At 38.9% G+C, this 72,089-nt stretch overlaps 1 long non-coding RNA gene and 1 other non-coding gene across 2 annotated transcripts; both read left to right on the top strand.

The window, feature by feature from the left end:
- The first annotated feature begins 24,686 nt into the window (after positions 1-24,686).
- LOC135413910 (U5 spliceosomal RNA) lies at positions 24,687-24,799 on the top strand. Its single transcript, XR_010430479.1, has one exon. It is a non-coding gene; the product is annotated as a U5 spliceosomal RNA (small nuclear RNA).
- A 2,785-nt stretch (positions 24,800-27,584) lies between these two features.
- On the top strand, positions 27,585-37,811 carry LOC135413878 (uncharacterized). The gene is made up of 3 exons (XR_010430461.1): positions 27,585-28,077; positions 36,574-36,716; positions 36,813-37,811. It is a non-coding gene; the product is annotated as an uncharacterized LOC135413878 (long non-coding RNA).
- Positions 37,812-72,089: the final 34,278 nt, after the last annotated feature.

Raw genomic sequence — 72,089 nt, 5'->3', positions numbered from 1 at the left:
CCAAGATGTATGTTCATATTCTCAAATGCATCATTATGTGACATAAAGACTGCGCATATGTACATAGGTATAGCTATGAGAACCATGAATACATAAAATAAATGAACATAACTATAGTATTTCTGTAGGTGTAAGTAGTTAGTTGCTCTCTGAAGGTTTGTCTCATAACTCATAGCGTTTAAGGCATTTTTTTTTCTCCCCTGGATTGAAAAATAGGTATAATTATCATAAAAGGCACCACTATTTCCAATGCACCTCTGTGAATAAATATCAATTAATTCATGCATCATGGAATGATAATGAAATATTATAACTTCATCTATGATAACAGTGTAACTTTTCATGCCAGTTCACTTGCAATCATCCTCTCTAGATTGCTAATTATATGCCTGAAGCTGTATTTAGTGGAAAAGATTGAACCATTTGTTCTTTGTATATTTTGTCAGAATAAGAATAAGCCTGTATGAAATATCTTTGGACTTGTTCACACAGAAAAAAACCCCAGTACTCAAATCTAATTCATTGTTTACTTGGTCTAACCAAAATATCCCAATTCTGTGCGCAAAAGCACTCCTTGGAGCACGTGGGTCCTCTAACCACACACTGGCCTGTTCTTTCAAGTCTTTTGGCTATTATGTTGTTATTATGCTATAGCACGTGTGCCAAACACACTGTGGCAACACTGCTGAAGAAATAGCATTATGCACAGATCTTACAGGTGTCCATGCAATTTTTCCTGGATCAGTGTCATTGGCTCTATGGTCTGCCATGCCCCACAGAACAGATTTATAAGAATATTTCTTTCCTTAAAAAAAAAATTACAGAAGCAATAATCTTTTCACCCCTTTACTTGTGCAGAGGATAGAGCTTATCTGTGCTATCTTTTTAACATTGAGTAAAACCTTGTACCTCGACAATCTTATTTCTGCTTAGCTCCAGGCTAGTTTTGTCAATCCCCTCATTGCAGAAGTTAAAGCTTCCAGACTCAGGGTTCAGGTTTGATGTATCAAGGTTTGACTGCAGAGATGAGGGTCTGGATTTAGTGGAGGATCTGTCTCTATGGAGACTCCTATAGAAATTGTGTTATTTGTGTTACCTGCAGTGATGGAACAAAATTGAGGCTAGACAACAAAGGTCAATTTGTCAGGGGAGATGGAGGAAGCAGTGACAAAATGCTGGGGCCTTGGTTATATGAAAGGCACAAGAGACCTGATGATCATAATTTTCCCCACTGACTCTAAAACCTGTGAAATCACACCATCGTTAGTGATATATTTAGCTGAGACCAGTTTCAGGGATATTTGGCAGTCTCTCTGTATTCTGAGGGATGGACTTGGTTGTAGAGGGAAGCATTTAAAGACTACTTTATGAGGTATCTACACTTATGACATATCAGCCAAAAATGTGAAATCTCTAAGAGAATAGATATCTTTCATGTTTTTTTTTTTAGTAACAAAATCTTACAAAGTTAAGTGCTCCTGAAATCTTCCAAAATATCTGCTGTTTTAATCTCAGTGGAAATGTGCAAGGGCAGCGAGGTGGCTGCACAGGTAACAACATTTAAGGGAGGCTGAGCTTCCACATCAGTCTTCTTGCAGTGGAATTCATGCATTCATGTCTCATAACATAATTTTCCCTGCACCTGAGGTACTCTCAGCATGCATAAATGTATATTCAGTATCTCTTGTTGATCGATATAAACCAGCTTCTGCAGTATGACAATGATGCATGCATAATTCCTAAATAAAGGGTAGGAGGCTGGATCACTTATGTGCACAGTTTACAGGATTTGGTCTTCACTTCTCAGCAATGCGTTTTGAAGCCAATCATGTCAGGAACAACTGAAAAGACTTGTCAACTGTCATGAATCTGGAAGCCTGTAGGGAAGAAGTCTGTGACCTTTGCCCAGTGTCTAATGATTTCACATTACAACTGGCACTAAGCAGAGCATCTGGTGGTGTTCCTGCCACCTCACCCTACGTATGGTGAAGCGTGGTAGGGATCTACATTGTAGGTAGCTGCCCCTTCGTGCTGGGCTCACAGCATCAGGATGAGAAAGTGTAAGAAAGTTTACAGTTTCCTCCTGCTGCCTTAGCATTGTAAACAGACAGTATTGCTCTCCAGGCCAACTTTCTACATGAGTTCTACTAGGTCTGAAAGGAAGGGTAATAGTATTAAACATAATCACCAAGATATGTGCAAAGGGAAACTGTGCAACAATTTACTTTGCAGCTCTAAAGGAAAAGGAAAGAAAACCCAATCTTGTTGCAAAAGCAGACCTCTTTGAAAGACTTTTTTTACTTTTACCTGCTGATTTTAAGCAAATAATTTTATTCTGGACAGCCTGTTCCTGGAAATGGCCTCATAATTGCTAACTTTATCTTCTGCTGCCAGTGTCTATTTAATCACCTCCTTGTTGCATTCACAGCCCACACACTGACGCAAAATCTCCTCCTGTTCTGATTCTTCACCTATTAGAGCCTTGGCCCAAATACCTCTCTAATGCTGAATGAGCAAACATCAAGTCAGTGTGAAAGTCAACCAGGCATAACTTGCTGCAGAGAGTATTTCTCTGCATGTTCCCCCTTTGCAACTCAAATATAATATAGCCTAACAATATGGCCTGAAAGATGCTGGAATTCAATAGTGTCAAACATTTAGGTACAACGTAAAAGCAAATGCTTTTGCTGTATCTTAAAATATTCTTGTTGAAGTTATTGCACTGATTTACTGACAATGTAAACAAGACTTTAAATTTAGTAACTTAAAAAGAGGAGTCAGAACCCAGTGTCAGATTTCATGGCCCCCTGCCTGGGAGTGCTGGCCACCAGCAGTTTTGGTGCTACAATACACCAACACCATTGAAAATTTAACTGGTTTTTCCAGTGTTAAATTGTAAGGTTAGGCTTTCTGAGACCTGAGTTAGGTACTGTCATATCCACTTATGCCAACTCTGGAACTACATTGGCACTGCAAACCCAGCTTTAGACACCTGGGGACTTTGATAAAGTAAAGCATCTCTGGACCTCGGGAATCTCTAGGCTTGGAAAAAAGACGAATAGCAGCATTCCACAACTGGGTTGTGACTGTTTTGTACTCGGGTGCCTGAATTCCATCTAAGGTCCACTTTGGGTACCTAAGCCCTTTTTTAGATATGGCCTGGAAGCTCAGTTTTAGGCATCCAGGCATTTTGGCATAATGCCAGTATTTTGAAGCAGTGGAGGAATTTCTGTACCTAATCCAGGAGATAAGGCTGTGATATGTGTCCCTGGAATTTACAGAGACATGCCCAGTGCCAGTGCAAGGCAGTTGTGCAGCTCTCTGCAAAGACATGTGTCTTCCATGCACTGCGGGAATGAGCATGGGGCGAGACACCTTTATTGGACTCAGAAGCTGTGTGGGAGGTAGCATAACAGGAGTTAGATTATATGTCTGCCAAAAAAAAAAAAAAAGACTAGTAGGAGTAATTTTGGTGCGCATCTGTGTGAAACTGAAGCAATGCAGAGGGAAAGCAGGCTGTTGTGTTTACCATGTGTGTACTTTAACGGGCTATGAACAAGCTGCCTGCTATTTTCTTGCTGCAGAATATGTTATTTCCCCAGGAAAAGGGTAAATACTATATTTCCACACGGGGAAGCAATAGTTTGCTGGATAGGAAGGGGACAGCTGGCATGTGTCTGTTGTGGCACTTTACCTCTGCACAGTTGTCAGGATGCAGCACAATACTGGCTACTGGAGTAAAACAGAATTTTAATGAACAAGCTGCAGGGAGAGAAATAAAACAAATTTGTCTCTATCCAAGTAATCAGCCACCAAACATGCACATAAAATTCAGATATGGCAGAATAGCAAGTAAGTGTCTCTGATCAGTTTGGATTTTCTTTTCATTGACTTTCTCATATAAAATCTAACCCAGTGCATCTATGTGAATGCAAATCTACCTTGAAACTGAAATCTCAGCCTGTTAGGAACTATCTTGTTATTGATGCTAGTACTGTCTGTTGCTGTTGCACACCTTACATTTTTTGCTGTTACTTAAAAAAGCTCATTTTATGTATACAATCAATTTATCTGGCATTTTTGCCTCCAATCCAGGCCAGATTTATAGACAGTTTATTACATTGTGGTTTCCACCACTCACACAAAAAATTAGCTCACAGTGTTTCCTTGGAGAAAGTGATGAAGCCCAAGGTTGTGTTTTCTTTTCTACGTAGTCCAATTGTGCCAAGGAACAACCCTTTCAGGAGGGCCTCAGGAAAACTGCACCTGATGGCACATTGGTGAGAGGTGGGCTCTTTAGATCCAGTGTTGAGGCACAATCTTGCCGCTAAACAGACCATTTCCACTTTTAAATCAAATGATGACATTTCAAAATAATTCAAGCATTAGATAAATTAATTTTTGATACTAATTTTTTTTTTGGCAATATACAAAAGAGACAGTCAGAGTGGGGGGCACAGTGCTTGTGCTGTCATCTCTGCCTTGTATCTGCTACAGTGGTAGGACTGTAGGGACCAAAGACCAATGTGTGGTACAGCTTATAGAGACACTGATGAGAAGAAAAGTTTGGACAGAGAAGCCCAAATAGGAAATTTTATTGCTTCCCTCTGCTGTTTTGACATTATGAGTTCAAAATGCCCAGTCCTACAAGGACAAAATGGGAACAAAGCTGAGTCAAAGTAGGAACACAGGAGTGAAATCCAGACCCACTGAAATCCTGGCAAATTTTTCATGGACTAAGGGCAACCACTAATTTGTTGCAGATATGTCTCTTTGCGGAGGCTAAAGCAGCACTATTCACTTACAAGAAGGGAAAAGTAGGTAGGAAACTGCAAATCTTCCTCTGATAATGACAGGGAACTCCCTAAACTAAACTGAGCTGAGAAGCCAAAATAAAGGATGGGGAAAGTGTACTGCATTATTCAGTGCCGAGAGTGGGACTGGTTAGTTACTTTTCCTGACTTCAACAGACTTTGTTACAGGCACTCAGTGTCAGACCAGACCTCAAACTTCTATTCCTGCCTTTCAAAACCACAACTGCAGCCATACAAAAATAAGTAAATAACATTTATCCTTCTCAGGTCCGTACCTCTACCTTGAGCCTTTTCCTAGGAATACCTATCTCAGCCCTTTGGATCTCATGACTTTCATTTCCTGCACTCTGTATGCACTTTCCTAGGAACACTCAAAGGCAATGAGAAAGTATTGACATTTTGATAAGGAAAGTGCAGAGATACAACATGCCCTACAGAGCAATATGCTGTCAGCCGACTGCCTGGCAAAGGGGCCAAGCAGCCTCCTACAAGAGTGAGTCACTTTTATTTCCACTACTTCTTGCTCAGTGCAGTGAACAAAGGGGAAATGAAGGGCCTGATCCAGAGTTTATTGATGAAACACAGAATCTCCCTGCCGGATTTGGCTTTATCGTGGGTTTTGGCAGCAGTTCAGCCTTTAACATTTTCCACTCTTGAAGAGACACTAGCTGCTATTAGCCCTGCTGACAGGTTCTTCTCTTTCCTTTTTAACCTGTAATTCTTTTTCAATTGAAGTTGTCTGTAGGGTAACTAAGTTAGCACTTCGCTCTGGGATGACATTTTCATTTCCAGTGTACAATCTTGTAATGAAAGTAGCTTACTGAGAGTTTTCCTTCCTTATGCCTCTGACTCTTGTGAAGGCTTCATAACTACCCCATGAAGTGCTGCACGTCTGAACTCTACCCTATGCCCTTCTGCACTCTCTCGTCATAATCCAGTGTCATCTCAACTCTTCTGTGTTTTATTTAGTGTGTGTAGATTGATAGACAGGAACACTTCAAAGCCTTGGTCAGGAATGAGCCCTACTGACCCTAGCAGATAGTCTCTGCTCTGAAAGACATGCCTCTCAAAACAACTGTGGCTGCATTTTGTGATGCAGCAAGGCATGTTGCACCAGCTGCTGTTGGCACAGGGGAGATCAAGACCTTTTAACATGCCTCTACTTCTTCCTATAAGTCCTATGTGGAAACCACAGCCCCGCCTAGGGCAAATTCTAACAGGAGACGGTAGCAAACTACAGAAGGAAAAAGAGGAAGTGTTCTTTTCAGGTTACATAGGCTCAGAAGAAGACCTGGTCAAAAGCACTGTAGGAATTTCACTTCTAATGTCAACAGTCTTTTTACCAGGACCTAAATTAACTTCTCCTCCTTTTTGTCAAGCTGTGAATCGTATATCATAAGATACCAATTCTGCCTTGGGATAGGACACTGTTGGGAGCCAAGGGTCATCCCTATTCTTTGTGCAGCTGTCCACAAGAAAGGAGGTGAGCAGTTGAAGGTTTGATGAATAAGAGATTATGATTTGTTTTCAAGAGGTGGCATTTATTCATGGATGTGCAAAGAGAATAGGATTTCTTTCTTGCACCATCCGTCTCCCCTGAGGCCTCCTATGTATCTTGGCCTAAACTTAGCAAATAAGTATGTTTTGCCCAGCACTTGGAGAATGCAAAGGTTGCACAAACAGCAGGACTCCAAGAAAACAACAAGAAAGTAAATGAGAAGAAAAGGACAGGAAAAAGAGAAGCCTATTGCTTTGTACCTCTGTGAAAGGTACTGAATTCCAATGCTTCCTCTCTGTTGTTCATGTCTTGCTGTGCTATCTTTAATGCAGTTTATAAACTCCTCAGTGCAGACACCTGCTTGTTTTATTTGCAATCATAAGATGTTCTTTGAATAAATTGCTAACAACTAGAACAATAATAATATTGAGCAACAGTGGTATTTACCATAGCTAAAGCAGACAATGGGGAGTTCCCTAACCCAGAGCAAAGAGGTAAGAAGGAGCTTACAAGTGCAGCACAATTAAAAGGTGCTAATATTGTTAATTATTATTAACACTTGTATTTCTATAGCAGAAGGAGCTACAAGCAGATTCAGATCCCAGGGCTGCACAGTGTTGTTCAAAAGCATAATAAGATCATTCCTGCCCTGTAAAAGAATACGTTCAAAGGCTTTTCTCTTGAAGAGCATTCACAGATGAGGGAATATTACAAGTCTGAAGAGCAGCTTGCAGGACTCCTAGGCAATGCAGACAGAGGAATAATAATGTTCCCATTATACAGATGGGGAACATGGATATTTGCATCAGCTCACAAAAAAAGATCTGAAGCACTGCAGTGAATCCAAATCTCATGATGTCTAGTTCTGCACCTTAACTACAAGCTTGTCCTTAAGTTACTGCTTATCATTATCGAGCATTTCTAAAAGTGTCTTCAGTGTTGAATCTTTTAGCTTTTCAAAATCAAGCAATCTAAATTTAATTCTCTTGAACTGATGCTGGATTCAATTTCCTAAAAGTCCGAGATATAAAACATAATGCTATGTGTATAGGGAGAATAAAAGAAGAGTCTTCAAGATAAAATTAATAAGACATAGATAGAAAATTGTAGTACAAACTTTTAACTGCCATCTTAATAAAGGCTAATACTACAGCACACTGAAATTTGCACTAGAAAACTTTTATTACATCAAATACTATATGACTGCAGGGCATAACCAGCACTTCAGGTGACAAGTTATTGGTTTTTGGGAACTCTTTTCTAGAACTATCTCACTTAACATACATGTTGTTATGTTGTTTATGTTTATAACTCTTCAAATGTAGATTTTTTTTTTTATTTAACTTTTATATTTTTGGATCCTAACATTTGCCATTGATATTCTCTGATAATATTATCTAGAAAAAAATAGAGTGCAATTTCTCAACAATAAAAGATACGAACATGTGAGAGACTTCACGTTTTGTATAAGCCAGGAAGAAAATAATTAACTCCAGAATTAATTTCCTCCATTTTAAGCTCCTGTTGAGGCACCACTCAAATGAAAATCCAAACAGGTCATTTTTTTTCTATACTTTGATATTGCTAAACGCACCAAAATGGTAATATGGCCCTTGCACTCCAAATGCCCTCCTCTGTCTGATCTCTGAGGATGCAAATTTATGTCTTGGATGATTTCTTATTGCCAATTCTGTCTGAAAAAACTCAGATTTTAATTTCAGGAGATTCCTGATTTAATCTCTGGTGGGTTAATCAAGATGACCATCAGCATATTAATACATGATATGAGTATACTCATACGACAAAATGTATCAAAATGCTGCGCTCTTCAGATTGTAAATCAAACACTCCAAAGATAGTAAGGGCTAGTATTAATATAAATTTTGAAAAGAGTAATACTCTGTGATTGTCTTTCCCTTGATTTCTGTAGTTAGACCAATAGCAATGGAGAATCTAGTTATGGTCTGTTGACTTCATGATGTCCTCCTAGGGACAACAGCTAACTGTGCCTTGAAAGGTGCAGGGTCTCTGACTTTTGGGAGGTGTGAAGAAATACCCCCTACATAATGGCGGGGTGCATTGCAAAGAGGTTCAACCCTTCATTCAGGAGTGCCTCCTGGGAACTCTCAGCTGTGTCATCTGGGTCTTGATTCTCTTAATGTTGACTCTAATTTTTGAGTTCAGAGGCAGTACCTTCAGGAGAGATGTCTTGTGCTCACTGCCACATTTGATATGTACCTTCAGTGTACTGTGGCTTTGTATCTGAACGTGATGGGGAAGGTATGCTTCTGCATAATGTATTTGCAGCCTCTTGATGACAGATCTTAAGTGTCCTAGAGACAATACATCCTCCCAGAAATAGTGCAATTCCATAATGTGAATATGACATTAAAATAAAAAAGACCTCTTCTACTCTTTTTCCAAAGTTGGGCTACAATTTCAAAAATTTTCTTCTTGCTGGGGAAGGGAAGAGCCTTTTCCTAGTTCTCACTATTCTCTCCAAACTCAGACACTAAAGTAGTTTTATTTCACTTGTACATTTATCCATCTCATGGTGGAAACTCTTAAATCTGCTCACGTCTCTGCTTGCTTCACACTATAGTCATCCTACACTCAGTAGGGATGAATTTTTTTCTATAGCACTCAGTCTTTGCAATCTAGTGAATTCTGGAGTGCAAGTTCTCTTTCTGCTGTATTCTCACTGGCATTCACTCACCTTCCAGAAAGGTCTATGTACAGCACAAAAACGGATTGTGAGATTTATCTAACTAATGCAGATGTCTGCTATGCAGAGAGTTACTCCATGTCAGAATTAGTCCCTTTAAGGTTGTCTTGTTGGAGAGAAACAGGAACTCTTACATCACAGTACAATTCCTCTTAGACAGGTAAAATAGGTCAGATGAATCACTACTTAAAAGTGTCTATTTTTGACCATGGAATATAAATTGAGTCCTAGGTGACTTGCCTAGCTGCTGGCATCTGCATTATAGGTGCATTTAAATGAGATGAAACCCTCTCTCTGAGCCTGTCTCAAGTGTTGACCCTCCTGATCACTGGTTCAGCTCTTACAACATGGGAGACCTGGTGATGCCCATTAGTGTGCTTGGAATGCAGCATGCAGTGGTTTCCTTATGAAGATTTGCAATGACTCATCATCATCCTATATATTTGCCTGACCCCCAAATTAAACTGATGAATATACTTTTTCTTTAAAAAAACACAGCAAATAACTCTTTTTGTAAAAGAGTCAATCTACTACATCTAAGAAATCCACTAGTAAGTCATTTAGCATTCTGGTTTCTGGACATCTTCAGCTGGGACCAGGCCTGCTTCTGAAGTTGGGGTCCCTTTGTAGAAGAAATGCAAGCATTCTGTGGCCAGAGTGATAATAAGTGGAAAGACTAGTTCTGTCACCAATACGGTTACACAACAGCAAGCGGTGGTTACAGATGCAAGAGCATGTCTCTTTTCTTCCTCAGATGAGCTTTGTGACCCCCCTTTGGGTGATGTCTGCCAAGTCAAATTTCAGCCTCAACAGTTAAAGCTTGGCAGAGAGTAAGCAACAGAAAGTGGGATCTCTTCAGGGCAAGGACTAGATAACATTAATAATAGACACTGCTACCAGCTCTTTCCTAGTTGCTCACTGACAATACTTTATTTTTGGTATTTCCTATGCTTAATTTAAAATGAGAGAATCCTCATAATCCTTTGTGATTTTCTTGTATCGGTTAGATTTATGTGGTTACACTGAAATACTTTCTTTAGAAGGAATCATTTCCTTCCTTAACTTGCAGAGTCATGCGCTTAGCAATGGAGAGACAGAGGCAGGTTCCATCCTTGTAGTCATAAAGGTGAAATCCCAAACTTCTGCCTCTCCTGTTAAGACTCTGAGCAGGTGAATCATCCTGAAGCACTGCAGCAGGACCTATATGGTGCACAGAGCTTGGGCCGTCCCTTCAAAGTACCCAGATTCTTTTATCCTTACAGACCTAGGATTGATAAGTCTTTTCTTGGAGGATGGAAAAACCAATTTAGTCCCCAGTTCCTATTCTGACTTTCAGCAATGCAAAAAAAACCTCCAACCTGCTAAAGTCTTTGAAAAATCCTTTGCTAATCCTGACATTTTTTTTCAGTTTGCAGTTATCTGACTGATTTATAACAGTTTCAAAGGGAACTGAGCACTCCATCTATTATCAATCAAACCTCACCTCTTGCTAAACTGTAGAAAGAGTATTCCAGCTGTATGGCTGTTACTCACCAGGCACCATCTACTGGCAGAGATATTAGAGGTCTTGAACTTTACAGAGAGCATTCTCGTAGCACTCACTGAGTTATGTACTGTTGCCACAACTTCCCCATGCATAATGATGAGAGTATGCTACAATCATGCAGGAACGTGTTATTTTCAATCAAATTTGTGTCAGATATATATATATACAATATATATAATATATATACAATATATATAATATATACAATAATATATTTTTATGCCAGTCTGTTACTTGGAACACCAAGTGTTTCAAGCAGTTGGAAGAAGCTTCAGAAAGTCAGGATTCCCAGACTAGCTGGTTTCCTCAAGTGACTGAGGGTGGAATTAATTTTATCAGACTTTAATCTAAAAAACACTTAGATTCATTCCTAACGTTTAGATAGCTGAAATCAGGCTAGATGAATCCCATCCTAATTCTGTGGTGGGACTCCTAAATTCCTAATTTATGGAAGCCAAAAATGGCACTGTCAGAGCAGTTCAGCAATCCCATGTTTCTGTCTCTGATAGTGACCAGCATCATACCTATGTGTAGTCTTTGAAAAAATGGATCACCATATCTTGGTAATTTATCCAGGCTAGTTTTTTTTCCCGCATTTTGTTTGATGTGTTCAACAAACCTATAAGGACAACTTTCTGGGAACAATGCAAGTAATGAACATTGCTTAAAAAATCCAGGATGTTTGTATCTCCAATAGATTGTACTCAACTGCTTTATCCTCACAGCAGCTGGTGTGCTACAGGCAATACAATTCAGATGAATTGGTACCATGGCTGCAGTAGAGTCCTGTACCTCCTGCAAGTGAGCCAAAGACAGAGACCTCACTGAGACAAAGGATTTGACTAGACTGAAAAAAATTCAATTAGGTAATTTTGATACTTGCAAATCAAGGGGTTTTTTTCCATATAAAGTACTAGACCATTGGGAAAAATTATAAATTTAACTTCTCATTTCACTTTGGAATAAATAACTCTATAAAATGCTAGATTATTTTTTTTTTAGGAGGAAAATTTCCAACTTCGAGCACCCCAGATTCTGATATTTCATCCCGAAATGTTGTAGGACAGAAGCACTTAATTGGTCAGGATTAACTGTTCACTGTTTTGTTTGCATGCTTAAACCTATACAAACTCAAGTCCTGGAGCACTTAGTAAGGAGGAAGTCTCTCAGTCCAGTTTCTGAGAAATGACTGTGAAGAGGCTGACTGGGCTTTCTGCCTGCCCCCTGTACATAACAGGTGGAACCTGAGTAGCAAAGCTTATCTTAACCTTGTACACTGCATTCAAATGCAATGTGAAAGCTTACTTTCTGCTATGGGACAAATCCTGTTCGCTTGTTCTAGTGGTGAATTTTGTTGCCTTCATGATTTGTCACATGGAAAACCTACTGGATGACAACAGCACTGGTCCAAGAGCAAACTGTTGCCCTTCTCACCTTACTAAAAGATTCATTTTTGAAAGCAATCAAAGAAGGTTTCAATGACATTTGACTCTAAGTTCGTGTATAGCAAAACAAACCTATAAAACCCCACTTGTCCCCTCTACTTCCCTTTTGATTTACAAAGGTGGAAACTTTCAGGATATCTTAACTGTAGACAATAAAACACTTTCAAAAACACATTAAGAGTGTCAAAAACCACCTTTGAGATGAGTAACATCTTTTAAAGTAATGGGCTAAATCAAACCAAAACCTTTGCTGACATTTTGATTACATTTCTCTTAGTCGGCATAATGAAAAATTAACTTTACACATAAAAAATTTATTGAAGCTTCTTTTATCGCCTAGGAAGAAAAGTTTAGTGCAGCCAACTGAACGATGCTTCTTCATGGATTGTCACTTTATACACTTTATTATTGTAACTTATGGGGATGTTTGTAAGCAAAGGAGTGTTATTTATTCTGTAGTACTCCCATTTGCTCACTCGTTATGCTCATCATGGGTCTATGTAATAAACTTCATAATATCACACATTAATGGGGTTATTTAAACTATAACTGCTATAAGTTAATATGCAAGTACCTTGCAGTTTTCCCATGTTTACTCGCAATTTTGAAATAATGTTCAAGACGTGCTCTGAGTCTGGGAAGAATCACGCACTTTAGTGCAATAATGTATGGGGAAATGTACAGTTATTTAATAAATATAGAGGAATTGACATTAATGTCTGTGTATCATTTGGTACACCTATTCATTAAAATGACTGCTTGATACTTATTTGTAGGAGATAAAACATATTTAGTGCCATTTCATGCAAATGGCAAACACTTGCCCAAAGCAGTACAAACTTTGGAAAAAGTTAGAATATTGTTGAAGTCTCCCTAGTTTTCCTAAGAGACAAAAAACCCAAGAAGTAGCTAAACTGCAGTTATCCAAAGGCAAGAACTCTGGTGATTAACTTTATTATTGCTTATTATGTATTTTCTTTTGCATGCTGACCAGATCTATATATCTATAACTCTCCTCCATGCTTTCTGCTTGAAGGCTTTTTTGAAAGAAAAGCTTGAGAACTTCAGAAGTAATTCCTAATAATTTTTTAAGAAACCATTATTTTCTGACTGCCTTAAAAGCTGCTGAATAATTTTTCCTTTGTTCTCAAAACCAGACTGTGCATGTCTGATCAATAATGCCGCAAGTCTCTGAGTATAGAAAACACAGATTTTTATATTGCCAAGTAGAAGTAATCAAACTTGCCAGGATGCTGTGATTTTGTGTTGAAATTGATAAACTTTAACCTGACTATTCAGATGATAATTATTTTATTCTATGAGTTTCATGTACTGTCACTGTTCTTTAAATCAATTTTTAGCCATCTATCAGAGTACAAACAGCATGTATCAAAAAGTTGATCTGATGAAATTACATCACTTGCAAAAGCAGATGTTCCCATTATTCAGAGGAAGCAATTGATTTTTCAGAGTACTTCCTGATCCTCCCGAGAATGACAGCTAGTGATGAGGAAACCTCTCGGTAAAAGTCAGTGAGGTAAATTTGAAACACCATTTTACATGACAGATGATAGCTATTAATTTGTGAAGAGATGTGTGTGCTGTAGGACAAATGCCTGTAAGTGAGAAGTCCACATCTGAACACCCCAAGCTTAAATAAAGAAGTAACTGGATGGAGGTGATACCTAGTGCACTTTGAAGGTTAATTCCTCTCCATTTTTCATGAGCTATCCCTGGCTTGCTTGTTACAGCCACTTTCAGATTTCATTTCCACCCCCTTCCCCCCTTCATTATAACAGATAAAAGGACAGGATCTTATGTTTCGAAGTGACCCTGAAAAGTTCAGACCAAAGCCCTTTTAAATTCCATTATCTGAAATGCAGAAATCCTCTATGAAATGCTGCCAAGCATTGCCATGGCAACATGATGTCACCTGGTGACAGAACAAGCATTGTAGCATTTAGCTGAGACCATGTTGCTTTCTCCACAAGGAAAAAGGTGATTTTGAAAGTGGGGGCCCATCTGATCAAAGGAATATCTGCAATCTAAACATTTCCACTCACCTTCGGGGAGAGAAACCACTTTCATTTCTCATCTCTGAACATGGGGCAGGGTCTAAATCACACAGGTAGGAAAGTTGAGAACTTGCAGTATCAAAAAGTGAGAACAAATGGAGAACAAACCATTATCTGTCAGTATATCTCTTATAGGCAAGTGGGAAAGGGAGTAGCTGGGAATCTGACTCTGCAGGCTGGCTGGTCCCCAGGAGTCATGGATAAAACACACAGCTGCTGCTCAGGGACTCAGCCTGGGCACCACGAGTGTGGCTCACCTGTCACATCACACACAGAAATGATATTTCACTATATTTAGCTATTTACATGCAATTCTGACGTGCTTTAAATGCTGTGCTTTTCCTTTGGGTGACTGGCAGATTTTAGACTGAGCTTTAAACTTGTGAGGGTGGATCCTGATTACGTGGGTGCACTACTTCACTATTATGGGCCTCAGCTGAGAAAAACCTCAGAGTCAATATGCTTTTCCTCAAAGTTTTTAATAGACTCAAGAGCAAGAGAAGTACAGAAATGACCCATGAAATCTCCTACAGGATGAGAAAAATAAGATATTTTGGCACAGATTGGAGGTGAAGAAAACAGAAACGGGGCAGCTGGAAGTCTTGGCCATCAGCAGTCACACATAGGAGCAATTTCATTATCCTCTGGAGAAGTTTTAGTGTAGTATACATACATTTTCCCCTTTTTTCTCAAGTGTGTTTCTGGCTTCTTTACTGTTTCCAAAATCTGGAACCCATGATGCTTCTCAGAGGTGCAAGGCAGAGCCAAAACTGCATTATACTGCACTGAAGATCTTTTGCAAATGTGCGTGTCAAAGTTCTCACTAATTTTAATCTGAGTTCATAGTCTTTGCAGCATCAGTGAAAGTAACACCTCATAATGAAACCCAGAAAAAGCTGCAAGACAAACATGATTTCAATATTTACAGCAAATCTGAAGCACATTTAAAAGCTGTGAGCCAGTCTGTCTCTGTTGGGTTTTATTTGGATTTATACCAGGAACACTTAGAAAAGTTATAACTGGGATATTAATATCTCCCATTTTCTTCCAAATAGGTTAGATTGCTGGACATCAGTTGTAGTATAAATAAGAGAATATTTGAATGGAGAGAAACTCTAAAAATCACATTTAGGAATGCTTGAAATCATGCGAGATTTTAAAGTATTTTTATTTGTGCTGATATTCTTCAGGTTTTGTTTTCTAGAAAGAACTCAAAATAGAAAATTGAAATACATTTATTCTGGCCTTTCACAGTGCTTGCTGTTGTGATATATGAGGACCAATATCTTCAAATTTTCCATCACTCTTCTCTTGTTGATTTAAAACCAACTTAATTTAGTTGTACACCTCCTCACATCAGATGAAAACCAGTCTCTGAGGTCTCTGAGTCCAGTACCTCACCATATCATTTCACTCCATGTCATTTATCCTTTAGACCTACTGAGTTTTATTTTAGACTCCACTACAGTGATTTGGAGACCTTTACAGAATCCAGTTTTTCTGATAATTAGCAATTGTCTCCTAATTTCTAGTCTGTGTATATTCACGTTTTTCTGCTAAGTCCCATTGAGTTTTCTCATCAAGGCAGATGGAAATCAAAACCTGCTCTACCCCTGCTATTCATAATCTGCCTTGCCTTGTTATCTCTATAACTATTTTTTGATATGTAATTTTGCTGCTGTAACTTTTAACAAAGGATCACCCTTACCTCTCTGAGAAGTGTGGGTTATTCTATGATGTACTTCAGTGGCAATTTTTTGCAGCTAAACTGAGTTGCTTTCCACAGTTTACTATAATTCCCTACCACAATCATCTGGGATGAAGCCAGTAAAGAGTAACCTGGGTTGTCACAGTTTTTCACTTTGGAGGGTACTCATTTTCTCTGAAATCAGTGATGATTACTCCTTACTTTTTGAGGATTTAACTGAGATCAATTAGTGTTCAGCATCTATCAAGTGTAGGCTTTGTATGAAGGTGCTGAACCTTGGATTCAGGCAACCCACCTGTAAGGACTCTTATATAGAAACACTTGCAATGGGGATGTAGTTCAGAAGGAGTACCTCAGATGGTATATGTATGCCTATGTTCAGTAACAGTGACAAATCTGAAGGCATTGGGCACCAAGATCAGGGGGTTTACCTCGTCCAGCTCATGCTAATGGTCTGTTGCAAATCCTGTTTCACTGGGCATGAGTTAACTGTTTAGCTGCAGACATATTTCACAAGATTGTTGAGTTAACATTACATGAATTATACACAGTTTATAAAATGATTATTTAATCAGTGGAAAATTAAGTTCATAGATGCTTTCAAAATCTGAACTAGCACATTCATCAGCAGAACTGCTAAATTTTTAATCAAGTCTGCTGTGCTTGATGTAGCTATCATTCTAAATTGCCCTCTCTCTGCTGGTCCTCTTACTGCAATATATATCTTTGTGCTATCCTTTCTTCATTGCTAATTGATTTTTTTCAGCTCAGATTTAAGGCAGAGTGACATATCATTCAGAATTTTCATCAAAGGACAGTCTTACTTACTTTTAACACATGAAATGCTTTAGGATGAGTGATTTCAAATACTGTCCAGAGTTCTGTGGTTCCTTCTTACTTAGATATATCCTTTAAAAGGAAACATGGCAGAGGCATAATGAGGAGGGAGTTTTGTTTGTCTTGAAAATGAGGAAAAAATTGAAATACTCTGACCTGGATTTGTTCTGGGATTTGATTGCTTCAGTCATTTCTAGAAAAAGTCCAGATAAGGAGAAGCAATGAGCAATACAGTTTCTCCAGATATTAACCATTTCCCACTCCATGTAAGAATTCAGTTGCAATCCCAATTTTTCCTGTTCTATAAAAACTTTTAGAAACTCTTTTTCATTAAAACCGTGAAAAAAATACACCCAAAGAGGAGAATAGCTCTAGAGAATTTACCATTTGTATAACATGAAAGTCTAGATACCTGCCCAGGTAAGGGAGAGAGCATAATGTCTTCTCAGCCCTGGATTCTCACATCCCACCGAGTAAACTTTTCAAGAGGTTCAGTACCTGAAGATGGGAAGCTTTTTCTGGTAGAGATACATTCACTTCATCCTATCAACTGTACCTGTGACCCAGACTGTTTCTAAAGGAAGTTGGGATTCATGTAGGAAGCCAAGCAGCCTCGTCTTTACTCACCTGAACAAACACACAGCTAAATCTCCTTGTAAGCACTAGCTCTCTGCACAAACATATTATGAAGTTCACTGTGCATTTTCAAGCATCTTCAATTTGCTCATCATCAGAATAGGGTTCACCCCTGCTCGGTACTTCCTATTACTATTACCTATTACTTGTTAGTTCTGAATGGCATGACTTGTCATACTAGTCCTGTAGTCTAAAGCTCAGGGTCATTTCTTATGGACAGCCACGCCTTGAATCTGTCAGTCAAGTTCAATGCAAGTAAAAGATTTTTACATATAGGCATAATGTAAATAAAAAGCATACACAATTGTCCATGTGGTAAATTTCTTTTCATGTTGGGTTTCAAAATTTACCAAAGGTTGGCTATAAGCCTGTGTACCTCCATAGCCCTGAATGATGGTAGAAATTAGATCTAAAATGTGCTATAAGATGAATATACATTTCATACATCAAAAGATGGAGAGACAACTATAAATACATACATACATATATATATAATAATGCTATTTATAAGAAAGAGTTTGATGATTTCTGATGTTCACCATGATAAAAGAGATTAATTAATTGACATGAGCTAATAACAGTGTCAGCTCTATAGTTTCTTTAACAGAAACAGGCCTTACACAAAGTAAAAGGAGAAATATTATTTAAAGTTCTAAAACACTGATTATCTAGCTGGGAAATGAGGCTAGTCCTTCACTTGTTTGTTTTGAGTGCACTCTGAAAGTGCCTCTCTGAAACTTGCCTAAGAGTGTCTATTATTTCCAGAGCAATTTGAGAGCTGGATATTTGGGATAGCACTCCACAGAGCCACATGAAACCATCAAGGACCATGCTAACTAGTGGATTTACACACTTTCTTGCCTTACTGTCCAATATCTGCAACTATCTCAGATACAAGTGCGTTCAGGGTGAGGGTTGTCCCCAGCACATGCTGAAGTCCCAGACACATATGCATGTCTGCAGGAGGGAAGGTGTTCCAGTTGCCGTTAAGATGCTCCTGGAACATGTTTTGGCTACATCTATGGCCACACAGTTTCCTTCAGCAGAAAACCAGGACCCCAGGGGGACGTTGAGCGACAAGGACAGAGCTGGGCTTGGCCAGCATATGGAGAGCAGATCGCCATGTGGAGCAGACTGACTTCATGCAGACTCAGCTGATAGCACTTGGCATTGAACCTAAATAGGATGTGAGTGACTCAGATAGGAATTAATGTGCAATTTAATAAACTCATTCATGAGTTATAGTTATAGAAATGCTCCTAAAAATCCATTAAAATTTTGAAGGTTTTTCACAGGCGCTTTCAGCTTCCAATACCCTTCCTGACATACTGAGAATCTTCCTGGTCTTGAGAGGGGCAAGTTCAGGGGCAATTCAGAATCTGCAAGAAAGTACAGGTGAAGTGCCAGAAGTCCCTGTATCCCCTATAGATTGTTAGGCAGGGTTTGGATGGGGCCTCTTTTGCATATATCCCTCCTTATGCTGAGTTGTACCTGAGAAGCCAGGCACGTAACAGGTCTGTTACTCTGAGGTGCCTGAGTCCTCTCTTGCCTCTTACTCCTAGAAGTTTGGGCTGCATAATGTCTGCATTTTACTCAATATTGATATTGCATACTCAAATTATGTTTTTCATCCTAACCCCATGTGAGGCTGTGGTTCTGATGAGAGAAACTGCTGCTGGGCCATTGCCATGTCAGGGAAGCACTAGTTGCTTAGAAAGACAGGTAGGTTCACCTCCCCTGCTTCCTTGGTTCTGCATTTCAGGTGTCCTCACCCTATGCCAAGGAACATTATAAGGGGAAGTTAACTTTTTAGCCAAATATTTTGCAGCCCATTTATAGTTTATTTTTCTAGTTGCTGGCCAATGGCAGCTCAGTGTGAGCCAGCTGTAGTTCTGGCAGCCCAGAAGGCAAAACCCATCCTAGGATGCATCACATACAGCACAACCAGATGGTCAAAACAGGTGACTGTTCTGCTGTGCTCAGTGCTGGTGTGGCCTCACCAGCACTGTGGAATGCTGTGTGCTGTGCTGGTCCCTACAATTTAAGAAAGATGTTCAGGTCTTCGAATATATCAAGAGGAGAGCAACCAAGCTGGTGAAAGGGCTGGGAGGAATCTCCTGTGAGGAGTGGCTGAGGACTCTGAGCTGGTCTAGTTTGGAGAAAAGGAGGCTGAGGGGCAACCTCATTGCTCTCTGCAGCTTCCTGAGGAGGGGAAGTGGAGAGGGAGGTGCCGATCTCTTCTCTCTGGGATCAAGTGACAGGACACATGGGAACAGTTCAAAGCTGTCCTAGGAGAGGTTTAAGCTGGACATTTGGTCATCCATTTCTTTACTGAGAGGGTGGTCAAACACTGGAACAGGATTTCCAGGAAAGCTTCCCAGGCCCAAAGCCTGTCAGTGTTTAAATGGCTTTGCCGTTAACAACATGCTTTGCTCAGCCCTGAAGTGGTCAGGCAATTGGACAATGTGGTCATAGGTCACTTCCTACTGTTATTTTCTATTCTATCCTATTCTATTCATGTGCAACAGAAAGTGCGGTATTAGTTAAGAATTTCTAAGTCACATGATGTATTTTTGTAGAAACAAGTTTTATTCTGGAAGTTAGAGATGATGTGATGCATGTAAATTTCACGCTCAGCTTCCTTCCAGATGCTTTATACTTCTCAAGTTCTCCCATTTGTATGTCTATTGTATGTCTAACATAGCAAAATAGAAAAAGGGTAATCTAGCATCTGTTTTGAAACAATTCTTCTCCAGCAATATATTTTGAATACCATGTTCATTTTATGAACATATTTCTTCACAGTTTTGTTATTAATTCTGTTAATATAAAACCAGTGAAGACAAGGACCAGATGCTGGGATAAAATTTACACCAGCTGAAGATCTATTCAGAGTTACAAAAACCTCCTATGGTGAAACACAGCTCAAAATGTTAAGCCACAAACTGTTATTCCATATCTGAAGCCATGCAGAAAAATAAAGATCTGCATGGGTTCAATGGAGAATTATAAATAAACTTTCACTTACTCAAGATATTTCATGATCCATTTCTGATATCCTGACAAATCTGAGATGATTTTTAAGTTGCTAACAAATCCATAATGGTTTGAGGTTTTGTAACAAAAGTTTTGCCTTGGTTTTTTTTTTACAGATAATGGACTAAGATTAATTTTACTGATTCTTAGCCACTTCCCTCCACTTTGAGTTTATTCTGCATGAAGTCACAGAATATACATATATATACACATACATACACATATATATATGAAAAGTACTGCTTATTCATACTGCACATCTAAGATCAGATGCATACAAAGTATGAAAAGGTTTTCAAATTAAATGGCTTAATCACTTCCATATTCTGCAGGTCTATTTTTGGCAATACTACTAGCCTCTGGTTTGCACATGTATTTATTTAATGACGTCTCTGTTCCTTAAATTGCCAATTGTATTGCTGATTTTCTTTTCATGGTAATAGCCCATTTCTTTGAGACTCTTTGTATTAGCTTGTTGTCGAGGTTGTTGTTTTCTGTGTTGGTAGTGGGGTGCCTTCTGGTTTTTCCATGAGGTGTTTTCCATTTTTCATCATGCTGGAGAGCAGGTAGTTATTATAGAGATTTTAAATTTTTACAATTAAGCCTCACTCCTGCAAAGACTTAGTCATGTTCCTTACTTTAAACATGTGATCTCTTCCACTGAGCCCAGAGGATTAGCATTAAGCACATGTGTAAATCTTAGCACTTTCAGAGCCTAGATAACTTTTGTTTTTTTATATTTCTGAATCTAAAGGAATTGATCTGCTGATAATTAGACTCTAAGCAGACAGTTTCAAAGTGCATTGCCAATTACAAGAGGATTCATCCTGCAGCAAAGTTCTGATTTGGGACTTACAAAGTCTGGGTCAAGACCTGGCTCTTTCACAGCCTCATGGAAAGCTTTGGATAAGTCACTGAAGTTCAGATACCTGAAGTCCTTCATCTTCCTAATTCCTGAGTTTGAAATGTCTCAGATTTAGGTGCCTTGATGGTCTTGCATATATAGACAAAAAAATCTTGCAGCTGATTGAAATAAGGCAGGGTGCTACTCCCATAAACAATGAACATGTAAATGTCCCCATCTATCCATGGTGTTACTCCTGTACCCTTGCCTCAGTTCATTACCTGAGTCTTGGTCTTTCTTCTGATGCCACTGATTACAGTTTAGTCTGGTCACTAGGTGCTGTAGTCATGAAAATTCATAACAAAAAATATAGATGAATAATAGTGAAATAAATATTTAGCTAATCTTTAAACATGTGCTTATAAGTATGTAGAGGCTGTGCTCTACAGCTGCCTACATTCATATATATTCAGCATCACTGGGCTAATTATACCATTTGTATTCCACAGAATTATGGGAGTCTACGGCAAAGTTTCCTGTGTTCTCCTCACATATCTCTTCAGTCGAACATGAGTCAGACCTTCACTGTTTATTACAATATTATTAGCATAAGTTGCTTTAGTAAAGTAGTAAATAATTCATAAGGAGATCTGCAAAAGCAAATATGTTTACCATTTTCCCCACTTTCATTGGGTTTGAAGAGAATTGTTCACTTTCTTCAAATATTTGTTTTAAAAATTTGGTAAGAGTACATTGTTTTCCACTCCAGATGATCTGTCCATTTTTTCTTTTCCCAGTAAAACATTCGAAAAACTGGTGCCGTGATGAAAGCAAGGAAAACATACAACCAAGGTTCTTAATCTGTTCTTAAAAGACAGCAGAGTACATGAGATAGAGTGGATCTCAGCTTGCAAGTACCAGAGGCCAGGTCTGCAAGGTGTTTAAACAGCTAATTTCCACCAAAGATTAATCATATGCCTGCACACTGTATTAAATAGAAACAGCACTGTGACACCTTGGCTGCAATCACACGAAGTGATGTAAGTAGGAGCAAATCCGCGTTGCAGTGGGCACCATAGAAATTAAAGGGAGACACTGTTCACCAGAGCATTTACAGTTTTATCCTACTTCTTTTAGTTTAATCTCTGTTGGTACTCAGTATTCCAGGCAAGTACACAACTATGGAATAAACACTGTCATGACAATATAGGAGAGGTTTGGACCTTCTAATGGTATCATAGCCCTTTATAAAAAAGGTTTCAAAAGGCTATAGTATTTCCAAAGAGTAGGATGCCTCCAGACCAGTAAGTTTGACAGCCTAACATATGCCCAGACTGCCTGCAAGCCCCACACAGCATGTCATCCTTCTGCGAAGAAAGAGGCAAGCGGCACAAGCAAACCTTAAGCAAGTATAGTGTGAGCAGATGGTGTTAATTCCAAAGTCAATTCATGCACCTAAATTTGGTTTATCTCAGGAGAGACAAACACACAAGATGGTCGTGTGAGTTTGAACTGTCATTTCCTAGAGCTGCTTTGCCCAAACAGGGATGAACCTTTCAGCTGTTGTTCGAAATGTCAAGTTCAGCTACACCATCGGGTTTAAAGCCTGACGTAACTGAATTCGGGTAGAAGCTAGAAGACAAATTTGTTCTGCCAATGAGACAACAAGTATCAGATTGAGTTTTATTTACCAAATCCTCACAGACAACAGAAACACCAAGAACTTGGGGGGAGAAGGAAAAATAAATTGAGTATTTTAAAAGACTTATGTTCATATTGCCTCTGAGAGGAGAGCAAACTTCTAAAGGTTACTAAAGAAAAAATAGCTCATTGGAGAGCATTTCTTAATCAAAAAGAATATTTCCGTAATTTGAGCAGTTTAAAAGTAGCCAAGGAGGTCAGTAGTCAAAGGATAACTCATCTCCTCTGCTGAGCCCACCTTAGTCTGGGTGTCCAAGCTCCCATGATGATGAACAGAGGAAAACAAGTGTCTCTAGAGGCAATTCACTTCACTTGAAACATGACTTTGGTAAAGTTTATTTCTCTTCCTATTGACTCTGAAAGGGAACTTAAGTACTGTCTTGTTTAAGAACTTAGCTTTTACATGACTAAAACCAAATTAAAGTACATATAGAAAATTTATATCCTAATTAATAAAATAGACTTTTAAAAATACAATTACCTTTCTGATATGTTCTTAGCTGAAGCCTTGTGGTGGTCTGAGCCAAACTTCATGGCATGAAATTTTTATAGCTTCTCTTCTGTTGTGAGTTTGTACAGCACCAAGCACACTGCTATCAGACAAATAAAAAGAATAATAAAACTCAATCATGCTTGTATATATAGAAGGCCAATCAATGTAAACACAGGGTCTCTCTAAACAGAAGAAAAGCGGAAGCCAGATGGCATGAAATCATTGATAGCTGTTTCATAAACTTTTCCTGCAATCAAATCTAATTGAAATAACACTAGACTGTAGGCTTGAGCAGGTGGGCAGCACACACAGCTGTTTCTGCTAGATGATTTCCAAAGAATACATACATAAAACATTTCACAGGGACTGACATACGTGAAAAAGGGTTACCCCAGATGGAATGCTCTCTTTTCAGGCCTTATTTCGCCGACAGATTTCTGAAGCCTGCCTCTTTAAATATATGGGCAGAAGTGTTTTTCTGGTATTGCTGAACCAATTACAGTCATTTAGAATGCTGTTGGGAGCTATGGCCTGGTGAGCGGTGTCTTCAATGTCAATTTGTATTTCAAGGCAGAGCAGAGCGGGACCTCCTAGTGTCCAATTTATTGCTTTGCAGTTAGGTAGAGTAACAAAAAACCTCTGACAGATATTTCTGTTTCATAGAAATTTGCCAAGGAAAGATTCAACCAGTTTCCTCAGTAGATTATTCTCATTTTCCCTTAAGTAATAGCTAGATCTTTCCTAACCTCTAACACACTTTTTAATGCAATTAAGCTAATGGTCACATATGGTTAAGGAGAGGAAACAGTTAATGTCTTTTTCTGTTTCAATATCTCATATATTGATGGATTTCTAATGTCCTCTCTCCTCCTTCTGTCCTTTTCTGTAGACAAATATCTCATGGTAGAATTCCTGAAGGCTCACATATGAGCCAGAAGAACTAGGTAGATCTTCCTACAGAGGTCCAGCACCCAATATAGGCTTGACAGTTTGGACTGAATTTTACTTTGAATTTTTGTTTGGACTAGAAACTAAGACTCAAAACAAAATATGGAGAAAGAAAGGAAAATGGGAAAAAGCAATTTATGTGGATCAAATGAGAGCCTGAAATGAGTGAACTGTGTAGGTCCACTACTTAGTGCCTTCTGGTTAGATGATGTCATAAGGCTTCTACTCTTTCTTATCTTTATATAAATGTAATGCAAAAGGATCAACATGGTATTTTCTATTGTTATTTATATCAGAATCTGTGTTTTTAACAGTTCAATCTAAAGGATTAGAATCTGTCACAGCCTCAGAAAGAGCAATCCAGAAGCAATTGCATAAGTGAACTCTGGTTTCTCTTTAGATTCTATAAATCTCTTGCTTTTTACTAAAGATTTCCATGGGGAGGAACAATTTATTTATAATAGATTTCTAGTACTTAAAGAGGTCTCCAGGAAAAATAGGGAAGCATTCTATCAGGAAATGTAATGATAGGATGATGGATAATGATTCCAAGATAAAGGTTAGTAGATTTAGATTAGATATTAGGAATAAATTCTTCACTTTGGGGGTGGTGAGACACTGGAACAATTTTCCCTGAGTAGTTGTGGATGCTCCATTCCTGGAAGCATTCAAGGACAGGTTGAATGGGGCTTTGAGCCACCTAGTCTAGTGAAAGTTGTCCCTTCCCATGGCAGAGAGTTTGAAACTAATTGACCTTAATGTCCCTTCCAACACCAATCATTCTATAATTCTAACAACAGAATTACATGCAAACTATACTATTTAATAATGAGTATAGTTGGACTGCTGGAGTCTTTTTGGATACTGCTCTGAAATATAAGTTCTGAGGTTAATGGCAGGCAGCCTTTCTTCCCTGTCCCCCATATATTATAAATATAATATTTACTAACATTAGAGGAGGGGAGAGAAAACATCATTACACCACTACAAAAAATCCTAGTTCTATATAATAGGTGTAACTGTGGCTCCCCAGTCCAGAAAAGAAAAGATAAAATGAAGGGCAACAAGAAATATCAGAGAAATGAAATGGGTTCTGTCCAAAGTGATATTAAACAGGATAGCAATTTTCAGCGCAGAATAAAAAGGAGTTTGTGGTTTATAAAATGATGAATGGTAAGGAGAGATGATGGGAATGATGGTTATTGTATCTCATAAGAAAAGAACATGAAGACACCAAATGAAACTATCAGACTGCAGGCTGTACACAAAATGTACTTCTTCACATAATCCATAACTTCAAATGCCATTGCCACAGGATGCTTTGGAAGCCAAAATTATAAATAGGTTCAAAAACATCCAGAGAAACTCATGGAATAAATATCTGCTGTGGGCTGACTAGCACAATGATATGGGTCAGAAAGTCCTGACCTGCAGAGGCGTCCCAGGGGGGTGCCACCCTCTGAGCACCCTCCTTGGGGTCATTTGGCTGCCCCTGTCAGAGGGAGTGGGCATGGTGCAACGAAGCCCTTTGCTCCTTCTCATGCAGATGCAGATGCAGATACAGCCCTTGGTTTCTTCAGAAATCAGGCGCAGTTCTCAAGGGAAAATCCACACTCCTCAGAGAAAAAGCAGGAAGAAATCATCAGTACCCCCAAGTAGTGGGAGCAACCATTTGCAAAAGACAGAGAGAATCAAGCCCTGGGGTGATATGACTCTGCAAGAAATAAATGAGTGTGAAGCAAATGCTTTCAAAGGCACCCATCTCAGCTCTGTGGCAGAGGAAACAGGAACACACAAAAAGAATCAGTGACAAAAGATCCAAAAGAGGCAGTTGATTCCCTGCAGGGGAGGAAACAAAGTGTTTACAAAGATGCAGAACAGTAAATCATCAAAGTGTTCTTCTGAAAATGTTTCAAATGTAATGTTCATTCCTACATTTATACGTAATGCACAATAGAGAGAAAAAAGATACAGCCCTTGCCTTTAAGGGCATTTGGACTCAAGCAGGTGTAGCATATCAAGTAAGAACAATAGCAAAACAACAAAGAGGGAAAGAGGAAGGACTGCAGGAGGAGTGGGAGCACAGGGATCATATGTAAGTTTATATAATTGTTTTGGATTACTGGGAAAAATCAACAGCTTGTTTATTGCCTTGTTCTCTTTTGCTTTACTTGCCTTAAACTGAAGTAGTTATTTCAGGCTGCTGAAGGGGTCTATTTTGACTGCAGTCTCATGAAGGTTGATTATGGGAGGGGGTTTGTGGGAGGCAAAGGAGTGAAGACAAAAGAAGAGATGAAGATAAAGAACAATAGATGCAGAAACAGAGGGGACCTGGTGCAGATCCTAGCACTGCTTTCAATAATAGCTTGTATTCATATAGAGCTTTTCAAGCACAGATTTTGAACTGTTTTAAATTGAAGTCTGAGTCATCTTATTCATATTATAACAGGACAAATTGTGTGTTCAAGGTCACTCAGTGGAAAAAAAATACACTGTAGCCAGGCAGAGGATTCACAGCCCCTGAATGCTAGTGCCATGCTTCCCACAAGCCACGCTGCCCCTCCATCAGCTTGGACTGTCTCCTGCAACACAGAGGTGATGTATTAGAAATTAATTTGTCAGCTGCTTTCTCTCTAAATTATATGCTGAAGCACCATATCAGCCCATTTTCAGACAGAAATGACCTTGGTGGGAACATGTACACGAGGCAGAGATTTACTGGGGGATTTAAGAGGGTTTAAGCTCTCTTCTCCTCATTGGGAACTTACGAGTCCGCAGTATAAAATGTTACCCCGATATGTAAACAGTCACAGCTACTGGAGACATATTATGTGTGTTCAGGGACACAGGCAGGCCACTCTCAAGGCCAGATACAATCTGCTCAAGTAATGCTTTGCAATACACTCCAAGAGGGCAAGTAATGTCCAAAGTCCAGACATTTACCAGCATGCTTTGTTGTAAGGGAGATCAGAAAATGTCATGCTCGTGGATCCTCTCGAAAGTGCTCCCTTGGCGTTATGGAAGTGCCAACATGTTGATACATGTATGACCTTTTTATGGCATTTGAAATGCACAAATTCTGCTGACTTCCAAACCATTCAGAAAGTCTCTTCACCTAGAACTGTTTTAGAATCATAGAATCCTAGAATGACAGAATATCTCAAGTTGGAAGGGACCTATAAGTGTTGTTTGAATTATTCTACTTATCAATGTTCTGATCACATGTTAGTTTATACACTAAGCAAATGTGGTAGTGCATTCCCCCCCAGGCTCTGCTCCCTGGGCCTCACTATGATCAGAGAAATGCTCATTAGGCCTTGGCCTTGACTAACAGCAGCTGAGCTAAACTCCTCTCGATCTTATCCCTGCTTCCAGGGACTTATGATAACGAGATTCTGTTTTTAAACACCACTCTTGGAAATTTATTTTTCTTTCCTGAATAGCATCTCTAGTGGAGTAACATTTTTGTCATCAAACTTTCAAAGGTTACCAACCCAAATTGCTGGATGAGAAATCATTATGATTAAAGCCAACTCTCTCATGACCCTCCAAACAGCAGTCCAAAGTGAGACCCTTTGAGCTCTCCTGGACTGCAGTGGGCTATGACCAGCAATCTCCCTCTGACTGGGCTGCCTGTCAGAGCCAGCGAACTCTCATGTTTGCTATACTTGAAGGACCACCTCTGAACAGTGATGACGGACCCCGGGCCAACATCCTCCACTCCCCTAGACTCGACCCCTCGCCCATTTAGAAGGTGCAAAGGCATCCAGCGTGAGTACTTCACTGAATTTGAGGGGAATTATTCACAGGTATACCTTTTACATAGTCTTTAGGTCTGTGTGCATGCAATTGTGAATAGGCTATGGTAAATGTACTATTAATGTTGCCCTCCTAAATTTTTAAGCACTCTAGATTTGTAAGTTAGGCCTGTGAGTGCTATAGTAAATTCTATATGAATCTTTTGTTAAATTGTTTAACTTAAACTACTGATTAAGTGCTGTTAAGTTTAAGTGCTTTTAAATCTTTAGGCTAAAACTCTTGGTCAAGTCCAGGGCTCAGTTTAGCATGGAGGTCTACTCTGCACCTTGTGACTCAACAGGAGAGTCTTCCTTGCTCTTTATTATTCTTACTCTTTCCCCCCCCACACTCCACAGCATTCACATAGATAATTTTTGGGTTGACTTTGGTTTTAGATTGATTGATTTTAGATTTTAATTTGCTTTTTCTCTGTGTACTTTAACCACCTAATATTAGTAGAGTGAATTTTGCCAAGGAACTTCACTTTTATGTTTAACCTGGTTTTGCCAATACCTTTGCCAGTGATTCTTTAAGCTACCTCAATAATTTAATTGCACAGAGTAGCATTCTTTCTTTTAATACAATTTTTTATCACAGATGTAGTTCAAGAAATCTTTCAAATGACAAAAAAATCTGTAATGACAATACTTAATTGTCATCACAAGATGTTATCTATTTAATGAACCATCTAGTATTGCTGGTCTTTTATTTGTCCTTCCTTCCAATTAACACATTTATATTATATTTTAAAATGCAACATTTTCAAAGATTAAATGAAATTTTTATGTGACTGGACCATGCACACTTATGGCAACAGTATTGCCTTAACTCATTGCCATACTACAATGGAATTTCTGCTTGCCTGGTTCCTTGTAAACCCCTCTCAACAGCTGTGCTGCAGATGTAGTCACACATTCATGTGCAATTGCTTTCTTTCAGCACTGTCTGATCTTCCATAATTTAGAAGATGTTCCTGTTTGTTTTTAGAATGAAATCTTGCCTATATTACATCTACCAACTCAAAATTAACCCAGCATCATTTATATGAATAGATTTACAACTAGGAGCAAGCATTACTCAAGGTGTGCTCCTTACACAAAAAAAAAGAGAAATAAAAAAACTTGTAAAGATCACAGTAACAATTTTAATGTTTATATCTCTTTTTACTGCTGATGCTAGTCTTACCATGGAGCAGTTTAGAGAGGATTTTTTATAAATGTGAAATGGCTTGAAAGATTTTGGATTACATTTGCTTTGACCTCTTGAACTACTGGTAGGAATTTTCTCTGCTGAACTAATTATCACTTGAAATTGTTTTGAGCAACTGTATATCATCATCATCGTGATTCATTGCTAATCAGAAAGCGAGTGCTGCACAATATAGCAGACATGAAATACACAAACCGTAGGACATCTATTGTACGGAGCAACAATTATTTTTACTCTTTGTGTTTATCGAAAGGTGACTCCAATGTGTTGACTAATGAATTCCACCCCAGCTGTGCATGATCTTATAATTACATGGTTCAGGCTCCACATCAGCTAATCAAATGTTTTCTTCAGCTCAATTTTGCTGTGATTCAGACCCTAACTCACTGAAGTATTCACCTAAAATCAGGTTTATTCAGTGGCCAGTGGAACTAACTTCGCTGAGTTAAATGGATGGATACAAGTTCTTCATTGTTTTTTTAGGCGGACTCTGGCACTGTGATGAATAGAGATCATACTGTGGAACCAGTTGCTGTATTTGGAATGAACATACTGATTTCTGTTAGAAATTATTATTTAACATATACTGTTGGTAGCATAAGATTGTATTTCAATACATCCAACATATAATCTAAAACTAAAGAAATCCAATGGATAAATTCCCCAGAGCTGGTAGTCCCATATATATTATATATATAAAATATATATATATTATATGTATATATTATATATATATATATAATATGTATATGTATATCCCTTATACACATATTTCCAGTCAATAACCATTTTTTCTCTAAAATCTGTGGATTATCATATTTTTCTAGTTTCTTGCTTTAATGTTTTGTTTCCAGCAAAAGATCTCTCTCTGCAAGAAAACACAGGAATAATGTGTATCCATGCATCAGCCATTTAGCTGTTAACAAACAGAGATAATGGCCATTGGGAATGTAAAAGCTAGACTACTTGGCTGCTCTGACAAATGAAATCCAGGAGTAATGAGTCACACTAGATGTGATCCTTTAAAAAGAAACATTGGCAAACTCTCAGATTTTAAAATAACTTTGCTGAGATCAAGTGGAGCTGTCTTCAACCATGATGAAAAAGCTAAAAATGAGTATCTGACTGTGCAGATAATTCCAGCAGCCTGGCAGCATTCATTTGCAAGGCAGCCTAGGCTGATAAGACGCCCATGCTGATGCTAATGTGAACTGGATGGTGTGGATACGTGTTGAATAATCACTGCATACACGGCACCTTCATTCATACACTGCTGTCTGTGGTTATCAGCTTAGAGAGATGATAATGCACATGCCTGTGAGCCAGCCTCTGCTCTGGGTTTTGTTTTGCTCTGCATTGCTAGGCAGGCAGCAGAACGCTCACTCTCCTGAGCAAGGAAGGCCGAGCACATCTTCCCCTGCAATTTTAGCAATTTTAGTCAAAGGGAAGAGAGCAAGTGTATCACCCACCAGGAATGGTGGAGGGTGGATCCTCTTCAGGATACGTAAAATACCCAGGTCTTGAGCTGGCTTGCAAAATGGATATTAACTCAAAAATCACCTGAGTACTTTGGCTTTTTGTAGTTATGTGCTGTTTGCATCCCTTAGTTAGAAGTAAAAGGCAAGATTTTCATTGAGCTTTGCCTGTTTGCTCCACATGAACATGACCCAATCCCATCCACTGCTCCGCAACTTTTGAAAACAAACTTTTGTCTGGTGCTTGTTGCTGAAGGAAAAGCTGTTTGCCATTTCTCTGCACCTGATGATGGCCCATCTCCAAATTGTTTGTGATTCAGGTACATTTAAAAAAAATTAGAATAATATAATATCTCTCAGCTGTCTGAAAAAATAGTACATGCAGAAGTTCTCTGTCAGAGAAAGGCCTGCTTAACTTTCTGGTTCAGCAAGAAAATCTCAAAGAAACAAAGTTCAGGGCTATAGGAAAAAAAGTCAGCTTGTCAGCATATATCTTTTAGGCTTTGAGGAACCACACATTAATCAGTGGAAGCAAGGCAGTGAGCAGAAACAAGCAAGGTGAAAACTCCCAGACACATTCCAGTTTTGTCAAAGTGGATTTCTTACAGATATCTTTTCAGGCAGACTTCTTTTGATTCCTAACTAAATGATCCTTGCTAGATGAAATCAAACCTTGCATTTCAGTGCTCCGGTTTGGAAGCATATAATGCAAACCACCGACACTGCTGACTGAAATAATTTTATTAGGCAGCAGAGATTTTTTTAAATGCTTAAATTAGAATTGCAGCTATTCATACTTTTTCAGCATTATATTTTTTTTTGTGTTTGTGTGTATCAGTAAAGAAATTCTAGGCATACAGTAGTGCTGGGCAGTGTTCTGTAAAATATTGGTATTTTACAGATACGTCAGACTACAGAAATGGATTTAGGAAATACAGAAATGAATGATGTATAAAACGCAAAGCAGAAATGTCACTGATCACTGATATAACTATTATATTCAGAAGGAGGCAAAAATTCAGTTTTACTGTCAGGCATGTTAGCTATACTTTCATTTTATCTAGGCTACTTGTGCTTTCCCAGCAGAAATTTCACATTAAATAACATTAAGCTAAGAAGAGACTACACAATAGTGGAGTGCCTGTGTAAAGGTTTTATCACCAGGAGATTGGGTTGCCTGAGTTATTCATTAGTTGGTACATGGCAGACATTTCAAAGGGAAGTAAAAGAAGGCTCAAGCAGCATTCTTAAAATGTCCTTGCATTGTTTCTTTGTACATATTTCACTAGATTCTTTTGTTATTATGAGACCAAACGAACTGATTACAAGGGAAGAAAGGCTTAATGACCGGTACATTAACCTCTGGATGTTGTCTGTAAGGGATCTGGTTCAAGCCTGCTGAAATCAGTAAGACCCTCTCCTTTGATTGCATAGATTTTTATATTTTTGTATTTCATCCTAATTTATTGAAAGTGGGTTTTTTTCAAACCGATAGTTGAGGACATTACCCAAGTAGAAAAAATTCTCTGCATGGTTTTGTAAAGACAGGAATGACCCCTGGCATGAGCATAAAGATAACAGCACGATCACCAGCTGTCGGAGTGAACATTTTAATGGCAGATTGAGAATGAATGAGTATCTTGCATCACTCTACTTGAGATGCTACCTGTTGTCCTCAGGGGAGAAGAAGGAAGAGAGGATATATTTCCATAATGAGAGTTCTTTTCTCTGAGTGCCTGCCGGATACAGATACCTTTTGGTAACTGTTTGAACTTGTTTGCATGAAAGAAATGACCTGGAGAAACTGATAAGGAAACTGATGGAAGAGTGGAGGTGAAATGGCCAAAAGGGTGAATTTATCAAGCAAACTTGCAGTTTTTCACACAGTTTTATAATTTATCTGGATAAAAATTGGATAACATGGTCCTGTGATATGTCACGCACATGCCAGATGAGATAGTTCTTTTGTTTTGGTTGACAGTTTGTCAGAAAGAGCGACTGATCATTGTGCCTTAAGCACAGAAAAATTAGAAGTCAAGTGTAGGACTATCTCAGCCAAAGGAATATATGCATGGTCAACACTGAAGACAAATTTGGAATTATAGGAAATTAAACCAGAAAATAACTGAAGGAGTCATCCAGTCATTTCTCCACTCTGAGATTGGATGAGCCATTCTTATGCCATTCTTGATGGATATTTGTCAAAACTGCTTTTATGAATTTCTCAGGTGGGATTTCCAGTGCTTTCCCAGACTCTCTGCTCTAGTAGTTCATTATCATAGAATAATAGAATCATAGAATCAGTCAGGTTGGAAAAGACCTCTGAGATCATCAAGTCTAACCCTTGATCCACTACCACCGCAGTTACTAGACCATGGCACTAAGTGCCACAACCAATCTCATCCTTCTTCCTGGAAAAAAATTTCCTTTTGTCCAATCTGTATTTGCCTTGCCATAATTTAAGATAATTTGTTCTTATCTGACAGGCAGACAAAGGGAAGAGTTCATTTCCCTTCTCAGCTAAGCTCTCTGTTATTTAAACTTCCAGTGTTTGGACCAAAAATATCCAATACCTTCATTTTTTTCCCAAATGTCCCCTCTTAATCTTTATCATTCTCATTACTGTCCTTTGGTCTCTCTCCAGCTAATGTACAACTTTCATGTTCTCTGTCAACCAAGCTGGCCACAGGACACATACTGAAGACATAACCTCACTCAGAAATCATGCTGTTATAACAGAAGAGACATTTACTGACTAAGCACACATGTATCTGTGTCTTTTTTTGCAGCCAATGGTATTTTTGGTGACTCATTTCAAACCTGAATTTCCTTCTGAAAATCTGCTGCAATACCTTCCAGCTTATGTGTGGTTTTCTATTCCTGCAAAAAAGCAGAGCTTTGCATTTTTTTGGCTTTTTGAATTACATTCTATTTTTCCAGGCTATTTGTCCAATTTATCAACACTGTTGTAGTTCTAATCCTGTCTTGTCATACATATATTGCCCAGCTGGGCAATATATTGCCTCTGTGAACTGAATAAATGCATTCTTCATCCTGTCCTGAAAATCACAAATGGAAGCACTGGATGCCATTCAGGATAATTCCCATAAACACCCACTCAAACCATCCCTCTGATTTGATCACGAATTAGTAATACCTACTCTCTTAATACACATCTCTCCAATCAGTAATGCATTCACTTAATAACTTTTTTCATCTAGTCCATGTTTCCTAAACTTGTACATAAGAGTCCAGAGGTGTACTGAGGTCACAATATGTGACATCTACCAATTTTTTTTTCTATCCACGAAGCCTGTTATCCTGTCATCATACAATCCTTCCTTTAATTATCAAAGTTCATGTTTCATAGAGAAAAAATGTATGTGACTAAAATTAAGTTCTGAGGTAACCTATAGAAGGGCAATCCAGAACAACAAGGTAGCATAGCAAGGGTCTCTGTTATCTAAGTTCACGATGCACTAAACTGTAAACATACTTTCAGAATATTTGCAGGCACTGGGTTATATTATCTCATCAATGAACACACTTTCTGCTGGTCAGACCAGAGGATATGCCTTCTTAGCACCTTTCAGGATGAAAAGCACTTAGAAGATCACACATTGGTCTAGAAGACTCCTGAAAGACTATCACCTAAACAAAGTGATGAACCAACTGCTAGTTTTAAAACAATAAATTCCTGGTACAGTTAGCTTTATAAAAGGGGCACTAGGTGCCCAAAGCATGGGTATGAAGAATTCCCTGGAAAAATGCTGTTTATGATGCCAGCCTCAATACAGTTCAGTGTCCACAACAGTCAAGTTTCCTCTGAATGTCAAGCAGAGGACCGTAAGGGAAGTGAAATATTTTTGCTCCCCACCAACATGTTGAAACTTCATATGAACAGGCAAGCTAAGGGGTTGTAGATATTTTTGAACTGTATCAGTTTCCAAACAAATAAGCAAATATCAGCAGCTGATTACAAGCTCATGAAAGGAAACATTTGTGGCAAGAAAAGAATGGTGCTTTGCAGCTTTGGACTTCAGTCAGGTGGGTGAAGGTCCAAATGGCTGAAACACTACTTCAGTTTTGAAGTTCTATTGAAAGCTTCTCTAGACCTTTTGCAAAAATGGACAGAAATCCTAATGAGTAGATGTTTTGATGAATTTATTTTTACAAGCATTTTTCCAACTTGATTAAAACAAGAAAAGCATCAATACTTCTGATACCTACCTTAATGGTAGCATTAAGTGATACTGGTGGTGATGATGAAATAAAAATATTGTTTAAACCATTTTGAAACTTTGACTTCAGTGTAAGGTCCAAAGTTACAAAGGTTAAACAGGAGGCTGTGCACAAGTCTCATTTCATTGTTATGGCGTGAATGATGTAAAACCGGAACTAGGTGAACCATACTTTTTCCCCTACAAGCAATGAATCTGCAGTGGTTAAACAAACAAATCTCCTGGGGAGGGACTGAGAGTGCAAAGAGATCATGAGTTGAGGAAAGGTAAACCAGCACTTGCTGATGAAAAAAGCAAAGTAGGAGTACACCTTGTTGGTAGGTGGTGTCCTCTCTCTGGCTGCAGTGGAGAGCTCTGAGTTTTCCTTCCTTTGCATGTTGTTGGAGCAACTGTGTTTGAAATAGCTTTTGGAAAATCCTACTCAAAATCCACCATTTGTGACAACAGCCCTTGCATTTTCCCTTGAAGTTGGATCCTTGAGGATCTTAAAAATGTCTTGGAGTCTTTCAGGATACCTGCATATGTCAAAATATTTGTGATGATCCCTTTCCTACCCTAGCACCAACAATCTGTCATGAAGGTGAGACAAATCTGTATCTTAGGTATTCTAAAAGGATTGCATGCTCTACCTCTATCCTTGACAAAGTGTTTACAGCTCTGGTGATGAGTCAACAGATTTTTACTGGTATTCCTCCACAACCTCTTGGCCACTTTAGCTTGAGTTACCAACAAGTCCCCAAAGCTGCCTCTCTACCACTTCATCTCTGCTCAACATGTGCAGGGATCCTGTTGTACTCCTAATCTCTGCAAGATCTTGCCAGCATTTCCCATCCTTAACACAGCCACAAGAACAAATCCTGTTCAGAGGGCTATTCTCACAGCTGGAGGAAACTCCTTTTCCCACACGTCTTCTCACAAATGCAGGTTACTGTGCTCCCTCTTATGAAGGCAACCTCTTCAGCTAAGTACAATATTTGTTTCTTCATTTGTTATCAAGGAGGAACAACACAATACAATGTAATTCAGTCAGCTAAGGGGTTCAAACAGAGTAAGGAAAAGAAAAAAGTGGCTATGGACACTGTGGTGTATAACCAGTCCAAGCGAATAATGAGGAATAGAAATATTTTAAAGATATTTGCAGTCATGTGTAACTTTGATCCATATAGGAGATATAAATCAGCCCAGGTATCAGAAAAGCTTACTATTTCCTCTTATGTCTGATGCTTAACTCCACTACTTGTTCAGCACTTGTGATTAAATCCTTTCCCTTAGTCTTTTCCCAAATTATTTTCCACTGTCATGAACTGAGAGTAGTGCTACAAGTCATAATATCTAGAATTTGTCCATAATATTTCATCAACACATTTTTGAATTAAATTTCTGTTACACTTCCTAACCCCTCACCCCTCCCCATGGGAAATGCCCATTGCCCAGGGAAAGTGCTGATCTTTCACAGAACAGAAAGCCTGAAATCGAAGATATTTTGATGTAGGGGAACTACTGCGTTGTCACAGACTTTTCTCATACACCCCCTTCTCCTCCAGAAACCATGTAGTTTAGCTAAACACAAAGTCCCCTGTGCAGCAGTTGCTGGCTTTGAAGGTACCACGCCTCCACAGCTCCACCATACCCTCCGGGACACTGAGGGATGATTCCACATGACAGCCCCGTCAGGGGAGCAAAAGGGGTGAGTAAAGTGAGTGAATTACTGCGTAAAACCAATACTGTACTGCAATGTCACAGTCATATATTCAGCATTTATTTATTTAATTTTGTCTTACAGACAAAGATCTGGCTTTCCCAAAGAAAATGTCAACAATGCTAACAATGTAGAAAAGACCCTCCACTTTCTGACAAGATTGATGGTAATTATGACAGTGGCTTACATATCATGGAGACCCTGCAGAAAGGAAATGGTGTCCCTCCTTCTCACTCAAGTTATTTTAGATAAATAATCATACATATCTACAAGTAATGATGGCAAAGTAGAAGTTATACCAGTTGAAAGGAGGTTCATTGTGCCACCATTAGTGTTATTCTACATTTTGTTGGTAGTAAAGGCATCCTTGGTTTTTTTTGATGTTTTTGTATGAGAAAAAATATATGGAAGTCATCATTAGGTCTGTCATTGCTGGTTATTGTACCACCAGCATGGCATTTCAAAATAGACATATTAAATATCCTCTCTTTTTTCCCCCCAGGGGAGTAGCATAGCTGAAAACAACTTTTCATATATCAGCAGTTGACTCCTGTGGGAATATGAAGATTTTAGCATTCAGTGTGCCAAGCTAAGAAGTGAATTTATGCTTGTGGATTTATACTGTGAAGACTCAAGGAAGTGAGACATTACTCAGTCTAAGTTTGTGCGGGTAATATTAGACTATTATTCAAAAAGGCAAAAACATATGTCTAAGCTGGTGTATCATGACACATTAGAAGGCAAGGAATGTGTTCAGGAGTGCTTGTTATTTTTCCTTCTAGCCAGTTTCAAAGTCTTTGTACTTTATTCTAAGAATCACAATCAAACTTTACTCCTCTTAATTCTTTCTCAAATGATTCTTCTCTGCAGAAATACGAGATACATTTTTCAGTTTTGTTTGGGCTGCCAATTTCCTTTCACTCTTGACAACAACAACAAATCTCTAAAACAATTCTCCCACATTCACTATTTGGCTGACCAGCCCTTGAGGAACACAGAAGAAGAATCAAGAATACAAAGTGGTTTGGCAACATAACAGCAGCTCTGGATCTATTTGCATCTGAGCCTGTTTTACAAGGTGCTCCGTGTCGTAGGTCAGAAATTGTGTGAACAGTTTCTGTTGCATTTCTGTGATTTCTCCCCTGGCATGGCTGGGTGCAGATAGTAAAAAATGCTGCGCCACTAATATGGCTGCAGGCCTTGTGCCAAGATGCCAGGGAGGAGTTTTGGGAGGTGAATAAAGTTTTCTCATCTCCTATGACCACCTGTTGTGGTCCAATTAGCATGGAACAGCAGAGCATGTTTTCCTTATGTAACCAATGTTGTGTGAACAAGAAGCTGAGCGTCATGAGCACTATATAATCTGTCTTTCTCCTAATAAATCCGACATTTGCCTGATCATATTGATCCTGGAGCAATCTGTCCATACCCTTCCATCAACAATTGGTGCCTAAAAAGGGACTCCAAGTTTGTCAGTTCTTCGGGACGTGAGGCGAGCAGGAAGAGCCGAAGGAAGCAGCTGTTACAGGCAGCACTGCCCCGGTGCTGTGAAGAAGGCCGTGCACGGCAAAAATTCAAATCTCGCCCTGATCCGGTGAGTCAGCTGGTGGGAGCATGGGGGTCACACTTTCCAAAGATGAAGAAGTAGTGCAAAGGCTCCTACAATATATAGTCTCTCTAAGAGAGCCAAATTATGATAAAAAAGCCCTTGAAGGGTTAATAGTTTGGGTGAGAGCTAAGAAGCTACTTCCGTCCACTCAAGCCGCCTTTGAGGTATCCATGTAGGATGCTATTAAGGAAGAGTTATGGGACGAGATTTCTAAGGGATCAAAGGACGCTAAAAAATACCCTTCCATCAACAGCTCCATGTGTGGTTTAAAACAGGCCCTGCAATATGAGGAAAGAGTCTCTGTACACCTATATTCAATTTGCACAGGGTGTCTCGTCGCCATGACTTTGGAAAACAGATATCACAGAAAGGGGGACGATGGCTACAGTGTCCCTTTAGGGCCAGCTATGATCTGGAGAATCCTACCGAGAGAAAAAGTGAAAAATAATTAAGTCCTCTTGTGCTGAATTTCCTTTTCATACATATTTAAAGTGTTATTTATGGCTCCATCCTCTCAACTTCTGTATTTGTTTGCAAATTACTTCTGGGTCTTTCAGCTGGCACTGTCTGCTATCTTGCTTAAGGTTATATCAAGAGTCTGAAAGAGAAATTGCACAATGCTAAGTGCCAATGCCCCTTCTTGGTATATTAAGATTTCCTTAGGATTAAGTCATCCCAGAAACTTTAGTTGGCATTACTTCAGGCAAAGTTTAAAGATATCTGCCAGAGCATTAGGAAAGGTTCTAAGATAGAACTAAATGACATTGCCAGAAATGTTGTTGAAAGCAGAAAATTAAAGATTATTCTCAGGGGTATATCCGACTTGTTAAAGATGGAGAACATCTGAAGTGGCGATTTTTATTTTGGGTGAAAAAGAACCATAGGCTTTTTGGTAAAAAATTCAGCCCAGCTCACCATCTCAGCCTGCAGGCTGTTAAGAGTTCTGGGTAGTGTAGTCCAAAGGGACAATGCCTGGACTAACTTTAGATTTTCTCACAGACAGGACTGGAAACCATACTGACAAAAAGCTCCCATGAAGAGAGTGAAAAAGAAGATCCTGTATAGCAGCTGATGGGTATTGCAGAAAGCTCTGCTGACTTTTTGTGGTGGTGCATCCTCACCCTCCCCCCCACAGGCCACACTATGGTCTGAGCAATGCTCATTGGGCTCGGCCTTGACAACACCTGGGCAGAGCTCCTCTGAGCTTATCAGAAACACTGTCTGTTCCGTGGAATCAGTGTTGTCTAATGAGTTCCTCAGTTTTTTTTAGTGAACAACCTTGGAAACATTTTTTTTTTGCTTGAATAACAATCTGAGTGGAATAGTACTTTTTGTTCTCGCACTTTCAAAGTGCGAGAACAAAAAGTGCATCCAAGATGAAAGGTTATTATGACTAAAGCCCACTCTCTTGCAAACCTATAAACAGTGGTCCAAGGGAGACCTGTTGAGCTTTTCTGGGCCACAGCAGGCTGCAATCAGCATCTCCCTCTGAGCTGGGACACCTTTCAGTGTTAGCGACTCTCACGTTCGCTGTTTCTCGGAGGAAAAGAGCCCAGGACTGACGGATTCTGGGCTGACATCTCCCTCCCCAAGACTCAATCCTTCACCTGTTGAGAAGAATGCAAAAACATTCGCAGTGAGTATTTCATGGAACTTGAGGGAAATTTTCAGAGGTACCTTGTATAGACTCTTTGTCTGTGTGCATATGCTGTATCAAATGTGCTAGGGATACTGTTTTCCTAAATTTTTAAGTACTTTAGATTTATAAGTTACTGTTATAATATAGTAAATCATATTGGATCCTTTGTTAAATTCTTTAAGTTAAGTAATTTGTTAAGTTAGTTAAGTGTTGACAGGCCTTTAGGCCATATCCTTTTTTGTCCTTAGCCTTGCTGTCTTTTTTTCTTTCTTCCCTCCTCTCATCCCTGTCCCAGTCTCCATATAGTTGGTCTTGCATTTATTTTGGTGCAGACTGATATTGATTTTAAATTTCTGTATGCTTTTTCTTGGTATATTTTAGCTATCTAGTAAGTAGTGGAGTGAACATTGCCAAGAATTCTGTCATGCCATTGCTTTTATATGACACCTGCTTTCGCTGATACCTTTGCTGATGATTTTTAAAGCAACTTTAAAACACCCATTTCACAACTCTTGTACAGCCAAAAATAGTACAAGACCCCACGTAGAATACAAATATTAATAAGTGAAATTTTAAAGACTACTAGAGTTAAGAAAAATGTATTTTCCTGACATCTGTTACTTCCCACATCAAAAATGCTTTTAAAGATCTGAATGGTTTTCATAGTGCCTTTTACAAGAGCCAATGCAAACATTATTATGTAACTTCAGTTTAAATCCTCTGCTTCTCAGGTAACTTCAGATTGCTCATCAACGTAAATCACAAAGGTCTGTGACAAAGATACCCTTACCAAGTGTTCTAAGTTTTGTTTTGTGATGGGTCAATGGCCTCAGAATTTTTTTTAAGTGTCAAAGAAATAGTTTAAAGAACAGTGCCTCTGTCATTTCGTATTAAATATCTGCAACAGGTTTAGCAGCTGAAAGTCATGGGATTATCCAGCTTTACGAACCCTGCTGAGTAAGCTGAACTATAAGAAAGCTTTGTTTCTGATGGAAAAGGTGTCACCATGGCCTAGCAAATCAAACATATAAGGATTTACGTTCCTGCCTCTGAGCTATAATGGTCACTTGCAGCACGACTCAAACAACAAGGAAAATACTCTTTCGGCAGATGCCCTAACCTGCATGAGTGGAAGCCTACACAAAAGCTTCAGAGAAAGGCCTGATTAAAGCTGATCACAGAGAAATTTTCCCTTGGAGCCTGTTGGTGTCAGCAGCTTTGGATAATCTCTGTCATATTAGTGGCATTTGTACTGCATTAGTGATTTACGTAGTTTAGTACAACATTAAACATTCTAGCACAATGCAAGTGATTAGTGTTTTACATATGATATCTCTACCCACAACAAACTTTTAAAAATCACTAATAGAAATGGTTAATATTTAAAAATTTATTCAGAAAAAGAAAGGAGGGCTAAAAATATTGGAAGTTTTCAAAAGAGTACCAAAATCAAGGAAGTCTCAAATATATTTAGAAAAGGCAAAGTAAACTTTTTCCGTAGTTGAGCAGTACATAGGAGCAGAGGCTTTTGTCAAATTGTCTGCTGGTTTCTTTCAGTCTTCTGAAAGCCTATAAAAGTGTATGTAATATGACCTGAGTTTGGACTGGAACATACATTTATTAAATTTGCAGTTGACATGAAGCTAGGAAGGATTGTGAATGAATTGGAGAGTTTCAGACAGGATTCAGGATTCAGATTCAAAAATAATCTTGACAGTTTGGGAGAATGGGCTGAAAAAAGCGCGATGAAATTCAATAGAGACAAATGCAACAAAGGACTCTACATGGAGCACCGTGTCCAGCTCTGGGGCTCCCAAAATAAGAAAGACAGAGGATGTGGACATGGATGTGTCCCAGAGGAGGGCCACAAAGATGATCAGAAGGCTGGAGAACCTCTCCTATGAAGACGGGATGAGACAGTTGTCATTGTTCAGCTTGGAGAACAGAAGGCTCAGGGGAAACCTTATAGCAGCCTTTTAACATCTGAAGGGTGCTTACAAGAAAGCCAGAGAGGGACTTTTTAGGGTCATGTAGTGATAGGACAAGGGAGAATGGCTTTAAACTGAAATAGAGATGCAGATTAGATGTTGAGAAGAAATTCTTTACTCAGAAGGTGTTGAGGCACTGGAACAGTGCCAGAGAAGCTGTGAATGCTCCAACACTGGAAGTGTTCAAGGCCAGGCTGAATGGGGCCCCAAGCAACCTGGTCTGGATGAAGATGTTCCTGCATATGGTCGGGAGGTAGGAAACAGATGATCTTTAAGGTAATTTTGAACCTAAACCATTCTATATTTCTATGATTCTGTGAGCTCCCAGACAGACTGTAAGATAAAAATTATCAGCCATGGGAACTGAAGATAAGGAACAACTAGTGAGGCAGCAGTCCTGCAGCTGAACAGATGGGTTTATTGTGAACTGCAGGTGGTGGTCAGGTCTCCCCCAGGCATGCCTCAGGTTTGGTTTCAGGCAATAATCTTCTAGAAAGTTGCAGACCAGCCAGAGAAGTATTGCAGAGACACAATAACAGACAGAAGTCAAGGAAATATGACCCTGAGATCAAAGGGTTGTAAAGAAGAGTAGGTGGAGGAGCATGATAACAGTTTTCAAGTGTGTGAAGGCTTGTTATGAAAAGATGAGGAGGAATATCTGATGCTCATGGCTATGAAGCGTGGAATGAGAAGCAGTAGTTTTAAATTACAAGAAACATATAGATCAGACTTTATGAAAAGTACTAAAAAATTTAGGAATAGAAAATCATTGGAAAGCTTTTACAGATGGAGGCCAGGAGATCTCTAATATTAGAGGTCTTTAAGGACATCATACTGCTGAAAAACTGCCTGTCCTAACAGATATCTCTCAGGAATGACTAATCTGGGGAAATGGACCACATGTCCTCCTGATGTCCTTTGTGGTCATATCCTTTTGTGGGTCTGTGAATTACAAGAGACAATACAACTGTTGAGTGGGTAATGTGGCATTTCTTTAAGGAAAGGGCAGTATGTTTCAGCATTCAGGAAGGAAAATATTTGTCAGTGTCTTCTGAATGATACATACTGATTTAGAAGTACATAATACCAGAATTTCTGTAATCTTTTCATCATTGACTATGCAATGATGAAATAATGAAAATAATCCAGAGGATATGTGTTAATGAATGCTTATGCTGCATCCAGAAAATTCAAGATGAAAGGAATATAAAATAATAAAACTTTATTATTGCCATGGTTTGATAGATGCTAGTTGGTTCCAGTTTTCTTAAAAACCACCAGTTCCTTTAAATAAAGAATATGACTTCTGGAGGAATTTTCAAACAAAATTCAACTCTTTTTGAACTTTAGATAAAAAAATGTTATCAGCATTATAATTTCCAGGCTACTGCATGAAAGACTTTGTTTGCAAGAATAAGCAGCATGTAGACCAGAGAGCTGGAGATCCCTGACCTCTGCAGCAATGGAGCCATAACTCCTTGCTTGCCTGTTGCCTCCTCTCCTGTAACAACCTTCCACCTACAGCAAACACAAGCCACAGTGCACATTTGAGCAGCTGTGACCTGTGCTGGATGTCAGCTGCATTCCCAGGAGCTCCCAAATAATGAGAATTAAAAGGCAGTGTGATATCATCCAACAGAGTAGTCTTGTGAGCCCTAACACCACCCCATCATTCTGCTATCGATTGACACTACTGTCTTGTCATCTGCAGGAGTTGTATTCCCTCCATAGATTCAAGTAGTCATGACCATGATAAAGATAAAACTGTTTATTTTCTTTAGCTGTCAGTCTTAAATCTGTAAAAGTACTCCTAATTTGTATTCTAAATGATGTACAGCTTTTAGTTACTTTTGTGATATTTATAGCTAAAAGCCTTGATCTTTAAAATAAGCAAAACCAGATAGAATTCTGAGACAGGATCCAAGTTGGCACCCATGTGCTTTGACAGAGAGTGATACTTTGGCCTTCCTGAAGCTGAAATCCAGAGCACTCAGGCAGGTTCCTCAGTTTCTTACGTAGTATTTAAGAGGAATAACTACATCATAGCTGTCTTCAAAAGAATCTTGAAAATAATATCCACTTTTTTCATGGGAAATGGCCAAGGCTGAACAGGGAATTGCCCATGACTATTTACCAGGAAAATTCTGGGAATAGAGTCATCTCCTAAATAAAGCCCTTTTCAGGTGCCTACACCCATACAGAATTCATTAAAGCAAAGGCCCTGTGACCCATTCTAAAAGAAACTGAATGGAAATGGCTTCCTTTTTTTTTTTTTTTTTTTAGCCTACATAGTGACAATATTCCTCTGCTTTTGGTTTCCTCAGGGCAGCCCAGTACTGATGCACAAGTAAGGCAGTGATATCAAGGTAGCACAGAGTGGTCTCCTCTCCCTTGTGCAACATAGGAAATAGCTATTCCAAATCCCTTTTGCACCTGAAGTCATGCCTCTGTGTTACCCCAGAGATCTAAACTAATCCCTCTGAGCAGGGAACCTGGCCAGTGTTGGACTGGTTCAACCTTCTAGGTTGAAAATGCAAACAATATCCAATATGATCAGCTGAGTAAAAGATGATAGTTGTCTTCTAATGAAGGGTGGAGAGCCTGAGGCTCTACTCTTCTGCTAGCCAGCCTCTCCCATGGCATTCTTGCAGGTCATGTAACTCTTGAACTACTGAGAGCAGTCAGAGGGTACATTGCCTAGATTCTGTCTCAATCTCCTCTACCTCCCTAGGTGTCAGGTTAAAACTGTCTCTAAGATGGAAGTGTCTCTGCGTTTTTTGCTCAAGTGTGAAGGGAAATATTCAAAACCTGGTCAAATATTGGGTGTATTTTCAGTGTAAACCAATTTGATCTGCCTATAGCCAGGCCTCAGAGGAGAAATACATAAATCTGGTTTCTGGACTGTGATGAATTTGAATATGGTCAATATGCCTGGTCTCAAACCTGAGGTGCTTCTGGGCTCAAAAGAGCTGTGGATGTCCAGCAGATGGCAAGTGGGTCTCCATGACTTCCAATCTCCTTCAGGGATATGTAGCAACTGAAGGGAGGACTCAAGATCACAGTTTTACAACAGAGACATTTTGATAGATCTACACCTGATTTTATGCAGCCGAATCTTTATTGAGTCTGCTCTTAGTCACTTTTAATTATCTTTATTTGTCAGACTGGAGAATCAAGGCAAATGTGGGTAAGCAGCTTTCCCAACACAAAGTATTCAGCTCCCTAAGTCAACTGAAGACAAGAAAGTCATTGGATTCACATTTTTTATTTAGGGATTTATGTCTAAGGAACTTGATGAACAAATCTCAGAATAGTAAAGAAGCTCCCCACACCTGTCCCAGCATCCTGCTACCCTCTTGATACCAGTGTTCCCATTGGTATGAGGGAGAAAGATCACTCCAGTGAAATGTTTCTGGGAATTTGAGCTATTAGCGCAGTTTCACTACTTAATTTCAAGGAACAACCACTGAAATTAAAGCAGAACCAAAAAATCCCCTATCCTTTCTCGTGTGATTCCCATGAGAAAGATATTGGTCCCCCATGGTCATCCTTACATGGATTGCACATGACAATACCAACACGCACAAATTAAGTAGGTGCTTGGTATTTCCTCTTTCAGGAAATTAATTTTTCATAAGTTATTATAAAGTATTTTATTGAATCAAATCTTAAGTATCTTCCTTGCAGTGCCCCAGCCCTCACCACTTTCTTTTGCCTGAGCACTTTGCTCTCAGTCCATGAATAATGAAACTGAGCAATTACGTACAAGCAATGCCTCCTGCTGCAAAGCCCAGAAACTAATCCGATGGGGCCTTTCTCTTTTACTTGAGAAAGTCTGGGCACCCCTGAGGGGAAGAAGGTGATACTTGCCCTTGGTAATCTGGGTAAAAGGCACAGTGGACTTTTCACAGTGCTCTAGTTGCTCACTTTACTTAACCTTGTAAAAATTTTATAGTCGTCTAATGGGGTTGAAACCCCCCTGAATTTATTTTTCTTTTTTACCCACCACTATTGTAGTTACTATGTTGGCATTTATTTATGACACCACAACTCTATATGGTTCCTTCATGAGCTGTATAATTCTGATACTTTTCACCTCATTTAAAAACTTGTTTCAAAGAGACCTTGGATAAATTTTACAGCGCTGCAGTTGTGAACACGGAGGTGAATCTACTGACACAGCTTCAGCAGATGCTTTTACTACTGTTCATTAACTTTAGATCTGCTGCCATCAGAATTATATACGGAACATAAAGGAAATTAAAAAAAATGACTCATGCAATTTGATTTCTGCTGTGTCATTTCCCACTGTTTTGCTTTTAGTACCTCAACAGGCTGGCAATCAGACTATTGAGGTCACAGCACAGAAATGCATGGCAAGGGTTCAAAGTTGAAAATGCAATTATCTCTTCCACTTCCAAACAGAATTGCAAAATTAACATCACTGAGCCTGTATCAGAAAACTCCTTTCATCTTTTATACTGGTTAGATTAGGCAAAGATTTTTGCCTTTCCTTTTCCCTATTCCTTCCCCCTTCGCACCGCTCTTCCTCTTCCTTTTCCCCTACTCTTTTCAACTTAGTGGTGAGGTTTAGAAACATTTATTTTAGAAAAGCAGTTTATTTCATGTGTTCAGTTTGAAAACAATTAATCCCTCATTTTATGTTCATGTCACATAGGGTACTTGATTCTTCAAATATTTGTCTTCTTTGGTTTTATGGATACTCGCTTAATCTAAAGCCACAGTCAAACTTTCTGTTCTTCTACAGATATATACAAATCAAACATGGTAAAATGAGCAATTAAGAAAACATTTTTTTTTCTTTTCTGCTGCAATTTATGAGCTTAGGAAGGGGAGGAAGTGAAGAAATGGGGGAAATGAAAGTACAAATCCTTATTCACCCAATCTTCATCTATATGCAAAAGAACTGCCTAACAAGTGCTTGGTTTTATCTGAATAACAAAATAGTCATTTCCCATACATCTATCGGGTTGTCATGAAAGAATGCAAACTGAAGCTTGCAGGTGTTTCTCTAAGTGCATTTTTTAGTGAAGGAAGCCTACAATTGTTCAGGATGATCCAAATAAGCTGATAATACAAGACATAAGAGAAATTTTCTTCCCAGAAAATATATTTCAGAAAAAAAAATATCGTTCTTGACTTTCAAATGCACTTCTTCATTACTGTCTTTACATTGATGAGTTTTCTTATTATTTTCCTCCCCTAATTTATGTTTTCCCATTTGTTTTCTAGTGAATCTATTTCTAGTGCACTTACATTCCTACATTATGTCTCTCCAATATTCATTAGTTATTAAATTGCGTTTCCTAGATTAATCAGGTGCTAATTGCACTTACTATGAAAGACCTAATCCAACACTATTGATAACGCTATTGTACCACCATAACTCCATTGAACTTAGTGGGATATGTTCTTATTTATTCCAGTGAAATCACAAGAACAAGCAGCCCTATGACCTCTTTTGGATCAGATTCATTAAGGAATGTGAGTGCTATCAGGTCAGATGTTACAAAATGTAAATCCTAGGCAAAACATTCCATTTAGAATCCATGTGTTAGGACATAAACTCTCTACGTGAGCACACTGTTTGAGAAGAATGATTGAAAAAAAGAAAAGGTTACTGGATTAGAAGCTGTTTTAATAGGAAACACTAAGTACAGAGGTATCTAAAATCTCACCTTTTCTTTAAAACTCAAACTCCTCAGTTAAATTAGGATGCAGAACCAGATATCCTCTCTTGGAAAAAAAAAAACATTTTGAAATAATCTCAAAAGTCTTAAAATGTGGGTATTAGAGGAGAATTCTTTACATAATAGACCTTTTCATAACAGCCCAGTAATCAGGGTATGAGTCTCACGAAGACTTTGTTCAGTTCCTTCCTCCACTGGAAAATTAAAATCTAAATTCACATACCAGAAAAATGTGTGAACCACAAACTAATAGTTAGTTTATTTTTCAATAAAGAATATTCAACATTTTACAGAAATTGTATACGCATATTTCAACATATACTGTAAAATGGTCACATTTAGAACAATTATTTGGCAATCTTATTGGCAACAGGAAAATTCCTTAGGAATTTTGAACACCAAATGATGTGGGTCACCTCTCAGAACATAACTAACACAGTTAGTTTAATAAGATAATAAGACTAAGATTATTCACAGAATCACAGAATCTTCTGAGTTGGAAGAGACCCACAAGAATCATCGAGTCATAGTGCTCATGTAAAAATTTGTGCATTTACAGGTATTACTATCTGTTGCAAACTGGGTGCCACTGAGTTTCAGAATTTTATGTTCAGTTAAACCTTGGTTTTAACTGTGTTGCTGCCTGTGTGGCAGAATAGAGACATATCAAATAAATCACCTTATCTTTCAATCTTTGCTCTCAGGTTCTTAGGGGACACACAGATTGAAAATGAACAAGTAAAAGGAAAGAAGGAAAAATAAAAAATTCAGGTCTGTTAACACTCATAAATCCCCAGGCTTTTCTACAGATTAAAGGCTCAAGCTAAGGGGATAAAGTTAATCTTAAATTTAAGACAAGTCACTTTTCTTTTCCACATCACAGTATTTTTTGTAGCAAGAAGTAAACATTCTCTCATTTGTTCTTCTAAAAATTTTCTATGTTGAGCAATCTTTGCAGAGCATTTCTCAAAAAACTTTTAAAGCTATCCTCAAATTCCCAGTAGAAACGTTGCAATAAGTAGAAGATAAACGGATAGATAAATAAATTATTTAATAGGAACAAACATGTACTAGTGCTACTCAAACTTCAGCAAAGCCAGATGTGATGTAACTGTAACACAGACTGCACAGTTCATCAAGATTCTGATAGCTAAGGAAAACTTAATAAACAGAGAAAGCTAGTTATAACCTTGAAAGTGTTTGGTATAAAAATCTTCAATGAATCAAAATATGAATAACAGAGTTAATTTGTGGACATGGAAAATGCTTAGAAGAACATTTAATTTCTTGGTACAGCTTTCCTTTTTATTTGTGTGGCTTTAAAATTTATCTTACCCATAATGCAATGCGTTTTACCTGTTATATTTAAATTTACCTCATCTAAAATGGTTTTAAATTGGATATTAGTTTAGACTGAAAAACACATATCTGAGTTTTGAACCACCATACAGATCTAATTTTAGGTTTAAATTGTATTTCCCAAAAGCCTGAGAGTGTTAAATTCTGAGATATTAGTGTTAGCGTGCCTGCAGCCTTTTCACACTAGAGAATTTCAGGAAAAAATTCCCAGCTGTGTTAACATTGGTTCAGCTGTGTCAGCAGGAACTTGATGATTTGATCATCTTTCCACTTTTAACACAGAAGTGAACTGTGTGAATCCACATTCATTATTTTTTTTTCCAGTTCAAAAACTAAATGTCTTGAAGAATAGCAAATATTCGAATGCCCTCTTAAAAATTACCTGAAATCCCCAAATATGTTCTCATATAATCCAGACATCTTTCTAAAGAAATATTGCCATTTTCTTCACCATACTGCCATTTTTATGACTTCACATCACATTTTGTCACTGAGTCTCATCTTTGCTATGATGCCCCATGATTTCCTTTTCAAAGAAGTGGTCCATCATAGGAGCTCTTGGCAAAAGAGAATTACCATAGACAAGGGAGATAATGAAATTGCAGACATTTTCCCAAGACCGACCATATTCAAGAGTTGGAACTTGATTATCTTTATGATCCTTTTCAACCCAAATTATTCCATGATTCTATGATATTTGAAATGCAAGTATTCAGAAGAGGAGATTTATTACTTTCTGAAATCCCTTCCCCCATAAAAATATAAAAATGTGGAAATAACCTTATTAAAAACAGTTTTGATGCCTAATTTTTAGCCTCTCTGAAAGTCTCTACTCTCTATCCTAGCACAGATGAAATGGTGATAGGAGACCTTTTTTTTTACAATTTCCTCATATACCCAAATCCAGTGATATAAGCTATAACTGAAAACACTTTACAGTGTTAAATAATACAGGCTCACAGCTGCTTTCTTTTTTTAACTCAGCCTCACTACATAGCTTTACAGAAAGAAAGAAAGAACAACTATGCTCTGAAATATTATTTCCCAAACTATATTGAATGGACCAAGGGGAGGAGTCAAAAATGGTGACCAAGAACTGAGGTACTGGAAGGGTAAAAGCTCTGTTCTGCTGCTGCTTTGCAGTCTCTTGAAGCCAAGAAGTCTTGACATGAGTCCATTTTATGCACTGATGTGATGAAATGCCTCCATTCAGCATTGCATAATGCAAACCTCAGCAAAGGAACTGCTGCCAGTGGGAGCCTTATAAAGATACCTCTTCGTGCAATGGTAAAGCAGACAGTAGCCTGGGAGACTTCAGTGGGAAAGCCAGAAATCACTGCCTATGTGGCCCACCTCACTTCTCAGTCTGATGTTTGTTTCCTGGTCGTGAATGCACACAGGGACCTTGACTGACAGCATAGGACAAACCTAAATTAAAGACTGAGGGAGAAAGTTTTGTCACCATTCAAGGAAATTTGCAGGAGAGGTCTTTAATTCCCAGACTGTGCCATTGCCATTGACTGCAATGGAACACTGCAGTAAGGACAGACAATCCCAAATGATATGGTGGATGCATTTTCATCAAATGATGACAACTTCCTGCTGAGAGTCCCTGGTTATTTTCTTGCACTGAGGATCTCTGTACAAGACATCTGAGGACATCATGTATCCAGGCCAAAACCCATCAGCCAGTGGACACAACTGGATGAAAGGACAGCACATTAACAGGAGATGTAAAGAAAAACTGGTGTCTGTTGCTTTTGGTGGTAACATTCTGTGCAACTTTAAGTAAAGTACTACTTATGCAATTTGTTTCCGTGTCCATTTTCCAAACACTTACCCAAATAATTGTTTTCTGTAAGAGTGAATAGTTCCCTGAAAGACAACTGAATATCTTGAAGTCAAATATATGTTTGCTGGAGGGGATGGGTCTTGGACTTCCATTGATTATGAAATGTATGTATTGCTGTATATTTCTGTATGGAGTCAGTAGATTTTACTGTATTCCAAACAAGTCAAAAATAATAAGGCAATAAAGAAAACCACGTCTAAGATTCAAAAAAGGTGCAAATTTTATGACCATCCCATTCCATGCCAGCAGAGTGACATTGGAAGGGGTTTTTCTATGTCTAATGATCATATCCAGGCTCCTGCCAAAGATGCTACATGCCACGTGAGTTGCTGCCAGGTTATAAACTTCGAAGGACTTGTTATCCAGTGGAATAAAAGAGTTTGCTCCCAGGCTACATTTTGTGATTTTACCAATAGATTCATTGCTACCTTACAGAGTAGTTTCATAAGTCAAAGAGGACCTTCAGTGCTGTCCAAACATCAGAGATGGATCTAAGTGTCCCTGATTATGTAAAGTTCCCATTTTGACCTCAGATGGCTCTGGACAACCTCAGCATTCTCTTTTGGATCCAACAAAACACCAGGGTTTCACTTGGATGATGTGATAGTTGTGAGCACAGGGAACAAGGCATGATATAGTTTGACAGAACAAAAGGGGAGAAATGCAATTTTGTGTGACTATGTGATTTAGAATTTAATCAGAGATACAAAATATAAAGCAAAAAGACAATATATTGCTTGGACTTGGATCAGCTCAGGAAAGCTTTTCAAAACATGCCCCCTACTTGAAACGCATACTTATATTCTCTCCTTACTAGAGATGTCTTTATGAACCAAGACAGTAAAGCACTCAGACAACCATTAACAGTCATTGAATTTGAGAGTCAGAGACTCTGGCTCAAAATGTAAAGAGTAATTCTGCAAAGAATATCCTAAAAAATACAAGGAGACAAAAATGCTAACCCTAAATATACTTATTTAGGGTCGGCAACAAGTTATTTTCAGGAAAGAAGAAGTTTGAAAAAAATTATTTCAGCTTTCCTTTTAATTTAGCTCTGCATTTCACTTAAGTTAAAGAAAAAAATCATGACAATTTTAAGTTTTTTTAAACCATTTTTAAAAAGAGTTTTGAAAGGAAAATGGAGGACTTTGATTTACAAATTGACAAGTATGGTGATTGTTTTCTAATGCATTTTCCAGTATGTGCCTTTTGGCAAAACATACATGAATTTATAAAACAGGGCAGTTTCATGATATCTTCAATTTTCCATAAAAAAAGTTTTAACCCTACTTCATTCAGTATATGTAACCAATATGAAAACTACTTCATCAGTTTTGCCTCATATCAGGTTTTTATGAAGTAGATCTTTAAAAAACAGGTTTAGAGTGTATTTATTGAAGTCTCATTAATGTTTCTGCTTTAAGTGATGTTTTTACTTATGTCTATCCCTTGAACAACTGTTCTTTAACCCTGTTAATCTTCTCAGGGCTATGTTAAATATTCTTGTATAAAGTAAACACTGTTTTTTGCTATATACTATTATTTATATATGTAAAGGCTCCATCAACTGTGTTATTTCAGCAGTCTGAAAAATAGGTGGGAGATACTGCTTTGATACTACTCCCCTGTGGGATCTGGAGCAAATCACTGTGCAATGCTGCTTTTCTGCTTACAATGTCAAGTCTTTGAAAAGAAATTGTCTTTCACGTTGCATTTGTATATTGCCTCTCAGCTGAAACCTCCAGACTCTACTATAATACAAAGATTAAATAGCAGTGCTATCTGTTAAATAATGAATACTGCAAGCATGCCGATGACACGTCCGTTTGGGATGGGATGTTAAATAACTTTTCCCCAGTCATGAGATTCATTATTTCCAGAGAAAGCATGAAGAGTGCAAGAGCCCTATGTCTAGAAAAGGGGTGCATGAGGACTCTTGCAGGGTCTCTGCTGGGGTAGTACACTTCTGCCGTGTTGGACCAGGTATTAAGCAAAGTGGCTCCAAAGATAATGATACCTCTCAGCCAAGGGGAAAACCGTTAGGATCTAACAGCCATCTGAGAAGGACACAAGCGGATCTGGGATGCTACCACTCCACAGATGAAAAACTGGACTAGAAATACAGAGGAAGCAGTACCTTGGGCTGTTCCTGTATTTATAAAATAGCTTCAGGGAGCATTCCTGGGCCCTGGAGAGCAGTCATACCTACCAACTGAACAGCTCCGGCTGTACATCAATCCAGGGCTGACCAGCGGTCTCCCAAAGGCTCTCTGATCATGATTCATGAGATCAGGAGCTGTTTATGGATCAGGAGCCATTCCTAGTTAACCATTTGCCTCCTGGTAAATGGAGGTACCTGTTTGGACATATGACATCTCCTGCCAGCTCTGTCCAAAGCTAGAGGTTGGCCCTAGGCATGTTAAATGCTCCTCATACCTCCACTAGCACTTGTAGAACCTCTGAGCTCAGTCCTGCATTTAGGACACTTTGAAGGTCAGATCATATTTGACTGGAAGGAGATTTCCTTTTTATGTTCATTGTGCTGGTCAGAGGATTGCTATTCCACTCTCCTCCAGTTTACCTTCACTGACTGTCAGAGACACCTCATGGCCAGAAAGGAGCTACGTGTTCCTCCAGGACAGAACCAGCCACCCTGTTAATCACCTGCTGTGGCACATAACGGTGAATGGAGCCGACCTTCGCTGTACAGGACTCCTCTAACAGAGTCCTCATGTGCGCTCTGACCACTGCCATCCTCAGGCAGTTGCTTGGCAACACCAACATTCTCGATATTCACTTTACAGGCGTCAGGTAATAAACTCACCAATGAGACTACGGCTGCCTAGTTTCCTCTGCTGTTTGCGGCAGAGGATAAAGTGAATCTGTGGTATCTTAGTGATATGTCTAAACAACTGCCTGAAGACATTCTTTTGTTACAAATTTAATTCATCTGTTTCAACTGACAGGTCCTTTACCCCTAGTTGGCTGCCTCATGTTTGGAAATAAGGAGAGAGACAGAGCACCTGAGGAGCTGCTGTTTCTCTCTGTGCATCAGCATACCAAACAGTGCACTATCTGATTATCAGCAACAGCACGCCTGGCTGTGCTGCAGGATGCAAACTACAGCCAGCAGTTGCTGGACACAGACAGGCAGTACAAACTGAACTCTGCAAGAGGATAAGTAACTATCACATTTCTTGACTGGAATGATGATACTGGTGGAAAAGGTGAAACACTGAGGTATCTCCATCTAATGAGCAAAAGGAGGGTCTGGGCTAGCACACCCTCCCTTCCTCTTTTCTCATGGAAAACAGCATGGTTTTGCAGGAAAAAGACAGGGCAGCTCATCAGGAGCCCAGGACCCATCCATTCTTCACTAGTTTGCCTGAGATGGTAAATGAACTAATTGATTATCTTCTATTTGCCAAGAAATTGCTTAAAACTACCCAGAGGGCTCTGTGACTTCTCATGGTAGATTTGACCAGAAACCCTCCATGATGCATGACTGGGATTTTGTGTTTGATGCCACTATTGGATAAGCAAATATCTTGAATTTCTAAATGCGCTTGAGACAGATATACACACAAAAAAGATCCAAACTCTCCTGTAACACAAAATAAACGAACTGAATGAGAAATAGAGTGGAAGAAATGAATGTAACCTATTATTATGTCATCAAAAATTAGACATCTAGCCTGAGTTACTCTCTGTGCTGCTTCATGAATCAGTGGAGAAGGTGGATGGTGTGCCTTAGAGAGGAGGAGTCTGTCCTTCCTGACTGCAGAGAGAGTCTAAAGGAGGACTTGAGATTGGACACCTAACCTTAAATAGATAATGTTAATTGAGTTGAATCCTATCCAAATTTCTATAGATAGTGTACAGCTCTTTGGTTGGGCCAAATGAACTTTTCCTGAGAAAAGTTAGAGGAGAAAAAGACTACTTAGATAGCTGTTATACAAGATAGCTTTCACACAGTCAAATGAGCCATCTGTTACCTGCCTCTGATTTTGTGACTCCACTATAAACAGAATACATTTAAATTGAGTAGAATAGATCAACACTACCTCCAGAGAAGAAGTTCTACTGTTTATCCCTGTTTATCCCTGTTTCCCTCTCCAGCAGTGGCCAAGAGCAGATGCCTAGAAAAAAGATGTAGCAAAAGGATACAGTTTTAATGCTTGACAGCCAGAAATTCAAGGACTCGTTTGTCAAAGGCTGTATCAATATGTTTTTTTCTTAGGAATCCTATATGGCCTTTTCTTTCAGAGTAGGTTTGGTCAAAAAGCCATTTGGGATTTCCCGATTTTGATCACTACCCAGAGGAATGAGAGAAGTGGCCATGGATTCTGATAGAAAAGGCGTTGGACTCCTTCCAGGAATTGAGTCCATCCTGAAGGATGGAACCAAGGCAAGCTCTGTGCTGCTGGCTCTGTGTGTCCTAGTGTAGCAGGTTTTCGTTTCATAGTCTGAGTTCATAAGAGACACCTATTTCTCCTCCCTGTTACATAATTCTAAGAAAATATTTAAGGATGCAGGTTGCTTTGTAAATGTCAGATATTATTTTTGCAAACATCGACATATCATTGAGGCAGCTGTTTGATACTCAAACTAATCACAAGGAAAATGCACTGCCCAGGATTTCACTAACTGTGCTTAGCAGGGATTTCCCATCACATAAATGAGAGTATAGAATGCAGGCTTGAAAAGCTGAGGTGATGAAAAGAAAGACAACACCTTCAAATACTGATGGTGGGGCACATGTTGCTAGCACAGCATTTCTCTCCTGACATTCAAGGAGCACAGTTGAAGTCCTGAGAGGTGCTGAGCATGAAAGCCTCAGCTATTTCTGACTGAAGAGTACTTCAGAGCTCTGAGATTGTTGATGCTCTCTCCTTGCAACCAGGAGCAGGAAGAAAGTATGCCCCTCCTAATGCAGTGTATATCCAGAGAGATCTGTAAAAGAAACAACTTTCATAGATAGCCCCAGTGGTGGATGATTGAGCATCATACCTTGTAGCATATGAAGGGAAATGTCAAACCCTGTCAGTTCTCTGCTTATGAGGATGGACAGCAACCTGTGTCTGTGCAGCCCAGCAGAAATAAAGTGTCATTTAAATTGCTTATGTACAGAAATGAGCAATGCTGTTGGCAGCTATATATTACCTTTTAAGTATTCTACCACTTTTGGAAACCAAGAATCAGATTTGACAATGGATTTAACACCATAGTTTATAATTGCTTGCCAAGCACCTGCAGTTGCATGCAAATTTGTCTCCCGCAAAACCAGCCCTGGTGAGTCTGTGGGTTCATATGAGTGCAGTGAGAGTCACTGAGATGGCAAGATAAGAATTTTTAATTTATTGAACTCAAATTCTGGCATAAAAAAAAAATCTTACTCGACAAGGCTTGAATCTAGAAGAGCGGAAAATTAAAATTATTCTTTAAAGAGCAAAAGGAAGGACAAGGAGAAGGAGACATTCTGGATGTTCTTGTTGGTGGAACAACATAATCATGAGGGGCTCAATATTTGAGGCCAGGCTGGAAATGAAAGCAAGGACAGAGTTATTCAAGATCTCAAAAGCAGGGACAGAAATACCAAACTAGTGCATGAAAGTCAGCGCCAGCAGTGAAATGTTGTGCCCTAATTGATGGGGAAGAAACACCATTGTACTATTTGTAGTTTGAATGGAAGGGAGTGGCTAACATTACTCACGGCAGAGTTATTTTCTATCTCTGTTTCTACAATCGCCATGTTTTCCTTTCACTTCAAATTGACTCTGCACTTCTTTGTAGTGACACCATGAATGACATTTTTTCCACAGTGAGATCAATAATAGGCAATACTAAGTGACACAAGCCATAACCGTCCTTAGAAAACTACAAACAGGTGAAAATCTAGTTTAATTTACATTATACACTCTGATAACTTATCTGCCCTGATAATAGGACAAAACTTAACACAACATAACATAGCATGTGACAGAAGAATGAGAAGCCCATCCTGTAAAGTCAGTTTCCGAAGGCAGCATAGTCTCCATTCTAGGTGCAATACTGTGACTCTTAATCTTGGTTTTGAGATGACACCTTATCTTGGTTTTGAGAGATGACAAGGTCTGCAAACATCATTGTATGGTCCCCTCTTTGTTCGTGCTTGCACATCGCCCAAACACAAGTTGGTCTCACAGTTTGCACCATAACAAAATAAGCAAAATGGACAAGTTCTCCACCTCTGCCACCTTCTCTCATGGGAAGGAGTGTCAATTTAAGGACTGGTAAAGGGGTCTGACTTTTAGAAGTTGCTGGGCATGTCTCCTTGAAATCACACTTTCCTGATGTTTTCCCCTGGAGAAACCAAAACTATACAGTCTAAGACCCCTACTTACATCTGTTGCAGTCTTTTCACCTTTAGATTTTGTACAAGGACGCAAATGTCACAGTTGCTCTGTAGTAACTCTGTATTCCCTTCATCACCCTAGGATCTTCCTGAGTTAATAAACAGCAGGCAGAGTGCATTGCCTAATGCTGCAGTAGGACTGTTGGGTCAGAGTGTGGGCATTTGCTGTGCTGCTCTTTCGGGGTCTTGCCATTCTGTTTCTCGTTTTGTTTTTGTGGTCCAGAAAGTGCCTTCTTCCACTCCCACAGACTGTGCCTCAGTGATATCAAGAGCTGAAATTATGACTTGAGGCTGGATACCACCAAGGATTTTATACTCTTACACTTGAGATTTCTGTAGTCATCATAATGTGCCACAGCCCTTATATGCTATCTCAAATATATTTCAAAAATGCACTTATCATGCAGAAAATCACTAATACATGAGTTCAAGCAGAGTGTGAAACATGGAACGATGATGATTAGATAATACTCCATTATCTGCACAAATGCAATGTTACTGCAGTAGTTCATACTAAAATAACATATCTGACATCTTCAGCTGAGATTTTCAAAACTGTCTAGGGGTACACAGTCATCATTAATGTTAATGTTTCTATGTCCCCTCCATCACTTAAAAAATTTCAATCTATGTTTCGAGAGAAAACAATATGCTAAGTATAAGATAATTTCAAGTTTGAAGGTCATAGATTTCACAAGGGATTCATGATGGCCTTTACTGCAGTAAAATATCAGGCACAGTTGCTTTCATGGGAAACTGGTTCCACCTCAAATGAAAAATTAAATCAGTAGCTTCAAAATTCCTTATGAAAGGAACTGTGGGGAAAAAATGGTTTATCAACAGTTTCATTGGAGTATTTTTGTTTATTTTTCTGAGATTTTTTTTACTGAGAAGCCTCTTTGTACATTATTTTTAGCATAGTCATTTCAGAATGGAACGGTACTATTACTGATGTGAGATAAGAACATGTAAGAGCTGAAGTATTTTCTTCTGGAAAGTTTTTACATTAATTAGCTAGCGTTGATAGAAAGGGCTTTCTTTTCTGAATTAAGATGTCACCTACGATGAAATAATGGAAATTTTTTAAAGATAAAAAATAATCTAAAATGCAAAGAATTAGTAAATGGAATTTATTTTTTTAATAAAAATTAAAAAAAAAAAGATAGAAACAAACACAATTTTTTTCCCCAAGTGATTTTTTTCCTCATATGAAATGATTTTATAAAAAAACCCCAAAAGTTAGACTTGGAACAACTACTTTGCAGACAAAACATTTCCTGAGGTGGGCTTGGAACTGGCAATATCATTTAAAATTTAAAATATGACATAAAATTAAAATATGGCATAAATGTATATTAAAATACTTAAAATATTACATAAATGAAAGTGAACCATTAATTAAATTTATACATTGGCAGATCATATACATTCACACATACATTGTTTAAAAATAAGTTCAATATAGTATATAGCTCAGCAATCAAGGGGGAGCTGATTTAGATATACTGTGATACCCTATTGGAATGGCAGCTGTGTATTCAGCTCTACTGCCCTCTATCAAAGACTTGCAAATAGAGGTGCAAAATGATTTTGTGTCAGTCACTACAAAAGGAATTTCTCCATATGCTTATGATGGGAAATTCTTTTACTGCAGACATATTACAAGTGAGTATATATTACAAGTAATGTGAAACACAAAAATTAAAGAAAGAAAATAGATGGTTTTTCCAGGTATGCTGAGCATTTTTGAACAATGTCAAATTATGCAAAATCACTGCGTGTCTACAAAAACTCACACAACTTCATGGCTCCTGCTTCTATTATTTAGCTTGTTAATTGAAAGACTTGGTAAATTCAAGTAAATTAAATATCTGATGAAGGATGAGTCATAGACAACATTCCTCTACCTTCAGAAAAATGATATTGATGAACTGATGATGAAGATTAAGTTCATAGGTGCCAAAGTAAGAAAAAAAATGAAAAAAGTTTTTCAAATTTGTAAGTTACTTTGGAGACCTCAAACACACTTGTATGCAGAAACAGTAAAATATTTCTTGATGATAGTCTGCCTCACAGTTCATTTGCCTGAAAATCTCTTGGCAGCCATCTGGATCAGGTTTAAATACAATGTAATACTAAGCCCCTAATCTGACAGTGATAAGCTGGTGACAATGATTATTCATGAGTTTAGAGGGAGAGTAGACCTTGAGAGGCAGATGTAAGTCTTTTCTTTCAGGCCCAATTTCAGTGCTTTGAATGTACTGGAACCACTTCAGAACATAAGGTTTGTTTTATATGAAGAAAAAAATGCTACTTTAATTAGCTTGACATCTAATTGTTTCCTAATTATCAGACGTTACCCTAAAGAAAAAGAAAGAAACAAATTTATTTCACAAGGTTTGCTGCATATGAACCCTCGCACAAAAATAAAAGAAAAGTTGTTTTTGTTAAATTGATGATTCAAAGTTGATGAATGGCTGGCCTTGGTTCAGAGAGCAACTGCCCGAAAGTAGGGGGATACCACCTCTCTCTTTTATTGAAACAGAAAACTTTGGGGGGTGTTTCAAAAGCACTTAACTTTGACTGAACTTTGCTCTCATGAATTAATCTAAAAGGCTCAGCCAATATAGAAAGCCCTTTAATCATCATGGGCCTAATCCAATGTCTTTTTAAGTCAACAGGCAGTCTTCCTTTGGCTTCCCTGCACTTTGGAACAACCTTTAAATTTAGTCAAGCTAAGATGAGAATTCAGGGAATAGGTTTTATAGGGAGCTCTCTGCTTTAATTTCATGAAAGCTAAGGAGCCTTCCCAGGTAAAGTTTTGTATCCACTAGTCTGTGGCTTTTTCTCTGTGTGCGATGTTAATACAGAAGTCTGATACAAGTAGGAAGGAGTTGTTTAATATCATCATTCATGCAGAGACACAGCTCATTCATCCTTGCAAATGTGACATCTGCATCTAGGATCTTCCCTCATGAATTCCATATTTCTGCTGCAAGCCATGCACAGTCACAGAAGTTGTGCCATACTGTGAATATCTTGATGGGTGCACAGTTCACTGGGTAGAAAACTGCCTGGATGTCCGGGCTCAGAGAATGGTGGTGAATGGAGTTACATCCAGCTGGCAGCCAGTCACCAGTGATGTTCCCTGGGGCTCACTATTGGGGTTGGTCCTGTGTAATATCTGTATCCACACTCTGGATGAGGTATTCAAGTGCACTCTCAGCAAGTTTGCAGATAGCACCAAACTGGGCATGAGTATTGATCTACTGGAGGGAAGGAGGGTTCTACAGAGCTGTACTACAGGCTGGGGTAGAGTGTCTGGAAAGCTGTCCAGTGGAAAAGAACCTGGGGGTGCTGGTCAACAGTTGGCTGAACATGAGCCAGCAGTGTGCCCAGGTGGCCAAGAGGGTCAAGGGCATCCTTGCCTGTGTCAGAAATAGTGTGGCCAGCAAGATGAAGGCAGCAATTGTCCCCATGTGCTCAGCACTGGTGAGGCCATACCTTGAATCCTGTGTCCAGTTTCGGGCCCCTCACAACAAGAAAGACATGGACGTGCTGGAGCAGGTCCAGAGAAGGGCAACAGAACTGGTAAAGGTTTTGGAGCACAAGTCTTGCGAGGAGTGACTGAGGGAGCCAGGGCTGTTTAGCCTGGAGAAAAGGAGGCTCAGAGGGGACCTTATTGCTCTCTACAACTACCTGAAAGATTATAGACAGGTGGGTATGTTGGTCTCTTCTCCCAAGGAGCAAGAAACAGGACAAGAGGAAAGAGCCTTGGGTTGTGCCAGAGAAGGTTTAGATTGGATATTAAGAAAAATGTCTTCACTGAAAGGGTGGTCAAGCATTGGAATAGGCTGCCCATGGAAGTCATAGATTCACTAGCCCTGGAGTTATTTAAATGATCTGTAGTTGTGGCACAAAGGGAAAAGGTTTATTGGTGGACTTGGCAGTGGTGTGTTAATGGTTGGACTCGATAATCTTAAAGGTCTTTTCCAAGTTGACTCTTTTAGAAGCTCATGCTTAATGTAGTAAAGCACTTGGTTTTCTGCCTGCTCCCAATGGAGAACCGAAATTGCTTCTGAAAAGTGAGAGGCATGGAAAGCTCCAGCCCAAGAGCAGTTGCTGTATTTGCAGACACCCCTGTTTGACCCCATTGCATTCTAATGCACAAACTTTATTCCCCATGGTACAACCTACTTGACAAACAGTTGGGTCCTTCATGGATAATTCAAGTGCCAGCAGTTCAAGGGAGAAATTTGGAATGAACTAAGAGAAGGAATATTCATTTTGGTTAGATAAATCCTCATAGCATAATACATCTTCTCAGAATCAAAGCCATGCATACCATTATCTAACTCTAAGTATTGGTGCTGGTAATAATTATTTATTTATTTGTAGTACAATGGCATCTAGGTGTTTCAGCTAAGAGTGGAAACCTGTAGAAAGAAACTCATTGTCCAAAGATCTGCTCCAAGAAACTCCAAGCCTAAACTGATGTGAGCTGTAAAGGTAAGGCAGTCAGATTACTGTCATCTAGTTGGGCTAGGATAGCCTCTGATAGGAACAAAATGACTCATTTCCATTTGCTGCTCCACCCACCATCCTACACTGCTTTTCATCTATGCTGATCTTTTTTTCACTCTCTTAATCATCCTTTCTCCCTTCCTTCTTCTTTTCTTTGCACACAGGGGTAACAGGCAATAGCTAAGCTAAACATTCAGAGTTGTTGAACATATATCCAAAGTTATTCTCTCAGCTGTTTGCAGATGTGAGGATAAGGGGTTACACAGTCACAGGCACTAAATGCTCTCCTGGGATCCAGGAAAATATGGCAACATGGCTGAATTCAGGGTGGATATTTTCCTCTGTCAAAAGAAATAATTGTCACACCATGAGGCTAGAACTACCCATTGGAACTAACAAGAGACAACAGCCCTTTTGGCCTCCCTACCAAGTACACACACAATGGAGAACTGCTCCTTCCTCTCCAGAACCACAGGATGTGGCTTGAGATATTAAGTTTTAATCTTACTCTGATGCATGAGGTTGGAACAAATTCTGCCCTCAGCCCTCTTCGAGTATTAACAACACTAATGAAATTACTCTGGGGCTGTCATTTTTCATCTTGATATTCTTATGTTGCTGATCTGCATTGCAGCACTTTTCTTTGCTCCCAAGGACTCAAACTTTGCTTTGTAGTTATAAGACTGTTCAGGAATGACCTGAAGGCTCAGTCAAACCAGAATCAGCAGGGGACTGACCTTTAACACCCTGGGAAAAGGAGAAACCAAAATTAATCTTCAAACCAAGTTTCTTTCTTTAACACAGAGAGCCAGTGGGGAATTTATTTGTGGTTGCTAAGGGAGCTTAGGTAAGTCTAACCAGAGCTCTCCTCTGAGCAAATTCTCGGCACAGATAGCCATGAACTTGGAAGTCGGTTTGAGAGAGGTTCAGCTGGAACCAGTGCTCACAGCAAGGTGGTTTTGAGACTAGTGACTACACAAAACCAGAGTAATCATTTCAACTAGTATAAAACAAGACTGATAAAAATAACTAAAGGGTGGGAAACTGATATTCTAGGTGGCTTATAGAGACTTTCCTACTCCTGCGTAACACTTTCCAGTTTCACAAGCCTCCTGTTTCCAAGAATGTGAGAGTGATGACGGAGTTGTGCTATCCCCATTATCTGGACTAATAAGAAGTAGTTGCTGTCCTTGGCAAAAGAATGCAACTTTTGACTACAGTATCATTTCAGTCATGTAGCCCCATTCTCAGATCTAGTCCTTCTGCAAGGATCTATGGCACAGGCAGCCCTAGGAAAGCTGTAGCTGTGGCAGAAATTGCCATTAGACCTCAGAATTGTTGTAGCACCCTTTTTATATGCAGCAAATAAATTGCAGAACAAAAAATAAATTAAGAACATGAGCCAGAATGGGATGACAGTGAGAATAGGCTACAGGATGTAAAAAGGAAAGAGTACAATCATCAGAAACAAAGGGAAAAATTATAAGTAAATCCATGACAGGAGGTTAAATACTTGAATGTTTTAGCTTTCCCAGAATTTTTCTTCAAATAATTAGAAAAATTCCTCAAAGCGGAGAGAGAAACTTCTCAGTAAGGAAGCGATTGTTTCTGCAGTACACACTACAGTGCACTCCCATTTTTTAATCCTAAGCACATTGTGTGCCCTGCCGTGCTTCATGCCAGAGAAAATCCACCTGCCTTAATGTTGTAGATGAAGAAAATATTTCTCTCTCTTCCAGAGAGAGAAGTTGTTTGGCACTAATATGTTATACCTTGATTTTATCAGAAGTCCTCTACAAAGGAGTTTTTGGTTCTGCCCACCTACCAGCTCATAAACACATCTCTGAAGGCTGAAGTAGCTGTGGTGATATTCCGGGGACATCCCAGAGTCAAAAGACAGCAGAAATCATACAATGTTACAAGCAGATCTTGCTGCAGGTAATTAAACAACTGTGAGATCTTCTTTTCAGATGGATCCACAGTTAGAAACAAGTGCTTTGGAATTGGTTTTATAGGATAGAAATTGGTAAACTAGTTCTGCTGTGTTTTCAACAAAGCACAAGGAGAGTGGTGGCAGAAGGCAGCTGCCATTGCAGGAACAGCCAGCTCAGCCAGTTACTGTGAATGGGATAACAGATAGAAACAGTTGTTTCATTGGGTTTTCCTTAAACTGACAGGTTACTAATCCTTGCTCTATGATAATATATACGTAGAATGTATTTGGTTGCAGTCTTTTGATTCTTTTGAATCAAATCCTGATGGTTACAAGTCAGTCACATAAAAATGTATGTAGTATCTAATTATGTGCCATGGTGACAGGCCTGCACCCTCCAAGAAGGGTTCTGATTGTTACCAAAATCCTTGAAAAAAAAAAACCAAAACAAAAAACCAAACATCTACATCTAATTTTCCTGTCCTCTCTCTACTTCTACACTGGCACACTTCCAAGGATCACTTGGAACCAATGGAGCTGGCTATGATTCAAGAGCCCATACACATATACACAAACAAAAACCGGATTACACAGCAGAGCAACAAGACCAAAGACCATTTGAAATGGATTGCTTGCTCAAAAGGAGCTGCTTCTTGGAAGGGACACGGCTGTGCTAGTTAATCAGTACTGTCGAAATAGATGTCTTTATCACACCCTGTTATTTATTTTGCACCAAGAAAGCAACAGTGTCTGGTGAAGTTTGGGAAGAAAGCACAACATTGCAAATTGCTTTTCTAGAACTGAAGAGAACAGATTTATGAAGGAGATTGCTCCAAAAATGTACTGCAATATAACATTGGGGGTGAAGGGAAAAAGAGATATATGTGTAATATTGCTGACTACACTGCTGACAAGGCAATTGTTCTGGAGGAAATAATTTTTACAGTGCAACTGAAAAAAAAGCCACCAACCATATTTTGAGATCAGATTGGTTAGAATAAAAGGCCTTTAACACATAAATAAAAAAGAAACTTTCCTCTGGCAACAAAATAAAAAACAGAGAAAAGCCTCTGATTAAAAATTAAATAATGCACCTCCATTATTGAGCCTCGGGTCAACTGCGTGACAGTGCATCTCTGATGAAGAACACTAGGCTCCTTGCAGCTACAGGTCTGCCAAAAGAGCAGTCTGGGGACCATAGAGTTTCATTTCTGTGGCAGAAATTGGTGTTTCAACTTACTCTTCCTTACTGAGCTGTGAAACACAAAGGAGTAGATCAGACCTCAGCTGGGAGGGGTAGTTAGTTATGCTTAAACTCCAACATGTGTTACAAATATGACTAGGGAGTAATTCTTTTGGGAACCTAGAATTTTAAGTTACCACAAGTAAAATATTATCAATTCAATATATGCATTGAATACATATTTAGCTATGGTTTTTTCCAACTGAAAAAGCTACGAGTTTCTTCAATGTATAGAAATGGATAAATATGTTCTGATTAACTGTGTTTTGAACTTAAATTTTTCATTTTAACACTTCAGAACTTGAGGTCATATGAAATGAGAATGAAATTAAGCATATTTTAAAGAAAATTAGGGACAGGATAAGGAAAAGATGAAATATTAGGAAGGGGTTTCTCAACATTGGGCCACTCATTACAATCAGTGATGAAAATCCTTTTTATGCTGATGACCAAACCTACAAGTAGACAAAGAAGAAAAAAAATTGTTTAGCATAAAAGTATCTTGGATATTTCACATTCTCTACTAGTTGTTGCTTATGAAATTCCAGATTCAGTAATTTAGCAGCTCGATTTTTAACTAATGAAACATCTAGACTTGAGCACATGCATTTTTTTCCCCCCAAAATCTGCTTATTGGTCTAAAATTACTCTCTCAGAACGACAGAATTATTGTTTAATGTAATGGTTACAGATCAGACAAACAGCTAGGTATTAATTTTTTGAAGTTTATCTTTTTTTATTTCCACTGCCTACTTCTAATATTCATATTAAAGAACCCAAAGTGTTGTTTTCTCATTTAGATATGAGCTTTTCTTGAAAATGTCTGTGGTTTAACCCCAGCTGGCAACTCAGCCCTACACAGCCACTCACTAACTGCCCCCACAGAGGGATGGGGGAGAGAATTGAAAGAGTAAAAGAAAAAAGCCCATGAGCTGAGATGAAGAAAGTTTAACAGGTAAAACAAAATCCATGCACACATGCAAAGGAAACCAAGGAATTCATTTGCCACTTGCCATGGGCGGCCAGGTGTTTAGCCATCCCCAGAAAAGCAGGGCTCCATCATGACCTGCAGTGAAAAGCACCATCACTCCAAACATACCTCACTTCCTTCTTTTTCCCCAGATTTATATGCTGAGCACAAAGCTATATGGTCTGGAATATCCCTGTGGTCAGCAGGGGTCAGTTGTCCCAGCTGTGTCTCCTCCCAGCTCCCTGTGCCCCCCAGCCTCCTCACTGGTGGGGTTTGGTGAGATAAGAGCCATGATGCTTGTGGTAACAGAAAGAGTTTTCCAGACAAAACACAGACTGTACCATTGTAGAGTAAGTGTAAGGCTATAGTAATGTAAGTTAAGTATTAAGAGTAGAGTTAAGTTTGTGATAATGCTATATTGATGTGTAGTAGAGAGATTTTGGTTATATTTTAGTTTATTGAAGATTGCATGTTGATTAGAGTTTTTTTTAAGTTGTTGTGATATGTTGACATTTCGCAGGAGCAAGGGGTGGAGTGTTGTCGTGGTTTGAACCTTGTTTTCCCCCAGAGGGCTGAGAAAAGTGGTAGACCCCAAGGGGTGGAAACCCTTGGAAGTTTTGAAATTCTGCCCAATGGGCGCTCCTGCAGAAATGTCAACATTCCACAACCAGACCGGAAGAGATGAGTTGTAGTTTTGGTTGTTGTAGAAGTGGTGGCCATGTTGTAGGGCCACGAGGTAGGGGCTCTGTGCCCCTTGGGGCCTCTGGCCCCCTCCCAGCCCCTGGCTGGGGGGCTGCGGGGACCTGGAACAGCATAAAGCTGGGCTAGGTGCCTGTAGTTATGTCGGGAGATGTTTTTCTCCATGGGCACAGAGCAGCAGCCGGGACTGACCAGAGAAACGGTGGCAGAGAGCCAGGAGATAAGGACCTGAACTGGAGGAGCAGCAGAAAACAACATGCAGCACCGGAGAGAAGACTCCTGGAAAGGGAGGAGAAAGAGAGCCAGCAGCTGAGAGACAGAGTTTGGGGTAAGACTGTACCAGCCCCTCAAACTCCTTTGAGACCTCCGAGAAAGGAGGAGTAGATGGACTCCTATTTTAGAGGAGCCTTGGAGTACAGCAGTACTGGAGAGAGAGGAGCTAAAAAGCTTAAAAGACGTCCTGGAGCTGGACCGGGACGGCCAGATGGAATGCGGGGAGAGTTGACCTTGGCTCCCCTCCTCGCACTGCTGCCACGGTGGCAGCCTGAGAGACAGGGCACAGAGGCCCTGCAAAAGATACCAGACTGTCACGAAGACCCCCCTGTGTCTTCGTGATATGACGTGGTGAAACGACCTTGTCTGGGGTTACGAAGCCCACGGAAGACCCCTCGGTTGTGAGGCGATGGGGCCGAGAGAGAGACTTGGATATCTCCCTCGTGAGTGCTGGCAGAAAGCCAGCTATCAGCTGCTGCATGTGGAGAAGAAAGAAAGAAACCTGCTGCCTCAGAAGATGCTGCTGCTCAAGGACTGGAAGGGATCTGTCCTTCTTTCCCTCCTGGACTTTTATTTGGAGGAGAGAGGAGATCTGATCCATTGTAAATACTATATGTCATGGTAGAGATAGTTGTGATCATGTGTATAATGTGATGTTATATTTATTTGTACAGTCATTGTAATATATTCCCTTTCCCCCACTTTGAGTCTGGTGTGTTTTGTCTGGAAAAACCCATCTCACATTAGGTTGAGATGTGGGAGGGGGGATGGAGCTAGGGAATTGGATTTTGGGAGCTATCTCAAACCATGACAGGCAGAAAAGGCCCTGACTCTATGTAAGTGCTGCTCAGCAACAGTGAAATCATCCCTGTGTTATCAACATTGTTTCCAGTGCAAATTCAAAACATAGTCCCAATGCTATGAAAAAAATTAACTCTATCCCAGCCCAAACAAGCACAAATATAATACATATAACAAGCACAAAGATTAATTTATCCATACTCCCCCCTCGCCCCAAATTTCAGTTCTGCAAGCACAGTAAGAGAGCAAATTTCTGAGAGTATCTTCCCTGTGATTCACAATATCCATATTCCTCTTTGCTATGTTTTCAAAACTGAAAATTAGTCATTGTGATAGCAACACAAATACTCTTGTCTTCATATTTTAATGAAAAGAAGCAGAAGGCCCTTATTCAGTATAAGCCCTATTTTCAATAAAAGCAAAAGAAGCAGAAAATAACTCAGATCATTTGTTGCATTTCAGCTTTCTTTGGCCTTTCAACAAGGGCCATGACCTTGAACATGTACCACCTGCATGTCAGAGAATAGCTCAAGGAACATGTATCACCTAGAGATCTTCTAGTATTGTGGAATGAGAACAAAAACCAAGGTTAAACATTCAAATATTTACAGAATAAGCCGAGAAAAAAAAGAAAAGCAGCCAAAATCAAAAGCATTTATGAAACAAAAATTGAAAATACCCTCTAATTTCTCATTAAGAGGGCACAATCAGTATCTCAATTAGAAGCACGACTTAATTCCTGGCATGTCTGAGATTTGGTTGGAAAGCTGTATTTCACAAATTTCTTGAATTCTTTATAGGTAGAAATAAAGTTTACAGTTTGTATATTCTCAGACTCAGTTTGACATATTTATTGTTTTGAACAATTCAGTCATTTGTTAACTCTTTCTTTTGTTTTCTAAACCTCACAAAGCTGTGGTTTGCCTGGAGTTCATGGACTGGGTCACAGGTGCAAACTGCAGCCAAACCACAGCAAAGGGAGAAGGCAATGGCAGCACAAGATGGAAAACAGCCATGAAGCTCCTCAATCCAGGTCTCCCAAACATCTCATTGCACTCCAGCACCTGTCTATATTCACAATGGCTCCCATTAAGGCAGGGTCTTGCTGAGGAGTTTGGGTGCTTTGGGCAAAGAGGTTTGGCCTGGATGGTTTTTTTTGGAAGAGATGAGAAAGCATAAAAGCTGTTGGATAAGAAAACTTTATATACCTTGGGAAAAAAGCATCCTACAGTGCTTCCAAAAAAATGTTTTGAGAAAGGAATTGAGAAGGTGTTATTTAGAATATATTTGCTGCTTTTAGCTGGAAAACTGCCTCTGGATTGTTTGAATCTTCATGTTTTCAGGGATGGAGCTCTTTTCTAAATATATATTATTTCTGACCATAGGAAATACTATAAACTTCACTATTTATAGCCTATTCCTTCTCTTCCTGGTGCCACTAGATCTCAGCACTGATAACTATCTTGTCTGTGTCCCAGCTGTTCCCCCAGACTTCTCCTACAGCACACAGACCTTGCTCACCCTTCTTGAGGGAATGCGGGGAGCCCTCACCCATCCTTCCTCCAGCTTCTCACAGCTGACATTCTGCCTATTTTCAAATGGGGTTTAAAACACAGCAATGATTTCCTATGAAAGCCAGTGAGGAAAGAAGCACCAGTGGTTTTTTAGACACAGTGGTTTTCTTCTGTTAGATACTTGTAAACTACTTACTTTTTTTTTTTTAAATTGTTTTAATATCTGCTTCTATGAGAACATTTATATCTTCTGTTATTGTGAAAAAACAGAATCATAGCTTAACTTAGACTAAAGCTTGGTGAAAGTTTTTGGCTAAAATACCTCTGGTAGAAATTATTCAATGAACAGCAAAATATAACAGCCAGTCACACTGAATTTACTGAACAGTTTGAGCCACAAAATGATTAAAGTAGTCTGCTTTCCAAAAAAAAAAATATTTAAAGAAAATTGGGTGTTTATATTTTCTCATTCAAAATTTGTTTTTATTTAGAAAATTTCAAAAAACTTGTTTTAAAACTAAAAAAAGCAAAAAGAAAAAAAAAAGAAAAAAAATAAGTAATGCATTTTGCAAGAAATCTGGCCAAAGAAATTAAGTTACCTTAAAAATGTTTCCTTTACGCGCTCAACACAAAATAATTTTTTCTTTATTTTCAGAAATACCAGCAAAACAAAAGATTCACTATTTACACAGCTGTTTTCCTGACACATATGCCTCAGTCTCAGGGCTACATTTCTTATTCCTGGCTGGGCTTCCCAAGAACATTCCGCTAGTTAATAGCAGTAACATGGGTCCATTCAGGCTTGAGGTAGGTAGGTGGTGTTTAGAGGATTTTTGCCCACTGTTATTCAGTCTGAATAGATTCCATTTTATTATTTTACCAGTTTCTCAAAAATTTTATGCTGCAATCTGTTCTTTGATTTGGATGGAAGGTTCAAGATTCTAATAAATGTACTAATACATGTGCTGATACAAGTTTCCTCCTTCAGAAGGTTTTATCACTTCCTAACCATTCTCATTATTATTTTTTTTTTTAATTAACATTCTTGTAGAAGTCTTGTTTGTGGCCTAGTCTTTCTTACACATGCTAATTGTTGAATATCTACTTTTGGGCTGCTCTAAGCTTTGCCCACAAACTTTGGTTTGGTTACTCTGGTAAAATATTTCAAGTTGTTTCTCAGTCTTGGAAATTACTTCTGCTGAAGCTGGGGGGTTGTCAGGTTTCACTAGGGTTTAGTCTTACACAAAAAATAGTGACCAAACATTTTCTTTAGCATTTAATCGATGTCACATCAAAAAGATCTTACTCTTTACACCCTCACAGCTTGTCTGAAATTTATTGGTTTTTCTCTTTTACACCTTCCCATTTTAAGTTCTGTGAACACTAGGCTTATACTCTAGTAAGTCTTACCTTTCACTACTCTACTCACCTTCTCTCGCTTTATTTCACCATTTTCTCCTTATTTTTTTACTCCATATCCTTTATGTAGAAGTTATACAATGCTTCTCTCCTAACCCATTCCAGCTGCACGTACACTAACATAATCCTTTTAATTAAAGTTAACTTTAAAGTTAACTTCATTCAAAGGCATGACAGATTTGAGTAACCGCAGCAACTAGGTCCTTGCCTGCCTTTGTTCACTGTATTGGATACTTGTCATCTTAGACTTTTTTGGATACTTTCATCTTAGACTTTTTTGGATACTTGTCATAGACTTTTTTTTTCTCAAAACTATTTTATTGAGCTTGTATGTATGATCAGAACAGTGGGTTCCAGAGTACTGAAAAGGCATTTTCAATAACATTTACTGTTTAACTTTAAGGTATCCTTCTTGCTTCTCATCATTAAAATCTTGCTCACTTTTGCTTCCTCAAGGAGATCATGCTTAGCAAATGGATCACTGCTCCCAGTCAGAGTTCACACTCTCCATGCTTAGCCAGATCAATCCCTGGGTTTCCATCCAGAGAATTTTTACATACTGGTGGAACAAGGGCCATTAAGTAATCAGAGAGCTCACAACAGAAGTAGCAAATTAGCGTAACTATAACTTAATCATTGCTAACAATAAATTTTTATTTACGGGGTAACCAGACAAAAGAGGAACTTGCTGTATCAGTTTAAAAGGAGAAAAAAAAATAAAAATACAAAAAAGAAGATATTACTACACTATCTTCCATCTGTTCAGACATGGAAGGAGATCTTCATATGACATTTAGAACAAATATGATATTCGTTTATCCAAAACAGATGATGGAATTCTGCAGCCCATTCCTCAGGCGCATCTTGCTGAGAGTGCCTGAGCTGCAGGATACCACTCCAAAGGTGACCTCATTGTGAAAGCTTACTCCAAATGAATACAAAAAGTATTTGTTTATTGAAATATGTTGTAGCAGTTTTCAAATAGTGATATGGTGATACTTGCAGCAGGATAGAAAGGGTCTGTTTTTGTTACTGCTCTTCTTGGTATATTATGCATCAACCTAGGTCTTCTTTTGCCAGGGCTCTTAAATTGTTTCAGAGAAAAACTGAATGAATAAAATAACATATACTACTTCTACATAACCGTTTTTTTCTCTCGGTTATATCAGGATAAATTAAGAGTAGATCCAGTGAAGTCAATGGTTTTCTAATAGTGTAAAAGCAAACAAATTGAGCTCTGAAGCTTTTCATGTTTTATTTGCCAAGTGTTTTCATGTTATGCTGGCAAATGAACAGTGACAGGATGTACAGGTTTCAGGAGCCCTTTGGCAGGCACCAAAGAAGCCCTATTATACCCCATGACAATGCAGCCATTTGCGAGTGCTACCAGAACTGTACTTCCTAGCCAGAAGCATAGCAGTTCCTCTCACTGG

This window comes from Pseudopipra pipra, chromosome 4 (genome assembly GCF_036250125.1).
Source record: "Pseudopipra pipra isolate bDixPip1 chromosome 4, bDixPip1.hap1, whole genome shotgun sequence".
Taxonomy (NCBI): Eukaryota; Metazoa; Chordata; class Aves; order Passeriformes; family Pipridae; genus Pseudopipra; species Pseudopipra pipra.
This window is presented reverse-complemented; position numbering and strand designations above follow the sequence as displayed.